Source organism: Streptopelia decaocto, assembly GCF_964273445.1.
Source record: "Streptopelia decaocto genome assembly, chromosome: 2".
Classification (NCBI taxonomy): domain Eukaryota; kingdom Metazoa; phylum Chordata; class Aves; order Columbiformes; family Columbidae; genus Streptopelia; species Streptopelia decaocto.
The window spans coordinates 144,254,832-144,322,943 of record NC_138655.1 but is presented as its reverse complement, the minus strand read 5'-3'; the positions used below and the strand labels follow the sequence as shown (position 1 = coordinate 144,322,943).

Below are 68,112 nucleotides of genomic sequence, written 5' to 3'. Positions count from 1 at the left end.
GGATTAAACTCGCTCCGCGCAGAACCGCGGAGCCCCTGCCCACCCACGGCCGCGGAGCGCTGCGGCTTGTCGGTAGAGTGGGCAGCGCGGTCGCCTACGGGCGACTCCGCGGGCTACAGCCACCCCCTCTGCCAGGAGCCACGCGGGTCGTGCCGCGGGACGCGGAGGCTTTGCTCACACCATGCAGCCGCGCAGAGTTGATGATGAACCCGAGCGCACCCACCCGCGCAGCGTCGGGAGCTGCCTGCACCGCTCGGGTGCCGGCGGCTGGGGGGCAGCTCCCGCTCTCTGCGTGTAGTGGGGAGCCCAGGAAGGGACACTGGGGGAACTGCCCGGCAGCAGCCCTCGGCTTTGCCAAGCACAGATACTAGTTATTCCTCTGCCATGTAACAGTACTTTTTCTTATTTTTTTTCAACAGCGTATCACTCTGGCAGGTAAACTGGTGAGTGCCTTCCACTTTTTGCATCCTGGTGTCTCCGGCTCTAAGGACTATTTACGAATAATTCTCTTCATAACCGATTGCCAGCATGGTTGCATCTGTGAGTAAACACAGCGTTGGAGGTCTCTACAGCAACTAATGCGAACGGTGGGAGTGCAAAATGAAAACAGGGTCATCAGGATTTGAATGTAAATGGACTCTACATTTCCTCCAGTATCTTTTGAGGGCGATTCCCAAGACGCTGGATATTTGCGAACGAAGTTGCTAGTTGGCTCTGCCATCGATCAGGCTGCTCCAAGTGAAATTGTGATCCACAGCAGAAAATCGGAGTCTAATCATTCAATTAAAAAATGCCCCTTTCCGTAGCCACCCTCTGAGGCACAGTGGCTTCAGGATTTCATAGGCTGGTATTTTGTTCTGCAAAGCTCTAAATGTACAAAATCAGATGACTGACACTGTAAAGTTTTGTCTCATACCTCTAAAGTTTAAAGGCTGAAGTTACTTCAGCCGCATTTTAAAAGTTTGAAAAAGTATAAGAAAGAAGTCTAATATTAATAAATCATCTCTGGGTTTGCTCGGCTGAAAAGAGGTGGGCTAATGTAAACAATATGATGGTCTAAAATGAGCCACGTATTTCCAGGAGTATTTAATGTGAAAAAAATCTCTCTTTAAGCAAACAAACAAAACAGGCGATGTGTTGTTCTTTACAAATAAATGAGACAAATTAAATCAGATTGGTGAGAAGGTCGTTTGCCACAGAAAATATTTTGGGAAATTATCACCATGTGTACTTGAGAAGGGAACAGCTGTTAAACACATTTCTGTATACTTATTTCTGTTCTTAAGTTAAATTAAAAAAATAAACAAGCAGTGATGAATTACTTCCAGAGGAAAAAAAAAAAAAAAAAAAAAAAGCAGATGTGTCGATTACAGATACATTGATTCATCTGTCTAATTAAGTCTAATGTTCGGATAAGTTAGGCAACAAAACGCACCCTGACTACCTCCAAAACTTGCTGTTATATTTCGTTGCTTGATACTGAGTCTGTTCACATGGTTATTATTAATAACGAGGAATAAACACCATGCAAATACGGTCTGCGGAAATGTCACCAGTTCTCGCAAAAGTACTGAAGACGGAAAATCATTTATGGAAATGACGTAGTTGTGAGACTTCATTGCCTGCTGCTGGGGTGCTCATTAGTGGGAAACCTGTATCCTTAGACGTGCGGTGTTAGTAACAACTGCGTTACTGTAGACGTCATCTTAAAAGAAATAAAGCGGAGACCAAGGGAACAGGCAACAAATATCCAAATTAATAACGTTCATTCGCTTTCTAGTGGGTGTTCTTTAAAATCTCAGCCTTTGATTCACTCGGAAATACGCCCGTAACGGGGCGGGAAAGCATTATTTTCCCAAAGCCGATGAAGGGCGAAGTTGCTCCTGGAGTTTTTTGGGAGGAGTGAGGGGTGCCGGGGGGGCTTCCCACGGGCTTTCCCGGCTTAGTCCCGTCCCCTCGGGTGCGAGGCAACTGGTGGCTCAGCCCCCGCACGGGAGCAGTCTGGACCCCCGGAGGTCCCCGGGCTGGAAGGGCGCTGAGTGTCGGGTCCAGGGCCGGGCTCGCTGACCCCCCCGACTCCCGCTCCGTGGTGCCGCGTCTGGACAAGCTGTGTCTGCTTCTCTGTGACATGAAACTGCACGACGCTCATCACAAGGTGAGCTCTTCCCGCGTGTTGGTGTGGCGACTTCCTAGTGGCACCCACCGGTGTCCACCGGGACAGCCCGCTGGGGCTGCAGAGAGCCGGGCTGGAACCACCGCGGGGGCGGCCGCCCCCGGCCGCCCCCCGCACCCCTCGGCACCGCGCTGGGTCTCCCGATCTGCCTCTGGAGATTCTCCTCCGCTTGCCACACGCCTGGCAAATTGCTCAAAGTTTTAAGCAGATATTTACAGGGTTACAGAAATTAGATTTATAATCCCGTGCGTGCACGACTGAGTGCGTTTGGTGGGAAGAGCAACGCGCAAACTGCTCCGCTCGCTCCCGCGGATCGGAGTCGAAAACGCTGAGCTTTTGAAAGAAGGGAGGTTAAGCGTGGAAAGGTTAGTGGGAGTGAATGGGATGTAGGGAACTGAAGTGCTGTCTCGAAGAGAGTGTGCTGAGTGAGTGATCTCCATCTCTGTGTATAGCTTCTACTGAAATATATTTGAATACTTGATTTTTTTTTTTAATTTAAGTTGGGTTTTGCCATTACCTAATTTTAGCAAAAACTGTCAGCGGGACTGTAGAAGTGGAGAGACCTCTCTCTTTTTCCCTGAGCTTTGACTCGGGTCTCCAGCAACACACAATATTCTGGGGTACTCTCTCCGGATTTTTGGTAGTGAGTTTAGTTTGTGAGACTTTCCTGTAGAGTAAACTAGTTCTGTGAGGCGAAGACAGAAATGTTGAGGCACTTCAAACACACTAGAAAGGGGACTTCTCCTTTTTATTCTCCTAGGAGGACGACGCTAGCATTTGAGCAGACATTTGTAACCGTAAACATGTAAACGGTGTAGATTTGGCCAGTGGAGATTGGTGCGTCGCCGTTGCACTAGCTGAAGGCAGAATAAAAATTCTAAGGGATAAAAAAACTGGGAAAGGGCAAAACATCTCAGGTTGACTTGCGGGATGGGATCAGGAAATATCAGCTGGTAGGGCTCAGCCCTTTTAACCACGTGCATATGGTTACACCTCTGGTTTCCTGCGGAACCGTCAGCGCTTGTGCAGTGCCATTAAAAAAAAAAAAAAAGGGAAAAAAAAAAAAAAAAAAAAGAAGAGACAAATATTTTCGGGACGTTCCAAAACTGAAAGCCGGAGCTTAATTTATTCTGGGGACTTGAAAGGAACGAGGTTTTCCTTTGTGTCTGTTGCTTCGGGGGAGGGTGTGTGTCGGTTTGGCGCTGAACGCTGTCCGCATCTACATATGTAAACCCAGCAGCGTTTCACCCGCCCATGCCGGTGGGATTGCGGGCGCTGGCAGCTCACGACAATGCTGCCAGACAATGAGAAATACGCGGAGCCTGCGCGGCTGCGGTGGCGAGGGGCTGGCCAGTATTTAGCTCCAGATCTAGAAGGACCCAATCTGCGCGACGCCCGGCGGAGTCCACCGCTCGCCCCGCGGCCGCCTCGTCTTCCTGCCCCATCATTGTCCCTGTCTGCTGTGGTTAGAGGGGTGGGGACACGCAGCAGCCACACGACGATATCCCGGTCCGCAGAAGAAGGTGTAACGAGAGGCACCAGCAGCAGAAAAGGCTGCAAATCGCTGTCGTGTGGTTGCTATTAGCAACAAATCAGCTGAACAGCCTGCAAACCCCGAGCACCTAGGGCGGAGGTGGCAAGGAAAACGCCAGGGCTGGAGAGGCTGGGGCTGGTGGGCGCCTTCCCGAGGGGACCTCCGTGCAGCCCCGAGCTGCCTCCCCGGAGGGCGGCCGAGGAGGGACAGGGCAAGGGCAGCCGCCGCTGCCACCGCCGTGCACTGCGCTCCAGGAGAGGGGAAAGGCAACCCACTTAAAAGAGACAAAATGGCAGCTCGTGGTTTGTAGGCATCCCTCTCGGTGCTGAGCGCCTGTCTCGTTCCCCCCTGTCCCCGCTGCTGCCAGCTCCTCGGTGCCCGGGGGCTCTCCTTGCCGGTCCGCCTGCCCGTGGGCAGCGCCCCAGCCCGGGGAGCATCAGTGCGGTGTCCCCCGGGGCTCCAGCCGCAGCCCTTCGCCCTCCACAACTAGCCCACTCATCCTGGAAATCAAACTCCCCTCCCTCCGAATGGGACATGTCCCGACCGGCTGCACCGGAACACCCGATAGCCCGGAGGAGCTGCGGTTCGGCGCCCCGAGCAGCCCAGGTCCGGCCCACGGGCTGCCGGAGCCAGGAATCCGCAGAGGGGATGCGCAGGCTCAGCACCCCGCGCAGCGACAGCTGCCCCTCAGGGGCGTCATTCACACAGCATCCCTGCACCATGGCCATGCCAACACCTTCCCTTGCAGCATCGTTTTTGCCTTGCATTTTGAATTTTTTGGGTTTGTTTGGGGGATTTTTTTGTTCGGTTTTGGTTTTGTTTGGTGTTGTGGAGGGTTTGTTGTTGTTTGTTGCATTGTGTGGGGCTTTTGTTTGTTTGTTTCGTATTTCCCATTTAAAGTTTTGGGGATCGTGTATGCAGTGCTATTTTGGCGTGGAGCTTTTTTTTTTTGTTGGGGTTTGGGTTTGGCTTTTTTTTTTTTTTTTTTAAGGATCGGAGGCCTCCAACAGCCGCGGGATCTTTGGCACGATGTCGTCTCACAGATCAGAAAATGCCTCGTAAAGGAGGCATCTTTCGAGCATCCCTTGCACATGTAGAGGGAGGAGTGGGAAATGCCAGTACTGACAGAGATGCCCCGGAGGTCCGCGCTCAGCGGAGGCCCCGGGATGCGGGGCGGCGCCTCCCGGCCTCGGCCTCCTCCACCGAGGATGCGGCGTGCGAGAGGCACCGGCGGCGCGGAGCCCGGCGGCGGGCGCGGACGGGGAAGGACTGTTGGCTGCTTCTGCTACGGGAAAAGTGCCTCCCTGCCACCGGGGAGACTCACCCGGCCGCTCCCTGGGAAATATCTCCCTCCGCTCCGTTGAGAGCATCGGTGCGAGGTGCGGGGAAAGCATCTGCCTTTCCCTGGGGATGGGGAGCATACAGTCCTTTGTCTCTCTAGACGAGGTGCGATATTCAGTTGCGTACCATGAAAATATAGGCACCAAATGGCTGCCGCGTCCCCCTCCTCTCTCTGGGGGAGGTCAGAGGGACCGGGGCTCTGCCGTCCCCTGGGGAGGTCTGGAGACGGCCAGCCTCGGAGGGAGGCCGGCTCCCTGCGGCAGGGCGGACAGGGACACGGGGCTACGGCGCCCCGCAGCCGTCCCGGGCATGCTGGAAAGCCGCGTCCCAGTGCCCCCTTCCCGGCACGCACATCCCCAAGCGTCCGGGCCCGCTGGAGCACCCTAGGGCAGGACGGAGGGGAAGGGCAGGCGGGGGCGCAGGGCGGTGCGGGACCCGCCGCTGCATCGACTCGGCGGAGGAGAGCTGCGGCCGCGGGTGCTGCCTGCCGGCCGCGTCCCCCCCGGCCCGGCCCGGCCCTGCCCGGCCCGGCGGCGAAGCCGAGCTCCGCATCCCGCCGCGGCCGCCCCGCCGCTGGAGGCCGAGCGGGCAGCGCTCCGCGGGGCGCCGGGCAGCGCGCGGCTGCGCGGGGCGCCCGGGGGGTCCCCGCGCGCCCCGTTCGAATCTGGCGGCGCGTGGGCGAAGTTCCGCGGGCGCGAGGCGGGGAGCTGCGCAGGCGCAAGATGGCCTCTGCCCGGGCGGCGGGGGGCGCGGAGCCGGCCCGGCCCGCCCGGTGGGGTGGCAGCCGGCAGGGGCAGCCGGCGGGGGCCAGGCCGCGTCCGTGGCACCGGCGGGGCCGAGAGACACGTTTCCGCGCCGGCCGAGGAGCCACGTCCCCGCCAGCGGAGGCGGCGCGGAGCGAAGCGCAGTCGTACCGCGGTTTCCCGCCGGCCTTCCGCGGCGCGGGGCGGGCGGCGACGGCACTCCCCGGCGGCCGAGAGGCCCTCGGGCCCCTCGCAGCCCCGAGTCGGTGCCGCTCGCGGCCTTTCCGCCGCTGCCCTGCCCGGCGCGTTCGCGGCTCCGCGGCAGCGACCGGGGATGTAAGTCCCTCTGTGTGCCCATTCCCTGCTGGGAAAACCTCCGTGTGCCGTGGAAATTACCCGTCCTTCGTACTTTAGCCGTTACCGGCTTGTTTTTTTGATTTTTTTGTTCTTTTTTTTAGCCCACATCATCACTGTTAAATAAATGTCCCATCCCCAATGATGGTGAGACCGAAAGTCGCCCCGGTCCCCACCGGGCTTTAACAGTTTTCATGTTATCCTGGTGAGAATCCTCTGTTAGTCGTGGTGAAAAGGAGTGAAGGAGCCGGAGCTGGAAGAAATCCTTGCTGCCACAATTCTCTTCCAATTCTTGAATTAATAAAGCACAAAGCAACTGTGGCTTTTAGCCCTCGGAGCAGCGCAATGACTTTGAACTCGGGAAAGCGGAGATCCGCAGCCCTTCGGATGGGAGAGCAGGTTCTTCTCAAGGCACTTTTTCAGTAGGAGACGGGCAGAAAACATGAAAAAGAAACTGTTTATAGTAAAATAAAGGAAATCCGTTTCAAGTACCCAGAGTAGAAGCAAGAACGTTAAAAATTAACAGCGGAAACAGGAAACACTTATCTGAGTAAACATTGTTTCAGAATTTCACCGTATTAAAATTGGAAGGGCTCAAGGTGCTCGCCGGGGACGCAGCAACCCGCCCCCCGCTGCGGTTCCTGGCGGCGGGGGCCGCTGCCGCCGCCCGCCCCGCGCCGGGGCTGGAAACCGGAGCCAGGCGCGGCGAGACAGCTCGATCCTCGTGAACCGGTTTGGTGGCAAAGATCGGAACTGCAGGAGTTCCTGCGTGGTGAGAGATGAACAGTCCAGGAGTGATGTTTGGACAGCAGGAGCACAGCTCTGTGCCACCGGCGCGAAGGGACGGGCGGTCCGGGGCTGCGGAGAAGAAGAGGAGGCGCAGGGATGGCAGAGTTGGAAAGGGGGAGACTTCGCCCCGGTACCGTCCCCGGTAGGTCTCGCTTTGGCAGCACTTTGAAAATCCCCAGCGAAACGAGAGAATCCTTGGGCAGCGGTACGGCGGGGGAAGTGACAGGCGGTACGTCCTCGGCAGCAGTGGGGGATAAAGGACCAAAAGAGCTGCTTCAGCTGGAAGGACGCCCGCCGCTGGCTTTGCCGCCGCCTTCGGGTTTCAGTGTACCCCTTCATTATCAGAGAATCGGAGGACGCCGACTTTGAGTGGAGCTCCCCGGAGCTCGCTCCGGTGCTCCCCGGGCCCGCGGCGCCGCGGCGAAAACCGCCTTGCGTTCCCCTCCCCTGCCCACGGGACGGGGCCGATTTTCGGGAGTTCCTCGCGGTGCCGGCCGCCGGCATTGGCCTGCTGAAAGGCGGCGGCGCAGGTTGTTTTGGGCAATGCTGGAGGACAAGTAGCTCGGCTCAGCGAGCTCGTCATGTTCCTTCTCTCTCTTTCTGTACATTTCTGCATTCTTTTTTCCTGTTTCTGCTTGTCTTCTCCAGAAGCTTGTGGAGCTCTTCATGCTCCCTCTCCCTTGCTCTCGTCGGGGCTGGATCGTTACCGCTTGTTCCCCACTCCGACCGGGCACAAAAGCGCTGCTTGGAGCTGCAGGCAGCTGAAACAGGGCGGAAAATCTGGTCGGACGGACAGAAAAACATAATTTTCCAGTGGGGACAGACCGTCCCTGCCTCCACTTTGGATCCGATTGCTTGTTGAGCACGCTCAGAGAAATGCAGCAGACTTCGGCTTTACCCCTCGATCTACATAAATGCAACGTCGGATAATAAAAAGATTCTTCTTACGTATACTGAGCTGAGATTTCTTTCCAAATAGGGAGAATTTCCGTGTATTTCCAAGGAAACCCATTCGCTATTGTAGCTGCCAGGAAAAATATCATGAAACCGGGGAGGCTGACACAGCAGCTTCGCAAGTAGAAGACCAAGATACTATCTTTGATCGTCCTCCCAGTTGTGCTTAGCAATATATACGCATCCCAGTGCCATCTGCCCAGCAGCTAAACAAAAGTTTCACATGGCAGGACAAATATCCTCGGTGGCTTCTGCAGCTCGGCGAGAGAGATACTGAAAACGTTTGTTCTTTTTCGGACGGGAGATGTCGAAAATGTTGTAAGGGCTTCATAAACCTCGAAGGGAATTATTCAGCTCCTGTTTCATTGCTTTATACTTCACAAGCACTCTACAAACACCGAAAGTAGTTCCATTTTGATGCTAAGTTTTGTCATTATCAGCTACTTCCAGTATAAATAAGCGCAATTTGATCACTGTGCTGCAGGTTGAGGGCTGGTCTTTGAGCGAATTAATTCAACCAGTACGGTGTGATTAACTCATATAGGTGAGAGAATAGAGTCAAGATAGGCAGTCGGTCGCATGGAGTATATACATTAAAACCTGTTTGTTTCTAGTGAGGCTTTAGAAAGCAATCCAGAGCTGCGCAGGCAGAACCTGGCACTCACCATCACAAAATTTACGTTCTTCCTTTCCCAGCCAGCGCAGTTTAACAGGGGCTAAGTTGGAACAGACAAGAGGTAAAACCTGTGGCTGACCGGGATGTAAGAATACACCATTTGTTTATTTTCAAGAATAATTCGGGGTCAAATAAAGACAGGAAATGTTTTCGAGGTAGGCAACCAAACCAAATCATTGCGATTTCTAGGCTTTGTTCTTGTTATTTTAGTACTATACTCTTATGTTCACTAAAATCTTTTGTACACCCAGAAAGACTTCCAATGGGAACAAATGATTGTCCTTCAACACCACATTATCAACAGAGGTCATTTGCTATTTTTCAATGAATTATCCCTTTTATTTATTTATTTGATCAGCTATAAATGAAAGTTATTCGTGTATATAAAACTGAAGTTTTAACTGTTGAAATTGAACTGTACATGTTTACTACAGGAAAAAAATATCAACTCTTGTTTAACAAGACATTATACATCAATAAGCAATAACCTTGTGGAGGATTTGCAGTCACCTGGTCTATAAAAACAAGCAGGACAAATAACAGCAATTTATATGCAAAAGTAATGATTTAATGACTATAAGCAAGACAAAGCAATAGAATTGTGCTTCTTTTGCAGACTGGAGACAATGAAATGTTTAACTACAGTTTTCCCGTACAAACATGAAACAATATCCATATAGAATAAACACCCTCACAAATGTATAACTGATGGGTGATGAACACACAAAGTTCGACCAAAGCAAAGCACAAACTGAAAAGTGTTCTGGGCTGTTCATACTTTATGGTGGAAAAGTTCCTTCTACTGAAAAAATAATACCCTTAGAAGCCTCTAATAAAATGCACCTATTTGCAGGCCATTAAAGAGGAGGCATTCTCCACAATTTATTGGAAATATTAAAGTACCTGTTAAACTTTAATGAAGTTAGTACTGTACCATACACATATATATATTAAAACAAATTTAGATAAAATGCCTTCATCCAGCAACTTGCTGGTTCCTTAAAATTTATACCAAAAAGTTTATGGCTTCTATAATGATTCCATGTGCTTTTAAAAACACAGTCCCACCACACCAGATAACAAAAAGGTAATCAAACAGATCATAGGCTTCCATGTCCCTTTTTCTTTTTTTCTTCACTGCATCACTTCAACATTTGGTAAAGTAAAAATATATCACTCAGAAAAAAAAAAGACAAAGCCAGTAAAATCCTTTTAAGATTGCCAATTGCCTCCAGGTTATCAGAGACTTGAATGTGCTTTCCCAATACTGTAGCTCTCACACGCAGTGTTTCTTGCAGTATGAGCAAAGCTCAAACAGGCGGCATCTGCAAGGGTCGAACCAGTTTAGAAATTTAACAACCATATCATGAGTGCATGAAACACAATATTTTCTTTATAGTATTTATAAATATATCATACAATACTGTTTCCTGTTATGTCATATACCAATATGGCATTGTACAATAAGCATAATGCCATCTGATTCTTACAAAAGCGAATCATTTAAACAAGTCAGTAAATAAAACGGTAATACCCGCTTTTAGGCATACAGATTGTAAAACTGAAGTTTACTTTTCTTTTGATCGGTTCTGCGCAGCAACAGAGAAGTAAAAGATGCAACATAAGAATCAAAATGGCTAATACGCAAAAATTGTTATTCACAGTGACATGGCTACATATATGCATTATTCTATGCATATTCTTTCCATTTTGTTGGATTTCAAGATGAAAAAGCACTTGCTTTCTACAGGTTCACAAAACAGCATAAGAACAATAACAATCAAAGAGAATGCAATGGAGGAGTTAGTCTGGATTAACAAACTACTTCCCAGGATTTGTATTGATTTCTGCAGACTCCCAGGTCCAGATGGTGGGAACGGAAACAACTCCGCATCACTCAGAACAGGTGAAGGTGTAACTTTTGTTTGCTTCCCAGTCCTCTGAAAACAATTTACATTTCAATCTTGCGTTTCCATTAACGTCCATCCTGAATGTCACCTAGTCCGCCTTTTATAGCCAAGTTCAGTGTCACTACAAAAGAAAGCAATTTGGACGATAGTCACATGGATTAGCATCTATAAAGCTGTAATGGCATGGAGAGATCTATATAAAGGAGGGGCAGGGGCGGTAGCCTGGTTGGCGCATCAACCAGATGAAGTGGCCGAGGAGCCATTTATCGATGTTTTCCGCGCTCTGTTGGTAAAGGAGGACTGATGGTTACTGCTGGGGCTGCTGCTGGTGCCATTCATGGTGCTGGAGATGTGGGGGAACTGGGGGTGAGGAGACTGGACCGGCGTGCTGGGGCTGGGCAAACAGGAGGAGGTGGAGGGGATGCCTCCTGCCGGGCTGCTCGCCTTGTCGCTCCCAGAGTCACTTTCCAGCTCCCCGCTGTTATTCAAGCCTTCCCTCTGGTGACTGATCTTCATCCTCTTGCAAGTAGGTCTGACCCGGTATTTCAGGGGGAGAGGCCCGTTCTGCAAGGCAAAGGGGAGACCCCAGTAAGTGCCCTCCTGGGGCCATGACCCACACGCCCATGGGGGACACACCAGCCATACTCACCCGCCTCCAGGTATAGATGTAGGCAATGTCCATGAGGGTGTAGTAGTCCTTCAGAGGTTCCTCTTCATACATGACATCGATCTGTTCAAGATATGAATCACTGCATTAAAGACCATCCAGGCATTTACCCCTACACACGTTTGCTCTGAGGTGAAAGTAACCCCGCTGCCATAGATAACACAAAATTGAAAAAAATGCTATACCACAAGTAGAAGGGAGTAGGGAATTCTCATATCTATTAGATATATTTAAATATGTTAAGGAGCATCTTTCTTGATACCTCTATATTTAAAGCATTAAAAAAATTACAGAGTGCCACCAAGCTCTGTGGATAGATATTTTTAAAAATAACATTCATAATCCCATCAACTTATTGTACACACCAGAAATACCTGGTAGTTATCATTTGCTGGAGTTTGCTGTAATGAGAAAATGAGTGCTAACCAGCATGAACAGGCTTAAAATAGCAAGACTGATTTAAAGAAAAAAAAACAACCAAACAAACAAAAAAAATCACTGTTTCCCTGTAGGTACCTGGAAAGTGTTAGGTATATCCATTTTACTTCGCAGGAACTTTCTTAGATGCATCACTGTCATTGCTGCTGGGCAGCGTAAATATCTTTTGTCATTCACCTGATGGAATAGTAAAGAAAATCAGTCTACAGAGAACAAGCAATTACTCCCACTGAAGTGGAACTCTAACAATTTATGTTTTTTTTTTTTAATGCACTTTATTAAATGATTAATTATAATATATAAATTTCTGCTGCTTTATAGGGAACAACAGAAACAAGTGGTAAATTACAGTTCTAGAATAAGTAATAAAAATGCAACTGATTTTATACATCAAGATTTTTATATCATAGTAAAACCCTTTTTAGAATATTTATGTAATACATATTGATTTTTTAAATTAATAAATAATTTATTGCAGAATCTGACCAAAAAAATCAGATTCCACTTTAAAAGTAACACTGCAGGTAATTTTTATTTAAATAATTGTTTACATATACAGCTGTATGAAGATATTTGACCTCTTCTGTATTTTGCGCCATTATAAGAGGTGTGCTTCTTTTGTTCTAGACGCACACACCTATATATTTTTTTTCAGCTACAAATCTGCCCCAAAGATGTTCATGTGTGTTATGTTTCCTCTAGAGTAAGGGAAAGTTATTTACCTCTTCCTTTGATTTTTCTTTCTCCTTATTTCCTTTTCGTTCCAGTCTGTGAGAAGAAATGAAACAATTACGACAAATAATAAATACAGCTGCTATTGGTCAGGTAAACATAAAATATTGCCATTCTGGAACTTGCCTATTCTGGTCAAAGAATTCAATGGATAAGCTTATTATCTCGTCGTCTGTTATAATTCTTTTGTCTTCGTCAGCCACTTCTCCCCTGTCTTCATTAGAGCCATTGGCAGCTGCGCAGAAATTTCCACAATAATTTACATTTTGAAATTCAAATCAGGAAGAACGGCAATTCTCAGTAACAAGAAAAAAACAATCTCCATAGTAAGATTATGAATTAAAGCTACCTAACTGTTAAAACAATAAACTTTTACCATGCTAAATTTAATTCTTAAATTCTGTCATGGTAATACATAACTTGTAAGTTAAACAGCAAAGCATCTAGGTCAATACTACATTTGTTAAAGTTGCGAACGAGAATCTTTTACCATCAGCCGACGGATGAGCAGCATAAAAATCCCTTCTTCTTTTCATTTCATCTAGATGGAAAAGCACATATTTTTCTTTTAGTATGTACTCTGTAACTCCTGGCATTGATACAGCACAGCAGCTCTGGTTTTGCTTTTCTGTTCTTAAGAAAAACCCAATTTAACTACTTACTTTTGAAAAGGCCTGGTACTAGCTTGTATACAATATCTTGGAGAGTTTTATCTGACCTGAAAAAAGAACAACCCCAAAACATAAAATTAAGCTGATGAAGCAGTATTTTAATCTAAGTGGCAGCTCCTCATTTATAATCTTTCACAACAATGCGGCATCTTCTACAAAGTGGGAGGCTAGTCATAAAAAGTTAACTTACAAGACCATGTAATCAAACTACCACTGCTCTTAAATACTGCTATAAACCAAAACTCATCTGTGCCACTACAACTCAAAAATAATTCTCTCGGACCGAAGGAAGCCCCAGAAAACAGAGAGACCAAAAAAAAAAATTTCTGAAAGGAGAGACATGTTTTGAAGGTTTTTGCCTTTTAGCCTGGAAAGTTTCAGCAAGAGTTTTCATCATTAGAAGCTATGGCTGGAGTAAAGCATGTCTGGGAGAAACAGAAAGTGGAGGTAAAAACTGTCGGGATGGTACATGAGAATGGGAGAAAGGGAAGAGGCAGCATCAAAGCTTGTCATATGCAAAAAAAAAGACCAACAAAAACTTTCTGTCTCACATCCAGAGAAATCTTCAATTTCAATCAATGACAAAACTCCAAAGACAGAGCACACACATGAGTTAGCTTGTAAACTGACAAGTCCTTTCACATTTAAATCACAGATGAAGAGATAACATCTACACGACTACTGCTGGTCTCCCCATATAAAGTAAAATAGGAGATGGAGGGCGCGCATTGCTTCTTTCTCCTACCTTATATTCAAAAGCGGCCGAGTTTTGTGAACTTGGACATCACAGATAGGACAATACTTGCTGGTCTCCAAGTAACGCACGATACAGGTCTTACAGACTGTAAGTCAAACACGAAATCTTTTAGTGATGGTTGTAGGTGACCGTCAGATATGCATAGATAGAGGTGCGATTTTCTAAACTATGCAAGCTACAGCAAATCGTCCATTGTCAGCATCGCGCTGCTTAAGCTAAACAAATACCCAAATAAGCTGCAATTACCATGAAAAGGAGACGCTTAGAGTACATATATTATTACTTTAACAAAGACCGCAGGGCAATCGCCAGAAAAACTGCACCGCAGCCGGGGCACCTATTTCCCAGCCCGTCGGGGAGGCGGAGGGACAGCGGAGGGACAGCGGTGCCGAGCACCTCGGGGATTTGCGCCTGGGGAGGGGTGTTTTGTGTGTGTGTTCCCGGGATGTCGGGAAAGGTGGGAAGCGGCGGGGGAAGGTCGCGGAGAGCCCGACAATACTTACAGGAGTGGAGGCACTCTATGATGGTTGTTGCATCAATGAAGTACCCGCCGCAGAGCACGCACATGAGATGGGGGTTTAGCTCGGTTATTTTGATTCTGGTTGTTCGGTGCATTTTGGCGTGGCGAGGGGCGGCTCTGAAAGACACACACACACACCCACACAGGACCGATCAGCGGGGACGAGCGCGGCGGCGGCGTCCCAGGTGCCGAGATCTAGCGCGTCCCCTTCCCCCGTGCAGTCGCATCCCCCGGCGCAGGGGAAGATAAAGCGCGGAAGGCGGCGGCGCGGGGCCGGGTGGCGGGCGAGGGCCGGTCCCGGGGCTGGAGGGGCGGCCCGCACCGCCCCGGGCGCAGCCCCGCGGAGGCGCGGTCGCTCCGCGGCACCCACCGCGCCGCTCCCCGGCGGGCACGGACTCTCCCTGCGGCGCGGCGGGGCAGCGGGCGGCTCGGGCTCCCCGGGCGGCTCGGCGGCGATGCGTTGGGGAGCTCCGGGGGGGGACGGCCAGGCACCGGGCTGCTGGCGAGCAGCACAAAGGGGAACCAGCGCCTCCCGGTGCGGCTGCCTTGGCATTTCCGGAGAGCGGGGAGGGGCGGCGGGGGGAGGGACGGGGGGGGACACGCACCTCGGAGCGGGGCCGGGCACCAGGGCGGCGGGGCCGGCCCGCCAGGGGGGTCCGGGCGGCTGCCGCTGCTGCTCGGTGCCGATCCGGATCTGCTCCGCTCTCCGAGGGGGTTGCTATAGCAACTTACACTTACACTTGGCATCCTGCCACCGCTGGGAACACACGAGAGCCGGGCGGGGGGGCGGCCGGGGGCCGGGCCGAGCCGAGCCGGGCCAGGGGGTGGGACTCGGGGCCCGGGGGCTGGCGGAGGGGTGGAGGAGCCCGTGGGGGTCTGGGAGCCGCTTGCGAGGGGAGGAGAAAAGCGGGGAGGGGTAGGGCGGGAAGAGGGGGGGGCGGCCCGGGCGGGGTCGGGGTGCCGCAGCCCGCAGGGTTGCCGGGGCGCGGTGCGGGGCAGCCCGGGCGGCGGGGGCGGCTCCGGGCGCGGGGCTGAGCCAGGCTTTGGGGTCTCAGCCCGGCGGAGCCGAGCGTCAGAGGCTCCTCCCGAGCCTCGGCCATTTCGGATCCTCTCAGGGGCCTCTCTCCACGTCGACTCGGTGCGAGGAGCTGGTCTGAGATCGCTCCTCTCCCCCTCCGCTCACTCCCTCCGCCGAGCCGCGCTCCCGGGGACCGAGCCCCCCACACCGCCGGCGGGGTGCCGAGCCCCGGCTCCCGCTCCGCGCCGCCGGCATCCCCTCTCCCCCCTTCTCCTCTTTCCTCCTTTCTCTCCATCCTTCCTTTCTCCCCTCCTCTTTTTCTCTTTCTTTCCTTCCCACCCTCTTTTGACTCTCGTTTGAAAAGCCTCCCGCGGACGAAGCGAGCGCGGTGCAAAGTTTTTCAAGAGGTGGAAAGAGATTTGCAACACCAGAGTAAGGTGCCTGGACGGGAGAAAAAAGTCTCGGGATCCTTAAACCCTTTTCAGTAATAAAGCCTGCCGAAGGGGAGGAAAAAGCCCAAACCGACTTTGAACGGTACATTAGTGACAATATGCGAAGGACCATGTGACCAGATCATTCCTAAAGCTAAATCAACACCTTGTCAACACAATGCGGCGACAAGAGTGAAAAACAAATGTCATTTTCACAGTCTGAAACCTATAAAGTCCCATCGGATGCACTAGCACCAATGTTAGATGCACACATGCTATTTAAAATGAGAGGGAATAAGAGGTAAGGGGGAAATGACACCAGGAGAAAAACCTGTCAGCCACGTCAAATGCAGACTAAATTACTTTATGCCAACCAGATCCTGAAAAATGTAATGTAACAACGTTACTCCAATGCAAGCTACCCATTTCCCCATGTCAGTGCTCCCAGCACACCAGCTCCTGCCCTTGGTCCCCACTCTTGCCGAGGCAGAGCTTGCGAGCCTCCTCTCGCTGCAGCACCGTGCGAGCTGCAGAAGCCTCAAGACACGAGGTTCTCTCCAGTCACTCGCAAACTTCGATGTTAGAGCAGCGGGAAAAAAAAAAAAAAAAAAAAAAAAAGCCAACACACCAAGCTTTCTAAAAGTTTTGCATTTCGGCCAAACTGGCCAGGACAGGGGTACAATATTGCCCAAGAAGTGTGCACAGCGCCAGCGAACGACCCCAGCCAGGAAACCTCTCTTGCTGCTGCAGGAGAACCCTCGAGTGAGCAGCAGATAACCAACCCCCCCCCCCAGCATCAAACCGCAGCCAAGCACCACACAGAAAAGCAAAGTGCAAGAAGCATCAAGCCAGATCAGGTCCCAAAATCTGTTCCTACCCCCGTGCGAGAAAGCAAGACCCCCGCTGCATTGTACTATGGTTTAAATGTCGCTTCCAGGGTCCCTGATCTTCCGCTTCTTACTTTTAAACTGATACCGAGGGTTTGCTTTTCCCAGAAAAAGCGGAGCCCGGGCTTGTGCACTCCTCTCTGAAGAGTCCAGTGCCCTGAAGCCGGCGACTCTGGGGTCCCTTTAGGTACTTAAACATGGGCAGGCTGCCTTCACGGTTCTGTGTTTTATTTGTTCAAGTCACTACCTTATAATTCATAAAAATCTGAACCAAAAAACCCAGCAGTGACCGAGGTCAGGCAAGTCGGCTGACCGAGAATTCCTTCCCAGCCCTGCCAGACTGGGACAAACCTTTCAAGACATTAACGCGTTTATTTCACGCAGGCGTAGCCCCTTCCTAAATGGAGGGGGATTAAATTCAACCGTGAAACCTGTTTTGTCGAAGCAACCCCTAAACGCGGATTATTTATTGCCCAAAGTTAGCACATTTTCAACGTTCTATGAGCTATCTTTGAAATCAGTTGTTTTCTCCAGCGAGCTGAGCCTGGCGCCTAACTTCTCCCCCAAAAAACACCCGGACAGGCACACGCACACGCGTGTCTGTGCCTGCGAGTACCTAACACGAACGCAGCACACTTTACTTCAGCAGCCTGAGCTTGATATTTTGGTACGAGGGAAACTATTTCAGATTTTTTTTTCCTGCTCGTACTGATAGCACAGCGAATACCAACACTTCACACAGGCAATACCAACAGGCTCTTAACCAGGACAATATATATTTACACATTGACACACAGAATAACCAAACGCAAAATATACGAAGATAATACTCTCTAGAAGTAAACAATGCCAGCCGACTGATTATTTAGAGGCCTTAAACAGGTGATGTCAAAATGAAGAAAAACAGAAGTGTAATCTCCCAAGAATCAGCCACATTATTAAAAATCTATAAAGGCAATGATCTATCAAACCTTGCTCGACAGGTCTCCAACAGAAAATACACACATAAAAAATAGAAGCATCGCTCGGGTAGGTTTGTGTACTTTGCACCCATCTCCTCTCAGAAAACTCTCTCATCAGGAATAAAGAAGCCGTCATTCTACATCTTCACCCATTATCAGTCAGAGCCACTTTTACTATCCAGCCTGTTATTACCCTTTCGCTTAAAAATGGTCACATATGTTTTAAAGGAGGGACGGGGCTTCTTTCCGAGAGGGCACACGGAGCTCAAATATCTCTGCCCAGCTCGCTGCAGCGAGGAAAGACCTGAATATTGGCAACAGAGTGCAAAAGGACCCCAATCCCTTAAATCGCCTCCCTGGAACGAGATAAAGTACACGATCCGGCTACTTTCAAAAATCCCCTAAAATGTTAATTTTGTACTACCTAAGTGACCAGGTAGGTCAAGCCTCCGTGTCCCTGGCAAACTGCAACACAAGTCTGTCTCAGTATCCAGGACGCACTATAGAGTCACTCAAAGGAGTTTTACTGGACTGTATTTCCAGAATGTCCCTGGTCCTTGAGACCGTCCCATAAAATAAATTGCTCTGACCACTACAGACGACGCAAAAAAATCTTTTAAACGCCAGGCTTTCTAATGGGCACATGCACCCAGGTTTTTCTCAACTTTTCTGGAGACTGGAGGAGTGAATAAAAGTTTATAGAGGCTGAAGGGTGACTATCTCACTTCTACAGAAATGCCATTTTTCTGCTTATTTTTACCTGATTATTTGCAAACATTTACAGTAAACACAGAGAAATACCCCGCATTGTATATTGCCAAGGCCACACAACCACAAAAACATACACCAGCAACTTTTCAGTGCTGTCCATCAGCAGCACGAGGAGCCCACTCGTGACATCTTTAAGATCTGACAAAGGAATTAATGTAAATTTACTCTTCCCGGGCTCGGGAGAAAAGAGGAAAAAAAAAAAAAAAAACCCAGAGAAAATAAATTAAATAACCGCCCTGCGTCCCACAGACACATCACCTTTGCTCCAAAGACTGCAGCAAACCGCACGCCACAGCTCCCCAAGATCGCAGCCAGAACGCTATCTTTACCCCCCAAAAAAGTTATTTGTCGGTGCTGGCAACCCCCTTCCTCTCCCAGCAGGCACAAAGCCCCGAACTTCAGCATTTAGACCAGAAATGTAAGAGGAGGCATTGGAAACAACTGGGAACCGCCATCTTACCACCCATCCAATTTCACACAAGTACTTGTCCAACTTAAGTTAATAACATTTTCTGCTGGGTGCCCCGACGCCTAACAACCCCTCCAGGAGGATCGCTACCCCCCACTGGCTCTATCTCTATAAAATGGGTGCGCTATCTGACATTTTAACCTCCCCCAGACACATTTCTTTCGGGGAGAGCTGAAATCACTTGACCCAGGCAGCTCCAGATTTCACGAACGTCCCTGTTTAATCAAAATCTGCCTTTAAACAAAGGGCGCTCAGGCCGGGTTGGCAGCAGGGTCTGGAAATATAAATATTCTCCTCGGGGGCCATGTGCACAAAAAGGTTTTAGGGGGCGTCTAGAGAAAGAAAGGAACTAAAATTTGCAAATGTGGGTGCGTAACGCGAGCGAGTGCACAGGCTGCTGCTGCGTGTCTATATGTGCGTGTGTGTGGCTGGAGCAGCCTGTCAGCGCTTTTCCCATACGGAGAGCTCGGGGGACACCTAGGCTCCCCTTTGCAGCCCCCAAACCAGCCGAAAACCGCCGCCGAGCCCCCTTCGCCCCCCGCCCTTGGTAGGGCGACACCTCGCTTCATACGTACCCGGAAAACGGAGCCGGTGGGCGATGATCGGAGCGGCCAAAAAAGACAATGAAAGTTAAAAGTCGTTCAGCAGAAAATGAATGTGAGCCAAGCGGCCATCTTGAAATGAACTGCAGACGCTGTCAATTGCAATAAGCTTATTGCCGCCGCCGCCGCTGCGCTCCGCTCATTTTAGTTACAAAACACCCGGGTTTTCTCCTCTCGTCCACCGGCCCTTCTCGCTCCCTCGCTCTCCCTCCGAGTTCGCCGCCCGGGCGGCTCAGGCGCTGGGAGCGCAAAGTCTCCCCGGTCCGGATGGGTCCTCTCTCCACCAGCCCATTGTCTCTCCCTGTGCCCCCCGCTCCGCCTCGCGGCCTCGCTCGCGTTCCTTTTTTATTATTATTATTATTACGAGTATTATTGTTGTTGTTATTTCATAGTTGGTGGCGGGGACCCGGGGAGGGAAGGAGGGCGGGCGGGCGGGCGGGAGGAGGGCGGAGGAGGGAAGAATGCAACGCTGAAGGCACACAGTGGAAACTGACACCGTCCCCAAAATGGCTCGGAGTTCGCCCGCCCCGCCAGCGTCACGTGGGGCGCCTCATTCCTTAAGGGCGGCCTGGGAATTAGCGGCGCTGCCGCCGGGGCCCGGCAGCCTCCCCGTGACCCAATCCCGCAACCCGGCCGCCTCCTCCCTCTCCGCCTCCCCCCCGCTCCCCTCCCCCGCCCGCCGCCCCCTCCCCTCTTTCTCTCCCTCCCCTCCCCCCGGCTCTGCACGCGCTCGCCCGCGCGCCGCCGATGCCTCCTTTTCCTCGCCGCGCCGCCCGCTCGCCCCGACCCCCGGCCCCGCTCCGCGGCTCCCGCCCGCAGGAGCCCGATCCCTCCTCCCCTCCCTCTGCCCGCGCCGCCGCTCCCGTTCAGCCCCTCCGTTCCCCACTTTCCGCCTGCGCCCTCGCCGCCCCGACTCCCCTCCGCGCACCCCCGCCCGGCCCCCGTCCCGAACAACGCCTGCCTTCCCCCCGCCCGCCTCCGACCACCCCGCGACGTGCGTCCCCCGCCCTGCTCGGCGCTGCCCGTCCACCCTCCCCACAGCGCAACCCCCCCCATTCGCATACCCGCCGGCCCCACACGCCGACCGTCCCTCGCAGTCCTCGCCTCCGTCCGCGCACTTGTTGCGCGCTCCCACCCGCGGCCGCCCCGTCCCGCCACGAAGCGAACCCCGCGGGGGACCACGCTGCGGCCTCGCGCCCCTGCCACCTCGTGCTCGCTGCCCTCCGCCCGCACGCGGCCGCAACACGCGCCCCTCGTCCCGCTCGGGGCTGCGCGGCGCCGCGGGCGCCGGGGCGACACGTCCCCTCGGGGGCTGCGCCGACGCTTTCCCGCCCGGAGCGGCGGCCCCCGAGCGGCGGCGGGAGCGGGAGTCACGGACACCCGCGGTGTCCCCCGCCCCGCGAGGGGGACGAGACCTGCCGGGCGCTGTCACCGCAGTCGGAAGGAGGGAAGCGGGGAAACCCTCGCGGGCGCTCGTCGCCGCCGAGAAGAAGACGCCGCCCGCAGCCCGCGCGCGGACGAGCGGGGAGGGAAGAACGCCGCTCCGCGCCGGGCGCCGCGGCGAGGGCCCGTCCGCCGGCGCGCTTCCACCGCAGGGCCGCTGTCCCCCGCCGGCAGGTGCGGGCGGGCTCCGCGGCGGCCACCGGAGCCGGGGCGGCCCTGGTGGAACGGGAGAGAAGCGGCCCCGCTGCCGGGCGCGGAGCGGCACCGCGAGTGGGGAGACGCCGTCGAGCCGGAGCCGACATCAGGCTCCACTCAGCCCCGCGGACTCCCGGCTCCATAAAATGCCATTGAAGTCCTCCTTGCCTCCCGCGCCGGGGACCGACCTTTACTCTTACAGAAGATGTAAGATCAGTTGGAGGGAAACAACAAAGCGCGGTGGGCAATTTAGCAAACGCGCCGTAGCCGCGGCACCAGAGGAAGGGATTTTTGCCTAATCGAGCTGATCTAAAATTCAGCATCTCACTTTTAGGTACAGCTAATTCACCCATAGAAATTGCAGAACAGGAGCGAATAAACTTTATTAGATCCCAAAGAAAAATAATCAGTGACAATACTAAAAATACACAAAATAAAACAGAAGGAAAGCTTGGAAGACATTACAGTTAGGCAAATATTTTAAGAAGTTCATTAAAAAAAAAGACACGAGCAAGAAATACCAAGTGCGGTCATAAAAATCAGTTATTTCACTTAATTCGCATCCAAGGACTTAAAAAATATTTGCATCAAGAAATGAAAGACATTTGTCATTTAGAAGACACTCAAGAATGAGAGTCCTTCAGCTCAGCAGGCTGACACCTTCAATCACAACTGCGTCGCTCTCTCTAGACTTTTTGCAGCATCTTTCAGTTTTCCAACTAAATCCTAAGAGATGAAATACTGTCTTAGAATAAACACATTTTGTAAAGGTCAGCTAAAGGCACATAATATTTTTTGTATGCAGAGAGACAGGGGAAACTGGCACCTTATACCACAAAGAAATTTTGCAATTGATGAACAATGCCAGCAAAGTAATTAAAGAGCTTCCCATTTTACAACATAGTAAGAAAAGTAGGAAGTGAAGAAAAACACCTTTTAACATATATTATCTACTAAAATAGATCACTATTCTTAACACGTAGATTTTATTGGTATTGTTACAATGGCCAACAAAGCACTGTATACCTTTCTAAACACTGAAAATATTTTGAGTGCAATTTCATATTAGAACCATTCTCCAGCCAAAGTACGTCAGATTTAACTAAGTCAGCAAACATTTAAAACGCTCATTAGAATGAAAAGGGCAACTTTTGTGACACACATTAAAAAGGCGAGTTGAAAACCTGAAGTGTTAATATCTTGCTTTTTTTCTTCCCCCCAGCCCCTCTTCCCAATCCTCCACAGTTTGGTCACTTCCAAGCACTACAATACCTCTATTGTTCAGTTACACATTTAAATCGCTAAACAAAGATCAATGTTTGTTTCAGTACATTTCTTACATGTCACTAACACCACTGAAGAGTCTTCAGTTCGTTCTTTATTTTTAATCATGACACGTTTAAATCATTGAACCAGCTTCTTTAATCATTTCTCTAAAGCATAGAAAATCAGAGCTTCAGAAAAATGATCTATTTCCACACGTCTATATATATTTTACAGTTATGAAAACACAAAATATTTATGCACTTCTGTAAAACACTCCCCAAGCAACTAAAATCAGTTACTTTGCAACTTTATTTGAGAAGACAGGAAAACCACTTGGATAATTTTTGAAGAAGTTTCTCCCCTACCCTCCCAGTCTTGCTTTTTTTTTTTTTTTTTTTTGTATAATAGTAATATTTTATTTCATTTTAATTGACAAGTTGTTAAAAACATTTACATCCACAACTGGATCCCAGCATAGAAACACTGATGAAGGAAAAAGGTACCTGTAATTGTTCCATCGTGCAACTAAAACTAACATCTGGGTGTGATCCTGAATCACTGTTCTGGAAAAAAAAAAAAACAAAAAAACCCCAAACAACAATGCCTATTTTATTTAAAAAAATATTGTGAAATTGCATTTTTTCCTCTGAGGGTGCTGGGAGTACAGTACCTCTACATTTAAGGTCACCAAGTAGGAAGGCTGGTAAGTTTTATGAAGTTGATTGCTCTAAATTAAAAACAAAGAACATAGAAAAAGTCAAGTCTCAGCACCGAAACAGACTAAAGAGAACACCTTGATGTGTTAAAATTACCTTGATCTGATATTCCAAGCGCCAAGACACATCAGTTATATGGAGAGGAGATCTGCCTATGCTGAAAGACACAACAGTTACAAGTTCCCTGCACTAAAAGAAAACATCATTTTCTAAAGTGTCCATCAATAAGGAACTTTTACACGCTCCTTGCAATGCTTCTTGACAAGTTCAAAAAGTTTATTAAAAGCAGAGTTCTGGAAGGAGGAAGAAAAGTTTCAACAGCTATTTTCTAAAGTTTGTTAAAAATGTACTTTTTTTTTTTTTAATGGAACAATATTTCTTTAATGACCTAAAGTATGCATAGGTGTTTTCCAGGACAGATTCAAAGTAGCTGTAATTGAAACTACATATCTGTGCTGACTGATTGACCTACCTTCCCAACAGGATTTCCAATGCATCCTTGTTTTTCTGAAGGAAAAAAAAAAAAGAAAAAGAAAAAAAAGCTAGGTTCAGTAAATTCATATGAGAAAAGAAAACAGAAGTATGTTAAAATTGGTTTTAAAACCTGATATTCGGTGCAAAATTGTTCTATTCTCTCTTTATCCAGTTTACAGTCTTCTAGACACGTGCTACAGGGAAAAAGAATTTATTAGGTTTCTGTCAACATCAACTCAGCAGCACAGTTGAAAGTAACAGCCGCTAGAGAAATGGGGTAGCTTCGAAGTATTAGTACCTTATAGCTGATATGTCGGCTTTCTGCTTTCCTGCCTCCAGAATACACGTTGCAGCCGCAGCATGGCAATGTTTTAATACCGTAGGGTCAATATCTTTCAGGTCTGGATCGTCTAAAATAAATGAATTACTGATGACACACTTATTTGCCAAATCCCAGCACACGGTGCCAAGAGCTGCTGCTCGCCCTCTAAACAGTGCCTTTCCCACAAAAACTTCAAAATGAAACACATTTGGTGTTTGAGAGGGAAAGGACGAGGCAAGCAGGCAAGGTGTGAGGAGGAGGAGGAGAGGGGCTGAAGCCCTGGCTGCTGCAAGCCGTACCAGGCGGGGTTGCCCGGCACCGCACGCCCCGCCGCCTCTCCACCGCCTTCCCATCGGGACAAAAAAAAAAAAAAAAAAGAAAAAGAAAAAGAAAAAAATAAAAAGAAAAAAAAAAAAAAGGAAAACCTCAATTTCCTCTCCAAGCCCCGTCCGCGCTTCCCAGCAGCCTGTCCCCAAAGGCGAGAAGCGGAGCCGGAGCCCCCGGCCAGGCGGGGGACCGGGACTGCCCGGCCGGCACCGGCGGCTCTCTCCGCGCCCGGAGGCGGCGGCAGTGTCATTAATACCACAAAGTTAATTAGAGGGCCGTACAGCTTCACGCCGGGGTTGCCGTAGGACGCGTCCACGCGCGAAAAAAAAAACAACAACACGATCGCAGTGGAGCGGCCGAGGAGAACCGGCTCCTTGCCCTGCCGCGGGGACACGAACGCGCGGGGGACCCCGTCCCGCGCCTCCCCCGCTCCCCATTTCCGACCGCTAAAGCTTTAATGGAGCGGCGCGCGGTAGAGATGACACCCCGCGCAGCGGGACCCGGGAGCCGTCCACGGGTCGGAGCCACCCTGTGTGTGTGGACGCCGGCCACTGCAGCACGGACACGCGTGTATATACATGCGGACACGCGCGTGGCGACGCTGGAAGCAAGCGCACGGCGCTCGCTTGCGCGCTCCGCGGAGCAGCACGGCCCGCACCGCCCTCCCCTCCCCCGCGCCTCACCCAGCCCGGCATGCGGGTGCTCCAGGAGGCTGCGGAAGGCGGCGCGGAGCAGCGCGGCGTACGGGCGGCAGGGGAAGCGGCGGGGGTCGCCCAGCAGCCGCCACCCGCCCTGCGCGTACGGCGACAGCTCCATTGTGGGCGCCGTGACCTTCGACACGCGCCCACGTGACGCGCGCGCAGCTGATCGGCGCGGCGGGGCGGGGCGGGGCCGCCCGCGGGGCGGGGAGCGGCGGGGGGAGCTGCGCGAGGAGCTGCGCGGCCGCGGAGCGCGGCCCCGCCCCCCGCCCCGCCCCCCGGCGCGGTCCTGCCCACGCGCATCTTGCGCACGGGCGGGGGGACGCATCGCCCCGCTGTCCTGGGGGTGTGAAGTGGCAGGCGATGCTGTTTCTGGGCGAATGTGGGGAGGGATGCGGCGCCTGGCGCAGCGAGAGTTTACTGCCTGCATCCCGTTCGGTGCTTGTAGCAAACCACCTTCTTCTTCTTTTTTCAATGTCTGAAATGCGGGCTTAGAATAAAAATTCTGTCACAAAGATTGACGTAGCATTTTGGTAACGGCATTGCACACTTTGACATACATTAAATAGTGACAGACAACACAACCTTCACTAGTGATTTAGTAAAGATGTACAAATTATGTCTAAAACATCTCTAAGCTAAACTCATAAATTCCTAACGTGAGGTGTTAACCTATTGCATTACCTTTTTTTTTAACATTTTGAAACATTGCCATAGTCCTCAAAAAATCTTAATATTTTGCAAGTAAACAATGAAATGGCGGACCAAATTAGGACTGATCTAATAAAACATAGGTAAAGGCCTTACGATGACACACAAGTTATGATATATACAACCTTTGGAGCTGAAGTATGCAAAATGTTTTAGATATCACCTTTTTCTTTGAGTGTGGTTATTCTGAATGACAAGAGCATCACTCTGTAATCTGGCCTTCTTTGTTGAACAAACATTTCTGCTGAACATCTCTTAAAGGGAAATTCAATGTTGCAGGCTGCTCAACTTAAAAAAATGAGTAAAAGCTAAAGGCCTCTGTCAGATTCTTGATTTTAAAATAATGTCTTTATAATGTCAAAAAGATAGTACTTTTTTTTCTTTCTCACTACAGATACATACCAGACAACTCAAAGTGCAAGACCAACCAACTTCACAAATTAATGTCAAGTATGCAAAATAATAGAAAAATGGAGCAGAGCATTTTCCCTTAAGTTTTCAACGTTACTTCTCTTAAATAGTGTTGCTAATAAGAGCAGGTCAGATAGTAGTACATGTAAAGTATAATATTCCAGAGTAACTTAATTTAAAACAGTGAGTACAATCTGCTCTTTCGATCATCTGCTGACCTGTGCTGCAAATCCATTTGCAGGTTGATGGTGCTGTCAGAGGACTGGACTTACCAGGAAAGAGCTTTGAACAAACACATTTCATTTCATCTGAACTATTAATGGTAATTGACTGGTAGCTGATTTAATCAAAAAGCTGTTAGAATTTCGTATCTGTATCTGTAGCTTCCACTAATTACGATCAGTCATCTAAGGGCTCAGTCTGGCTTTGGAGGCCAGTTCAAGTTTTGTTGCAGCAAGAATGGTAAGAGCGGGCTTTATCACATCCCACCACATTATTTGAATCACACTACATTTGAGATCATCACTGTTTTTTTTTCCAATTTTTTTGTTTATGAATATAGCTAATTGATGCAAACCCAGCTGCCCACTTGTCAGCACCTGCGTCCCCTTCAGCGCAGATGCAGAGCACGGGCGACTGGTGACTCTGCCCTCTCACTTTCCTGGCACTGTGGGTTGTCTGGTCACCGTGTTGTAAAACGACGCGTTTGTGTACTCAGGTCTCGGTTCTGCCCAAGTTGAGCTCAAAAAGAAAAACAGGCTGGCTGCAGGATCAGGCCCTGCAGTACTAGGCCTCATCATACCATACAGAACGAACGCTCAGAGTTTTGGGGTGTGATCTGAAGTAATATCAGTGGCCTGATACTTGGACATAAAAATTAATACCAGTGAATTTATGAACTCTGAGCTTCAGGGCTCTGACTGACAAGTCCTGGTAATTTTTGTTTTGACAGAAACAGGGAAGGCATGGCAACAGACAGGTGGGTTGACAAAACAAGGCTTTCTCTGTCTTTTGGTATGGCTGTTAAATAGAGACACGATACCTAAGAAAAGACAGCATAAAATGGAGGAGTAGGAAAAACATAAAATGGAGGAGAGGCCAAAGCTCTGAGCTGGGGAATTACAAAGTTAAAGAGACCAAGGCTATAAAAAAAGGATATTCACCCCCCAAAATTAGAAATGTACACATGTGGCATGATTGCATGTTACAGAACACCCCCTTATTGTTTATAGGATATTGAGATCTATAAATAAAAATTAGCTTTAAAGGCAGAACAACTGCTAAAGATTCATTGCAAGATTCTGTAATACACGGAAGTTTAACTAGTTTTAATTTAAAAATTTATATTTTTAATTCTCCTACCCAACCTCTCAGCCTGACTTTTTTTCTTTCTCTCTTTTTCCCTCCAAAAAGGATGAGATAGACTCAGACTGTCAGATTGCTATCAGATTTTACTTCTGATTCACAGTGTATACACATTTTAAAACCCCATTCACTACAATTTCCAAGAGGAAGCTAAACTCTATACAGAATAAAGAAATGATGAAAGAAATGCATTAGTACTTGAATATTAATTAATCAAGGAAACAAACTACCACAATCCATGCACGTATTTTTTACAGATTGTGCTTTGTTAGTCAAAACAAAATAATGCAACTGTTCAAAATGAAGGGAAATCACTTAGCATGTCCAGAGGACTAATTAATACAATTTAAGAGTTAGCATAAGTACTTCTGAAAAGTCTCAGATTAGCAGGTTTTTTCTGTGTATTGCTCTAAACAGAGTTAAAAGATAGTTTTTTAAGGTGATATTATAGTGTCAGTTTTCTGCAAAATTATTACTGACTTCCAAGATTTTAATCCACACACTAATGGAAAATCCCTAGAACTTTTAGGTCAGTATTGAGTGTTCTTTATTATAAAATATATTTTGCTGAATAAAATGTTTGAAGCAGATAAGAACAGTAAAGAGCAAGGAACAATTTTCTACAAAATGTATTTCTTGCTGGATTTGTATCTGAAGAAAAATGTGATACTCCTGTATCAGTCACTGACATGATCATGGCACCAAGGAAAAGGAGGCTGCATACCCCAAAAGGTCCAGGAAAATTTCTCTCATATCACAGGCACAAAAGTGCAATAGAGTTAATGAAATACTGCCTCGAACCAATGGATTACATGGATTATTTATTTGGTATGATTGCTGTAGGCAGTCCTCGTATCTGGTGAAAGTGCAGTACTTGTCACATATTTTAAAAAATATTTTATATTTCCAGAAGGACTATTCAACAAATCATGCTCTGTTTGCTCACAAATAGTTCTGATTAACAGTTAAGGAAATTAGCTTTTAAATTAAATATGTGAAAACACTTCACTTATTTCAGTAAGGTAAAACCTGTAGTAGCTGAGTACATTTTTGATCGGGTACTTAATATTTTTTAATTCTAAACATTTTTGCTACGAGGTAGTATTTTTGGAATAATGTTACATTAATCTATTACAAAATAAGAAGGACTTATTTATTTACCTTTTGATTAGCTTAATTCTGACTTCTTTTTAGCTTCCATTTGTCAAAACTGAAAGTCTCCTAATTTTCCCTTTGTACATGAGAAGAGCCACATATTCTTAGGTTTAAAAAAAATTTTAAAACCTTGTGGATTTCACTTGTAAATTATACACTTTTAAGCTATTAATACTTCAATCCTTGTTTAAGTTCTCAGGAATAGAAGCAACTAGAGAAGTACCACTTGTTTGAAACATCATGGCTTCTCTGATTTCTAACAATCAGTGAAAATATTATTATAATATTATAAAAGTTCCATCTCCCCCTTATTTTACTAAAACATATATAATATTAATATTTGAAAAAATTGGTTTTATTTATATTTTATTATTTCTTGTCAAATTAAAAAGTATCTCAGGGAGGATTTGTACACTTTATGTCTACACAAAAAAATGAGTAATAAAAGGATGTAAGGATTTAGGCATGTGAGCAAGTGTCACTGTGATGTGCTAGATAGTACATCCTCCAGGACAGCACCTTTGTCTTTTTGTGTGTTTTGGCATATTTTAAAGTCCTTCTAATTAAGTGGAAGCCCTCTGTTTACTGATTTTTCGGTCATTCTTTTTCTCTCACAGAGAAATAAATCTATGTAGTTCATAATGTATTTGTTCTTTCTTAAGAGAAAACTGTAGTGTCTTTGACTAAATTTGTGGGGATTTATAAAAGAGGCCTACATAAAAGATGCTGCCTTTAATGTCGGATGGAGAAATACAAAGATTCCTGCTGCTTTAGTGGAACTGCTACTGTAATTCCATGTCCAGTCCTGTGTCACAGATTAACATAGTTTGTTTTGCTGACAAAAATGCTAGGGAATGCTTTTTAGTGATTATATTAGTTTTCTCTCTTTGTAAGCAACATGCATTGGTAGTAGATTTTAAGTGGAAATTTTTGCTGCTTTTCAAATACCCTGACATCATTTACAGATGCTTCAAAGTTGTACCTGCTGTTCATGCAGTACTCAGATACAGATGCCACACATAGTACTCAAAGTTCTTTACATTTAGCCTTAGTTTTTAGATTTATTGAGAAATGTCTGATCTGTGTGTGCTTTTAAACAGTAAACCAAACACATTTGAAACTTGTCAGTGTTTTAAGTACGCCTTTTTGCATGTTTATACACTCAATGGCAAGATTGTAGCCTTGCTGTTGGAAGCTTGTAAGGAGGATATTATGCTCTATTGTCAAGAAGCGTTCACAGTCTGTCACATTAGTGCTAGAGATGTGTATAGAAGAGTAATTATTATAAGCTGACTTCCAGAAAATGTAAGTAAAAATAGCTAAAGCTCAAAGGAAATTTAAGCTGTATGTTTTAGATACTATTTGTTTCCAGATGTTTAATGTCAGGAAACAAAAATGGTTTTTAGCATAGCACCTAATTGGTAAAATAATTTCGTATTTATATAACAAACAGAAATGTGATTTTCTTAGCTCTGCACTTAATTAAATTCTTAACAAGGTAGATAAATACAGAAATACAAATAATGAGTTATCAGTAATCCAGTATTTAAAGAGATGCATGGTATAACATTTTGAATTCTCTTTATACAGTTCAGCAGTACCAAGCACCAAAAGTATCTAAATCTACTAACAGAATATGCAGTTTTCATTAAAAAAAAAAAGGAACAGATATTACAGCAAGAACGAGCACTACGTGACATTTTTTGCTACAGTCAATCCTGCTGTTTCATGAAAACGTTTGATTCTGATCACAAAGCAAGTCTTGCATGCCAAAATGATAGATGCCTTAAAAGAAGCTTTGATAAATAAAATCCTGCAGACCTTGGCATTCGCAGTTCTCTTTTGGCACTAGTGAGGAATGGCTGAGTAATAGTTAGGAAACGGACTTCTTTAAGATGTTTTATTGCATCTAAAGATACTCGGGCTAGATCTGCAGCTAGTGTAAATCAGCATATCTGCCTTCAAATTACTTATATTGCTTTGTCTCAGCAGAGAATCTGGCCCATATCCATTATCTAGAGGGAATATCAACTACTACAAAGCATACTTATCTAACCAAAAGTAAACGTAGTGTGCGTAGCTCATTGATGTTTCTTGTAACACTTATGTTAACCTTTATAATGTGATAAAAATCTGGCACAGTTATGTATGGTTGCAAATGATCTTGCTTTGATAATATCAACAATTATAAATTAACATTTATTGCTTTTAATACTACCTCAAATTACATTGATAAAAGCTTATCTTGATATTGATGAGAGGACCAGTAATTTAGGATATTGTTGTTCTAGTCAGTTTTACTGGGAGCAGAACTGGGCCTCTTCTCTGAAACAGATCTGCCTATCAAAGTAGTGTGGAGTGGGTTGTTTGTTTGTTTTAAATAGAGTGTATTTTTTGTATTCTCTTTTGATGAACGTATTTAATATCTAGTGATGATCACATTTTACAGAGCCACTAAGTTTAGACTCCTGCCTTTTACATATAAACAAGGGTGTTATTTGACCCAGTAAAATCACCGAGAGTGGAGTTCAGATGCAGGCGACTGCAGAGGCCAAGTTGAAAGTTTTAGTTGAAGCAACTGCCCTGTGAGACTCAGAATAATATAACAAACTCTGGCTCATTCTTAATTGTTTTGGCTCAGTTAATGAAAGAGGAAGTTTACTAATTATCAGAATTTTGAGCAGTAAACGCACCCAGTCTGAGCAGTACCTCATTTAGTGGTTCCAATGCTGCAACTATTAGACCTTCTTCAGCAGCCATTCCAGCAATAACTTACAGCAAATCAGAGCATTGAAATACAGGTAGTTTTACGCGTGCTGAATAGTCTGCATTGTTTATATGATATCAAGTTTATTTCAGCTTGTAGATGAAGTTTTGATATAAAAATACAGTTGTGGTTTCTGCATATTTTTACACAGCAAATGACATTATGGTTAATTTGAGAAAACGAAGAGGAATGCTTTGGTGACTAAGTTTATTTCATTGGCAACACCACTGAAAACTACCAGTGTCCATGTACTGTCTGTTTCATGCAAGATTTATTTGTTGTGAGAGAAAACCCTGATGGTTGGTTAGTGAATTAGGTCAATAAGCAGTAGGATAGTGATAGGGGAGATTCTATTGCTCTTGGGGATTTAGGCTTCCTAGCACGACATTTAAATCAATAGGAATCATCAGCTACCCTAATCTGTCCATACCAAATAGCGCTGGGCCTGAGGTGGTGGTGGAAAATTGGAATAGACCCTAGGAAATTGCCTTTTCTTTGCGGAGATATGTGTTGTGTACATTCTTATAAAAATATTTTATCTACTTCTACTGTATGTGCAATTTTATGAAAAAATATAGTGTATTTCTAAAGGTAACACTACTTACGGTCATCATCACTTCTTATTGGTGCACTCATAGGACTCCTCAACTATTTTTGCAAACGCATCAGTAACCTGTCAAAATGTATACAAGAAAGAGGCACGGGGCAAGAAATTCCCATTACAGTATAAACAAAATGTTAAGATCCTGGCTTGCAACTGCTGGTGTTGGTTAACATAATATAATGTTGATATTGTGAAAATAATAACAGAAGGGCAGAGTTATAATGACAAAACTATGTACAACCAATACGAAGAATTGTAAGAAGCCTGTATTTTGTAGGTAAAGTGAACACTTTTTCTTCAGCAATAATTCAAAGTGCTGATGATACAAACCAGAACTAAACAAAGGCATCAAAGATAAATCTACATTGTTTTCATATCCTATATTTTCACTCAGTACAAAGGAATTTTGAGGTGAACACATACTGCCATAGCAGCACTTAGAAAACTGGGAAACAATCTTCTAAAAGAAAGTTTATTTTCTTGATTTATTAGTAGCAGTCAAATATAATTTAATTTTGGTCAATTTGCTATGTTAAATTGTGAATATTTGTTATGTAGGTATTTTAGACAATATATTATAAACAATGCATCATTGAAAAAAACTCATATCTCCTTTGCCTTATGCATATTATAAGACACAAGTGAACCCGTTCTTTGACTAAATGGTAATACTTACTAAAACAAAAGACTTTTTCTTGGACCACCATTAAAATAAGCATTAGATACTCACTTTCAACTCCACTATATGCTCACATAGGACCATGTTAACCTTAGAGAGCTACGTCAGCTTGTAACAGACATTTGCTGATGGCATCAGATTTTGTCAGCCAGGAAGCCTGCTTGCAGCGACTAGATGGGCTATGTATTTGTTCACTCAAATGTGGTTGCCATTACACCATTTTTACAGCGATAAAATTCCATTGAGGCCAATTAGGAACTATTGGAGTGGAGAGTGGGCAACAAATTTCAAAATTTGATCCATCATTTCTTGGCTGTCGAACCCTGTGCCCATCTGTTCACATGGCAAACAGCCCACTTGCAAGTTAGCAGGACCTTTCCCTTAAGAAATGAGTGACAGGCAAGAATAGTTTAGTTACTCTGTGTAACAATGCAAACAATTTTTTTTTCTGCAGGAAGCATGGTCCAATATCTAGGAGAGCTGGACAGCATTTGCCTCCTTTCACTTCATTATATTTTTTGACATGTACATTGTTAGAAACGGTTGAGTGAAGGAGGAAAGAAAATCAGGGGCTTACTGGTACTAGTTGCTGCCAAAAAGACAGGTTGTATTGGAACAGGTGCTTTGAAAATCTGTGAAAGCCAGCTGAAAGGTGTCAAAATGTGCATAACATGAACCAACAGTTCTCAGACATTTTGTGTGAATTTGGTCTTGTAGCAGGAAAGTTCTGAAGGAAGTCTCAGCAGAAAGTATTTGCCTCAGGAACAGCCAGCCAGCTTACCAGGCATACCCTCGTCTGATCAGTCACAGTGTGCATGATGCTCTCATGCAGGAGGGAAGACAAAGGGAAAAAAAAAAAAGGTTTCCTCTTGTTACATTGATATCCTTCAGTATCTTGGAATTGTCAAATTGTGAAAAAAGATATGATAATATGTTCCTAAAATACGTGAAACTGGTCATCTAACGTAGAAATAAAAATAGATCAATCGAAACTCCATAAGCTGCATTCAGACAAGTGATTAACTGCAGAGTGTGTGCAGGTAAAAGAAAGAAGAATGCGTGATCCTTTTTATAGTACCAGCCAAACTAATGCCTGTGAGCCACACTTGTCCCTTGACCTTGTTAAATGTGGCCCACGTGTTGGAGGGAGTACAAGCAACTTTTCAGACACATTCCCTTCCCACATGTTTTTCCTGCAGCGTGCTACTGTAGATGGTTCTAAAACACATGGAAGTACAAGTGGCTTCCCCATGTGTATTTAAAACCTAACAGAGATACAGCAGTCAAACCACATGGGGATAGAAAAGGAAGATCAGGGAAAAATGCTTTTCCACTATTTGTGCTCGTGTTCTTCGTGTGCTCAGGGAACACGTGGGAGAGCAAGAGCAAGACAAAAAAGACAAGGGAGAGCAAGAGAAGAAAGGAAGAGGAAGAAAGATGCAGACAGAAGCAAAGAAAAAGGAACAAAGGAAGGTGGCGTTGAAAAGAAAAGCGGGAAGAGACAAGTGAGAAAGGAGAAGGCGTTGCAAGGAAAACACAGGAACTGACAGGGGAAAAAAATCGTTGAGAAAATAATTTCACTGCTTGAAAGGATAAAACCAAATAAGCCTGCCTGTGTTTTTCATTTCAGCTTTGTAGTTTGTGTGTATGTTTAATTTTAACAAATGTAGGAAGAGGCAGCTTTTGTGCATTCCCCGATGTCAGCCCTCCTTTCGTTTTGTCTCCAGATCTTTGTTTCTGCTTCTGCTTTCTGTCTCATTCCGTCTCCTGCTTCCCCCTCCCCTTTTTCTCTTCTCTGCCTCTCACAGGCAATGAATGAGACGTAGCATATCATTGTATTATCGGGGCCTGTTTTTTTCCCAAACTTGCCTTAAAAATGGGATGCCAGTGAGCATGTTCTTATTCTTTCAGCCTTTTTTTCTTTTCTTTTTTTTTTTTCTGAGAAGACTTAGATGAGAAAGCTTGAAGTCATCAACATAAACCTTAGTGAGCATATGGGTGAAATGTGACTTTCGCTCCACGGGATATGGTCATAGTCCTGATTTCAAGAAGCTTTGCAAGAAGTGAGTGCTGAGGAAGTTTTCATTGTAGTTGGAGTCCAAGAGGAACAAATAAACCGTCTCCCATTTTCCTCTCTCACGCGTGTGGACACACATCTGCATCCAGTGGCTCTCTTCTGGCCTTCTCCAGGTGTGCTGCTTTCCGTGTGCACCACTGACCCTACCAGCTGTCCTTGGGAAAGATTGTTTTGTGTGTTGCACAGCAAATCTGAGCACACTCACAGGAATATACAACTATTACATTCTCTAATACTATACATCTGGTATCATTTGGATTGGAACAAAAATTAAATAGCTTTGAACCCAATATTTATTGTATTATCATTTGATACAGTTTTGATCATCTCAGAATTTTTTCTTTGTTTTAGGGATGAAGGTAATATTGAGTTTTTGCATTGAGTCTAGATTCATGATTTTTATCTTTAAAAGCAGAGGAAGGCTCTTAAAATGTGTGTACTCTGGTTTTGCCTCCGCTTTCTTTTGGTTCTAAGTCTTATGCTTTGTCTTTTCATGTTGTTGGCCCTTTTTAGTTGTATGCCAGGATCTCAAGGTTTCCAAACTAAAGCCAGGAGCTCAGGAGGATGAACAGCTTTCAGGAAATGGTCAACAGCTCTCAGGGTGCAATTCTAAAGGTCATTTGTTATCACATCTGTTCCTGTCAAGGCATCGTCTCTGAGGCAAAGCCCAGCTGAGAGGCTGGAAACCCTGGGAGGTTCTGTGGTAGGATTTTCTCTCTTGTGCTGTATGGTGAGACTGAAAAGAGTGCATTCGTCTGTGGAGTTCTCCCAGCACCAGAGAAAACTGTCAGAAACCTTTTCCCTCTGCCCTGTTTCACTGTGACCTTCATTTCCCAGTCACTGGTCTAAGTGCAAAACCCCCCCAGTTAGTAGTAGGATTGGTCTGACTGCCCTGCGTCTCTTGGGGTGGGATAAAACTGGAGACCATCATTTGGCTGAAAGTCCAAGACTTCTTGAATGTGACTGAACGAGAGTCAGAGGAGAAAGGAAGAATGCTGGGGTTGAGCAACCTGTTAGTTTTGCTAGTGTTGGAACTTCCCAGTGCTGAAAGCCATTCACACCATGGAAGTTATGGAGCTCATGAGGTTGGGTGGGTCACACTGCTCGGGCTTGGAGGTAGAGGTCTGCTCTGTGCTTCCCACCATCCACTCACATCCCTGGGATCACCATGACACATTCTGCTGGAAAAGGTGCCATAAGGATTTTTCATATAGAAATGGAGTCATGACTGCATTTTGTGGCAGTAACCTAATTTAATTATTTGATAGGTTGTCATTACACTACAGTCCTCTGGAAAACAAACAAACAAACAAACAAACAAACAAACTAACTAACTAACTAACTAACTAACTAACTAACTAACTAACTAACTAACTAACCTACCTCAGAATTTAGACTATCCTGTATGGGATCCAAAAGAATGTAATCTAGTACAGTTTTTAAATAGTCTGTGAATGTAGTAAAATAACCAATTAAATTAAAAAGAGTTGTTATATCAAGTAGATAAGATGTACTTTAAAATGTAAGCACATAGCAGAGTACTTGTTCACTTAATTGGTTATTTACAGGCCAATGTATTAGGCTAATATTATGGGCCAAAGTATCTCCTAGCACAAGCTGGTAAAGCCCTGTTGGGATCTATGCAGTTGTGCCAATCGCATCAGTGAATGTATTAGTTTTGTATTTTTCTATATTTAATGGATAGACTACTCAAATTAACTAAACCATTATATGCCTCTGTTCATATTTTGGAAAATAAATTGTTTATGTAATTTAAAGAAAGTGAAGATATAGCAGCTTAAAGCATAAACCATTTGTAAGCATAAATAAATTCAGACTAATTCTTTGCACATGCTAAAATTTTGGTTCATTTTTAACATCTATATTGGTCTATGGAAGCAAAATTTAGGTAAAAATGGTACTTTCTGAAAGAGGACTTTGTCCTTGTCTACAAAGAAAAGGTGTTCCAGGACTGTTGCACATTGTATTTTACATGGCAGACGGAGGATAAAAAAAATGGTGAATTCTGCATCTGTCATTATTCTGCATCTGTCACTCAAAGAAAATCCTCCTTTCCCTTTTTGGGAAAGTTGCCTAAGGATGACGGGATATGGCTGATAACAATAATCCATATTGAGGCAACCAGAAGATTGTGACAACTTTAGCCAGAGTAAGGGAATGCAGACTTAAAATCAAAACATCTGTTATGGTAATTTTAACTTACTCTGCTATTCCTAGATGTTGCAGTGTCATAACTTACATTCCTGCATTGTCTTGCCATAAAAATATACATCTAGCCTTGAAATTTAGCACTAACTTTAAATTAATTTGCTTTAAACTTCATGTCATAAAATTAATATGCCTAGAACATGGCAGTTCATCTTTAGACACTAATAGTACAAGTAAGTGATCTTCTACTTGATAGATTGCAAACGGTGTTGTATTTTATCCCTGATTATGAGAATAATTTGATTTGCCTCAGCATAGCTATTAAATAGTTACAGAGAGATTGATTGTAGTGCTATGAAGGATTTCACCATTAATAGTTTTATGAGAGTGATTCAGAATATAAACAGATTTCATGGCTCTTCTTGACTGGAATATTTGAATATATACCCTTCCTTCCCTACAACTGTTGCGCATCAGCTTGCCATGGAAATTTCTGTTAAAATAGAGATTTCTTTGATTTTCCAGTGCTTCATATCGCAACATGTTGCTGTATCACCAGCACTATAACAATGAGGACATGGTTGCATAAATCATAGGAGTAAAATTCCCAGAATAAAATACTGTAAAGAATGAAAAGAGGTATAGTAAGTGATGAGCCTGACCCTGTCATGTAAGAGATTTCAGTCAGAATATTTTGTTGCGTTAATTCCAGAGAAGATCAGTCTCAGCACATGTTCTAGGAAATGTTGATATTAATTCTGGTTCTGCCCTCTTTCTACCAGTCAGTCTTCTGGTTATTGGCACAACCCAGTGCTGGTAACTTATAGCTGCTGTGTAGCTTGAGTTTAGCAGCATACGCAGTGTCTGTGCTCGGGCTGCCAAATCGCATTGCATGTCCTCCGTTTACCAGGGCTGCTAGAATAACTTCTTATGATACTGGACTTCCAAAGAATATATTAACTTCCTGACTCTCTATAGTAATACCATACAGCTGGTTCAAATAAACATTCCAAGCCAGTGCATTTTTCATCTTGAAAAAACCCAGCAATCTCAAAGAAGTTTTGTATTTATTCAGTGCTTACTGTCATTGCCTTTGACACCAAGCACAAAATTAATAGTTTAAAAAATGGGAGTTACTCTCCAGGCCTTTGCATTGATTCTCTCTTGTTGTTCTTCATTTATTTTGTTGACCATTGCAGTCAAAAAGAGAGGAAAAACTGCTCATGGCATTAATTTTCTTGAGTTATTGCACTGTTCTGTCTCACTAAAACTTTATTGTTGTGTTCTGTACTTTGAATAAAATCTGACCATTTTTATCTGAAGCACAATCCATATAAAGAATTCAAGTTGCTCTTGACCGTACCTTACTTTTTGGAAATTTCATTGACATTGATACACAAACATAACTAGGTGACTAATTTCTCCACATTTAACTTTTGCAGACCAAAAATATGTTACTTTGTTTCTTTAATGAATTCGTTGCCAGTTCATTTATTAATATTGCTCCTATCAAAAGAGCTGCTGAAACATTACGAGTAAGAGCCATAGGCAAAATCACCACATAAATAATGGATATTTTGGCTGTGCAAGGCCTGAAGGTTTGGTTATATTTGATCACACAGTTTTTGTAGTTATATTATTGTAGGTGCACTGTGTTTTGGCTTTGTAAAGAATACACATGATTAAATAAAGATTTTGCTCCAAATATCATTCATCAATAATGTACTAATTCCCATCAATGAAAATTAAATATATCATGGTGTACAGGTCTTCCATTTATATTGTATTTCATACTACCATTTATTAAGTAGTTTCCTAATGAAAATTGTTAGATGCACCAGGTTTCTGAGTTGGGTTCTTGTACTCTAAGAGTAATTATGGAAAAACTTACGGGTGGAATTATGGAAATTATAGAAATACTGTGCATGTCCATAATTTTCTGAGTTTTGTTTTAATTTCTTGGGCTAATAGATATTTCCAGTAAGTTGTGGAATAATCAGAGTTAGTAAAATAGATACGATAGCTGTTTAGGGAGTTTTCAAAAGCTGGACACTAGTTTTGATCTCTTACCCAATTGTGAGTGATGTAAATGAGAATGTATCCCTGATTTCAATGGGAGCAAAAGTATGTGATAGTTTTTCACTGCTATATCACACATGAAGAAGACAATTGTGTATGCAGAGCTTACAGTGGTGTCAGATCTACATTTTTTTATGTTTTGTTACAATCTGTGAATAACTGGACTGTATGGATATAAATCTGTCTTTGATTAAGACAGATTATTCTGTCCCATTATAAGATTATTTTACATAAAGAGAGTTATCATTGACAAGTACATAATAATTCTGATTTATAGTACTTTCTGAAAAACATACACATCTGTGAAAAATGCTAACTTATGGCTGGAATTAAGAGTTACACACAGGTTCTTTTTATTCTGCTTTTGTATTAAGGAAAACTATTTTGCCTCTTACTGGTTCAAACAGTCACGGAAATTTGTGTTTTTTCAGAGAGCTGTTCTTTGTAATTTACAGATAGGGTAAATCAATTCATAGTTTTACAACTGGAAGTGAGAGAGTATTGTAAAACTGCGGTATTAGGCAAAGTACATAAGAACATTCTGAACCCCTAAATGCTATATTAAGGTCACACACGTTTTAAATTAGGAGTCTCTGTTCTCACTCATAAATGTCTCAAACTTTCAACTTCTGATCTGAAACTTTTGGTGGTTGAATATTGTAACAGTAGCCACTGGAATTAGTAGATACTGACCCCTGTGCCACACAACAGGGTATATATAACTGTTTGTGACCCTGACCAGGTTCACGTGACTGGAGTGAAGAAATTAAGGTTAGTCTCTCACTACAGCTCTTGCATTTTAGAACTTCATTATAAAGGCAAAGGTGACTATTTTTTAAATTAGTCTATCAATATAAAATACACTTACACAAAGAATAATATTATATTTAAATTATTTTCTCCCTATTCACGTATCTGTGATATTGTATTCATGAGCATGAGGAAAGCAAAACATAGCTCAGTCTCACTGCCTTCAAATTTGTAGTTGTTACCAGTGAATACCTGAACATTTATCTTTTATGCCTTCAGCCTGGATTTTTAAAAATTATTTTTTGTATTGCTTCATTGCTGTTTGTCTTTTGTTCTTACTATCTGCAAGACATGTAACATGACAAGCACTGAGCATCTATTTATGTGAAGCATTCAAGGAAATGGAGAGTTATAAATATGTATGTCTGATGATAATATGTAACTATGACAAAGATATTCCTGCCTATATTTTTTTTGGAAGTGACCATATAAAGCTATGGTTTATCGAAATAATGCTAAAAATAACATTCTAAAAATGTACTAGTTACATAAATATTCAAAAATATAAAAATGTATTCTTAGTCCCAGGTAGAAAAGCTCCGCTTTGAAATATTTGGAGACAAATGTCCCTGTGTCTCCCTGTCCCCAATATCCATTTTCTGCAAAGCTCTTTTACATGTGAGAGAGGATAGAGTTTCGCAACAGTTTATTGCTAGATTTACAATGCTGGCGACAAAGTAATTCTTAAAAAATGGGACAGACTTCTCCCAGGAATTGATCTCTGTTTGGTTTAATGGATTATATGGGCCAGACTGTGACTGTGACTGGCCCTTACACAGAAATGCTGCTGCAAATGCATGTGAGATCTGGTCTCATAGGAAACTGCTTCTGGGAGCCCAGCACCCCCATCCTCTGGGTATCCTCTCCAACAGAGCACGAGTAAGACAGGGCCATGCTTGTGCCTCCACATTCGTGCAGTAGGAAGAACAGTCAATGCCTCCCTGAAGGTGCTGTGAGCCACCCGTGTCCCTACATTGATTCGATTATGGAAAGATTGTTCATTTTGCAATTAGTCCTAGCTTGTGTTGTTCGAAACAACCATCATCAAGACTACTGGACAGCACGTAGAAGGTTAATTATTTGGCTGTGTATTTTGATATTATTGGTTAGATTTTATTATGTTCTTTTGTGTTTCTTGCATAGAACTTTAGCTGAAATAAGCAGGATGCAAAATTGACATTTTGTATTTCATATTTATATATTATTTTAAATAATTTCCGGAAGACCTGTGTGACAGCAAAAGGCAAAAATAATGGCTGAAACGGTTCGGTATATTAAATCGCGTAATTTTTTTTATCCCCACAGAGTACAATAAGATCACTGTGGCCCAGAGTCTTTATCATACCCACTCAGCTGGTTTGCAAAACTTTGCTGCCATGGGCAGCTTGATCTTGCTGCCAGCGACACTGGTGGCAAAACCCTTTTTGTCTTCAGCAGGAGCAAGGCTGGGCTGCCCAGGGCCTGCAACATGGAAATTTGGCGGCTCCTCCTCATCACTCCTGGTGTGTGGTGATTTTTCACTCTTTTTAATCTCAAAGAGCTGCAATGAGGGTTGCTGTGCAATACTAAAACTAAAACAGTACAGAGTATGAGAAAAACATACACAAACCTCACAAATAACTTTTGTTTTTGAAATTTAAATCCTTTATAAAAGGTTGCAAGATTACTGCTAATTTTGGTGTGTCCTTTCTGTTAATAATTGCTTTTGAAGTGGCTCTGGCCTTAGATCAGAGTAACCAACTTTGTTTTGTGTTACTCCATGATGGACAGGTTTTACTTGCACATAAATTGATAAGTTTTTGTGAGAAAGATACAAAAAAACCCCAGCATTGTGCAGATGTATTGTGTATAGATGCACATATATGTGCACACAATACTTTCCCATCACGAGCTGGTGGGTTTGGGGCTGTGGCAGGAGGGCTCTTCACGCCTCTTGGAGTCCCCGGGCAGCAGCGGCTGTTTCCCCACCATGGTGGGCCGAGGCCTGCCCATCAGCTGGGGCTGGCTGACAGCAAGGTTCCCCAAAAGGAGTGAGGGCCTGCCAGGGGGTGCTGGTGGTCACTGTGGGCTCGCCGGGCTGTGACAGAAAAGTGTTTTGCCCGGGGGAGGCCCGAGATGGTGGCCATGGGGCACAGTCCCACATAGGAAGGTTGACAAGGCGCTGCCACCATGGCAGAATCCGCAGAGCTCCCGTGTGCGGGACTCGGGCGCGCGTGGGTTTTGTCTGCAGATTTTTATTAGCAAACCAAAAAAGTCTGTGAAATTCAAACCTTTTGCCATCCCTCCAGCTTAAGCAGCTCTACGGGTAATTATCTTAAGAACAATTACACAAGATGTTACCTCAGGCAAATAATATAAAATTAAAAGAAAGAGTACTGTGCCATATTGTCAAATTTCACATCAGTAGGAAGTTTTAAAATCCGCAGCCTTCTGGAATTCCTGTGGTTCAGTGTTTGTTCACAATACATGCCAGGGGAAAACATACAGTAATCCCATGCAGAAATACATGTGACTGAATACTGTTTGCTTTCAAATAATTGAATTTATTTACATCAGTTTAACCTCCACTTAAATTGTCACGTATATCTCAGCTAGATTAATGCAAGTAAAAAAACAAGCCCCTGTGAGAAGTGTTTCAAGTAAGCAATTTGTTTTGCTTGTAATTAACGGATTCTTACCTAAAGAACTAGTTATAAATAAAAATAAACTAATGGTGAGTGATTGTTTGCTGCTGTCATTCAAATAGTGGACAGTCACGTAATTACGGACCATCAAGGAACCGCTGCACTGCTGATTATTGTCTTTTAAAAATTTACCAGCCTTTCATGGTTCAAAAGAAACTTGCATTGAAGAATTTAAATATATGCTATTAATAAAATAAACCTATTAAGTCGTCTGATGATTGGTATTTACAGCTCACAGAGGAGAACATGTCACCTTTCCTTGGTTGCTTTGTCTGATACAGAATGCCACATTATGAAATTGGTAGCCAAATCTCATTTAGCCACGCGTATCTGTGTCTATACCAAGGGCTTAATTCTGCAAATGTGTAAGTAGCTTGACCAAGATGAGAAGCTTTGGAGCAGAGTTGGACTCTGGAGAAAGTTACTTGGGTGTTTGCAAGGTCACATCCTGAAAAAGTCAGAAAATCAATGTACGCAAACCTTGTGTGCAAACCTTTGAAATGAAAAAAAAGGTACCAGTGAGGAAGATGTTGGCAATAACTGCATCTGCTCTGAACTAGAAATGTGTATAACTTCTAACACATTTTTATATGTATTCTTATTCTGTGTGTTGTTAAGATTTGTTATTTTAAAATCCTTATGAATAATGACTTGATAAATATTTACATAATCTAATTTTCAAAACTAAAAACATCGCTAGCCACAGAACTATTTTTCACAGTTGTGATTCTCGATTTATTTATTATAAAAATGAATAAAACATACAGTTCCATGGAAATTTTAGTTAAAAAAATGGATTTAGGATGGAAGTGATGTTAAATACATCCCGTCTCCTCATAGAGGTAAACCCATATTAAGTACATTTTAGGCTGTGGTCTTTGTATTGACTAGAATTAACATTTGAAGCATAATATTGAAAACTGTGTTTATGCACACAGTGGTGCTGGAGATCCTGAGCTTTTTGTCTTGGAGGAGGAGTGGGTACATGCAGAGTAGAGCTGACTCTAGTATGTTTCCATCATAAGTGCAGCAGAGCTCCTGGACCTCATCAGGACTTTAGACTCAACGTTACTGTGCTCATCTGCCCAGAAACCCTGCGCAGACATGTTGTCTGCAGGAAGGAGGCATCCACTACCTAAGTTGATCTATATGGTTTATCTACCCATTTATCTTGTGTTTATATCAGAATGAAACTGTCAGTCCTGCATCTCTCCTTCAGAATACTTGCATGAGATCGGATTATTCATCTGAGTAAGATTTCCAGAATGGGGATCATAAACCTCTGTAAATAGATCATTGAAATTGTAAATAATATAAATCCAATGCTAAATATTGTACTCTTCAGTCACTTTCGTTGAGCCAAACTCTAATAATCATTAAGGCATGTCAAAAAATTGAGATATACGGTTTATACAAAAGGTCAGTTGCAGTCCGCAGTTATTTTTAATTCATTGAATTGTTTTCAGCAGGCATATCTGTATGTAGTATAATGTCTCGCCCATATTCAGCAAAACATCCCTAAATTCATCATACATGAAAACAGAGCTGGAGGAAGAGGAAATGAACAATTTTCCAATTTATGCAATTTAAGAGAAATATGGGGGGGGTCTTTAATGACCATTAGCTGCATGAAATACAAATTATCTGTACCTATCAAGCTGCAAAAGCCTGTTGAAGATGGCAGAAATGCTGCTTTTAAAGGGTTCTGTAGTCCTGTGAGACTAGTTTTGCTATAAATCTGCTTGTGTGTCATTGAGCTGGATACCGTGATTTGTAAAAGACTGCAAATATAATTTTTGTTGTTAATATCATCCTTCATTTTGACGTGTTTATTTTCATGGTTTTGGCATAATATTTTAACAAGCTTTAAAAATACTCAGCTAAAACAAAAGAATTTCGGAAAATGAGCTATTTTAAGATTACTTGACAATTTAATTGAGAAATCACTGATTTTAATACTACAATTGTGTGGATTGTCTGGTTTTAAAAAAAAAAAGAGATTGAAAATGTCCAGGTGCATTGACAGACTCATGCACACCTGTTTGGGGGTGGGATGGTTTTTTTTGTTGTTGTTTTTATAAACTGCAAAGAAGGAAAAGGTGAAACCTCTGAGAATCTAGAAATACCAATTGCATTAATATGTATGGACAGCAACTGTTAAAAGTGCTCTGAGTGTCAGCAGAATTTTTTTAAGCTATTTGATGTTGTAATGACCAGACTAGGAAGGACTATAAGACTTAAAACATGCTGTACATTATCATATGTTTTTCATATTTTGTATTTCCACTTAGGTAGCTACATGTGGAAAGTGAACAAATGTACAGTGTATTAACATGTAGTATGATGAAACTCAAAAAGCTAATGATACTGCAATTAGTGCTTGGCTGTATGAAAAACTGGATTGTGTTCTTTTGAAAAATACATAGTTGTAACATGTAGTAATGCAGGATGATCAGGAGTCTTTTCAGTAGCAATTAGGATATGTTGCAGTGTGTATTTATTAATATACCATTTTTTCTTAAAGTAGAATTTCATAGATGTATAATAATTATTTGGAGGTAGTAAATAATTGCAACACAAACTTCAGGAAATCTAGAAAGGCTTTTATGTAGTGGAAGAAAAGTGAGAAAGAAAATGGCTAAGGAATAATTTTAGTCCTTTTAGGCCTAGAGGGTTCCTGGGCAGGTGAAATGATGAGATTTTCCATGCTGTCTGACTGCTCTTGAACTTATTCTCAGGGCCCCACATCACGACCTCAAGAAGAAGGAGGAGGACTTGAGTATTGTCAGAAAATGCTGCTGTGCACAGCCTGTATTTTCTTTTCCGGGGGGGTTATACTGTGTGTGAGTGGCAGTGTCTGGCGGAGCAGTGGAGGTGTCCGAATGGAAGATCCCTTCCCCCAGGGGTGGGTGGCACACCTTGCTAAATGTTCTGATCATTTGAGCCAGGGCCAAGGTCTGTGTTTCCACCAAAATGTATTAAACTTCAGAGATGTGACCTTTTCTGTTCCTATTTATTAAGTACTGCATGTGATTCTTTATTTGGGGGCAAGTTGTTCTCATTTTATTCTCAGAAACAGCCCCCTTGAAGTCAGTGAATTGCATGTGTGTGGAAAGGGAAAGAGATTTAGTTTCCGTGTCTCTGAAATAGTTTATAGTATAGTCTAATAATAATAGTTAATAACGAAGTCCCTCTGAAGTCTTTCATGGCAAGGACAACAGCAAAACAGGATTGTGGCTCCTTATAGCACCCTTGCTCTGTCTTTCCTTTTATGGGCCAGCTTAGTTTTTTTACATGTCCAAATAACAGTCTTTGTACACTGTACTCATACTTTTAGACATGTATCATGCTTTTGTTTTACCTTTGATTTCCTTGGCACATTTGCGCTATAGGGAATTAAGATAAAGTGCAGTCATCTGTCCAGTTTCCTTCCTATAGCCATATTATATATTAAGCTCTCAGGCCCCACAGTGTTCTGCAGATTATCCAAGAAATGATAAATCCTTGGTAGGAGCCATCAAAGCATCATTGCCAGTCTGTAGCTGCTAAAAAGACCCTCACATCTCTTTCACTGTCACTGCATTATTGATTAGCTTGCGAAATACTGAAGCTATATTGATTGCAAATATTTAGGGATGAAAAAGGAAACATTGTCCTCGAAGGTATTTGCAGCTCTCTCTTCTCTGGTATAGAGATCTCTCTTCTCTTGTATTTCTCTGGCTGTCTTCTACCCATTCCATGCTGCAGGCTGACATGTCCATGCAGGGGCACTGGCAGGACACGTGGCTGCCTCAGCCTGCTCTGGCCAGCAGTCAGAAGAAGCCGAAGGAGACAAATGATGGACAGTGCTTAGATACAGATTTCTTGATTGGTTTTGCACACACATGCATTTGGACAGAAATTATAGGAAGCAAAACTCATTTCCTATTTGTTTATATATTAATTAATTTGTGTTTTAAAATTATCTTAATGGTCCAGGCAATCTAGGCCATGAGGTCTGAAACAGTCCTGCCAAACAGCACATAACTGGGTGATGTGCTAGTCCTATTAGACAACATAGCTGCTGAAATCCCAGTGCATTCTGCCTCAATATTCATGGGTTCTCCTAATCCAGTTATAGAAATACTCTGTGCAGACGGGCTAAAACACAAGACCTGAGAAAAATTTTAGCTTGTTGATCCATTCGGGTGAAGTCTGAAAAATAGCTTTGCAAATGAAGAACAGCAAACTACACAACAAAGCAATTCCCTGCAAATTCAGCAAGTTACTTCTCACTGTCCCTTCTCCAAGAAGTCCCTGCTTAGCTCCATTGGCATACGCAGGTGGTTTCTGCCTGGTTAGTGTACAGTTAGTTCTCTGCCTGGTACTTAAGCTGAAATCATTAACATGTGTCTTGTGTGTTACCTGAATGAAAGGCGAGTTCACGGGTTATTATTGCCCATTTTTTCTCTTTGCTCCTGCACTTCCCTGTTTCGATTACAAATCCCCCTCCAGGCACAAAGCAAGCTGGACACCTACAGAGCAGCTAAAGAGTTATTTGTTCCCTAGGTGGACACTAATGAATGACTGCAGTGCTGCCCTGAGTGAGGGGGTCCCCACTATTAAAAGTTTAATAGAAAGATCTGAGAAGCTGGGGGCCAAGAGGAGGAGGAGGGGACAGGGAGCTGTGAGTAACTCACTAAGTGCCTTCTCTGTTCCTTTGCTGTTGTGGAGATTATACCATCCATTAGGACAGGAGCAACTGGAGAGAGGTCAGTTCCCTCTGCGTTCTCCTTTTGCCTTCAGTCTCACCACAAGCTGTTGAAATTGCAAAAATATGTTGGTTCCTTTCCACCGTAAAATCTCTGAAAGCAGCAGGAATACTGCCTGTCTGAAAAATGAGTTAATTCAGACTTCCTTTCACTTTTCTGATTTTTTATCTGTTTCCCTCCCACTCCTCTTTGTTCTCTTGTTTTCTCCCTAATCCATCTTTTTTTTTCTCTCCTTACTCTTATCTTCCCCTAACTCATACTTTTCAAGACTTGGTATTAGGACAGGTATATTTAATTTGGGGACTTAAAGGTTCTTTTTTTTTTTTTTTTTAAATATATATATATTTAAAATATTCCAGCACCCACATGAATGCCTGTCTGAGCTAAGTGATCATAAAGTTTCATAGAACATATATTGTCCCCTATCTCAAGTATAAACCTCCTCGATTTTTCTCTCTCCCACTCAATTGTAGGAGAGGGAGATCTAGCTTTAGTTTTGTTCTTAGCTTTTAATCCAGGCTTCATTTCTGTAGCATCTGTCCATGTCCTAGGCCATATGAAGAAAAGGGATTGGTTACAATACACAGAGAGAGATGTATCCTTCAGTTTCTCTCTGTTGTGTATTACCAAGAATATTCTGAATATCTCTCACAAAATCCGTATAAGGAACATGACGAACCTCTCGTATACCGTTCCTGTCTCAACTCCAAGAAAGAGGTTTTTATTGCAGGCTCAGACCACCAACTTGTTTGGTACCTTTGGGGTCCAAACCCTGCTTGCATTGCAAGGGGCAGCCAGGGAACAGCGATGGATGAAGCTTTCTTGCACCAGAGGTGTCTGAGAGAGTCAGAATTCTGCTGGAGCTAACCATAGCCATAGGAATTCAAGTTGTTTTTCATGGTGGGATATCATAACCTCCCTCCATTTTGGCAACAGAGTTCTAGGATTAGAAACGTCTGCTAAACTTTTGACAGCTTGTAATATATATAGCTGGAGGAACTAAAATATAATGGCTTCTTCATGGTTCTTCAGACCCCCTGTGTCATTTTTCATACAGAGTTCTTTTAGAAGGCAATGCAACAACATTTTGAGCCTATAAATGCATCCTGAAAAGAGCACTGATACTTGAATTTGATGCCTGATCCCTTTGAAACAGTCTGATTAAGAAAAGGCCTCCAGAAGCAGTGCTGCCCAAACAACCTGTCAGCACAGGTTCCTTGAGGCTGCTGCCTGGCCGAGCATGTCAGCTTCCTGTTGGGAAATACCTGGAGTGGATCCACAAAGCTTACCTGCATTTCCCCTTCTCATGGCCTTTCCTTCAAACGTCAGTGTTCTGGCTGCAGTATAGCACCTGGACAGACATAAAGCTGGCTGGTACGATCACCTGCAAAAGAACTTTTAGAGCTGACGTAGATGTTTTCTGGTGAGAGTATTTCAGGGAGATGTGTTTTCCTAGGCATTGCAAGGATACAAAATTGGTGTTCTATAACAAACAGTGGTTTTGCATCTGCTCTAAAATTTGCTCTTCTTCTGAAATTCACTATTTTCCTTAAATTTAGCCTATTTAAGAAAATACTTCTATACCATGCTAGAAACCTGATTGTACTTGAAGTTGACACATGGTTTCATATTGCTCTGAATACAGTTGCTTTCCTGAACTGAGACCTACATTTAGAACTTAAATCTGAATCTTGGACTTCAGAAAATGCTAAAATAGGTTGCTGCTGCTGCAAACACAGGCTAGCAATTCCTCTGCTTTCCTGTGGGTTCTGAAGAGACAACATTAAAGTTCAGTTGCACGAGACTCATTCTTATTTTCATTATATTCACTATTATTTTAAGAACTCTTAAGCATTCTCAGTAGGTGCAGTTCAAAAAACCTGCAAGGACAGGAAATTTCTCTCTGTCTTACCATGATAATAAGAAGTGCTTGAAAGAAACAAGTGCTCTGTGAGAAGCATCATTATTACTCTCCTTGGTGTTATGCTCACTTCTTATACCAGTAAAATTTTCCTTTCACGTTTTCGAAGCAGTATCTTAGGACTGGGTGAGGGGGGAGAGTGTTTGTGGAAACTGCTAAACTGACTACCATAATGATGTGCTCTTTTCAGAAGTCACTCTGAACAGACAGATTGCAGGGAATTGCAATGCAAAATTGCCCTCATAGTATGTCACATGAGATCTGAAGATAAATTCTGAATGCAGCCCTCTCTATTTATTTTGCATTTGGTTTTGGTTTTGTTTTTTTCCACAGCTAAACACTATATTCTAAATTACTCATAATAGCAATGGCTATTCTCTAATTTTGTCGCGAGTCACACTGAAATGACTTTTTGTCTCTCCTGAACATGGGATAAATGCAACAATAGGTTTTGTGATCCAGAACCAGGCAGCCTATGCCTTTACCTTTTGGTAAACATGGTTATGGAGGTTGGGAGAACAGTTGACTTCTAGGCTACCCAACACTCTGCAATTAGCAACACCCCCAGATTTCTGGATTTTCTCGTTCTTCTCAGCCTTCTTTTGCATGACTTGCCTTATAAGAGAAGCCAGAGCTAAGTGAACTGGAGAGGTCAGTAAAATACTATTGTTCAGTCTTGTTCTTGGCTTTTAAGGTAAGTTGATCCTATTTGCAGGGATGTCCTTTCAGTCATAACACCTTCCTGATTTTACTAACAGACTCAAGAATAGATGTATTTAGTAAAAAAAAAAAAAAAAAAATTTAAATGGTAAGCCACCTTTGTATCTGAAAAACAGTGAATCTTTATACATACGACTGAATAAGAAAACCTCCAAATGCTTTTTATTTGAAGAATTAAAAGAACAGCAGTCTTGCAACCAACCAAAAAAATCTCTCTATACTTCCTTCTTCCAGCCTTTTGAATCCTTCTTTAGGAATAATATATTCCATGGTTTCATGCTCGCAGCTCCATAAAGAAAAAAACTTCTGTCATGGAAATCTTATTCTCTGCTTTAAAAAATTTTAATAGCAATGTTGTATTATGTTAGTTGGTCATTTATTTTAAAGTCCTAGTTCTGGTAAGGACTGGAATCATATGTTTCAGAGGAAAACACAATAAATCTTTGGCTGGTAATCTGTATACTTGCAGACTTCTGTTACAAAGTAAGGAATCAGAAATATTTTTGAGGCAGAAACTGAGCAGCTGTTCTGAAATTTTTCGTGACTACAATTTTTGTAGTTTGGCCTGAGTTGTAATTTGAGAGATGACAAATAATTGACCAAAATGATATATAGAATAATAAATAATGTAGGCACATGTGCTTTCTGGGGGGTAAACAGTCCTTTTCTGTGAGAAATTGTAGAAATAGAGCAGTTAATGAGTCATTCTGTGATGTAAGTGGAAAGATTCTTTTGTTTCTGCTATATCCTACTGAATTGGTTTTAGGAACAGTTCTGGGTGAATAACTAGACTTATTTTTCTGAACAGGGGATGAATATATGGTATGTTTATAAAACCCATAAACAATACTCTGTTTCCCCCTGTGTCCTATATTAGCTTTCTCTGACATTCAGGAACGAAAGCCTATATTTGAAGAAGGTCACAGATGTCATACCAATGAACGTTCAAGTTCGTGGATTCTACAATAACAATAAAATAATGTTATAAAATATTTTAATACTATATAATATAAAACATTGTATATTACATAGTATAATATTTTCATGTTTGTATACATTTATGTTTTCATCAAAATATAAAATATAAACCATAATTAGTGAATCCAATAATAGTGTTTAAATTGGAAAAAGTAAGCGACTCCAGATACGATCCACAAGAAACAGTATATCAAGGAAGAGAGCTGTCTAGAAATAGAGAACAAAGCACTGATAGAGAGGATGATTAATCTGAAGTAGCATCCCTTTCTGGTCTCTGAACACCTTAAACAGCACTTGGCCTTTTCCTTTCTTCTGAAGATACAGACAGAAACCTTCTCCTAAGGGTAGCCAGCTAATCTTTTCCATTTATGGAGCACTGATAGGTAATGTTGCTCTCTGGTATGATGGCTCACCGGTTTGTGCTTCAGCAATCAGCGACTGTCATCCATGTCCAGATCCTTTGCTGAGCTGTGGGTTTCAAGCTGAAGAGGCAGCATTTGCTGTTGTGTATGTTCCTTTTATTTTCTTTCTTTACCTTATAAGACTTGAAATGAAAGACTCCAAGATTCAGTGGGGAAGAATTCTGATAAGAAAGGTGCCAAGTGGCAGTGTAGCCTCACCTGCAGCATTTTCAGTGTCCCCACGCATTGGATAGGAAGCTGTGGATGTCTAATGCCAGGTCTCGTGTTCCTCTCAGAGACCTCAAAGTCAGAGCTTGTGCTCAGTGTCAGCATCGCAAAGTCCCTTTTTAGATACGGCCTCTAGACACAGATTTTGAAAATAGTCAAGTTTACATTCATTAAAACTAATGGGAATATTCATCTGTATAAAGTAAAACATTTCAGGGCCCAAAATCCATGCTCAAATGTTAATCAATATGGGTCTATGTGTTAGGCCTTTTTTCAGACTGGAATCTTGCTCTTTCCACCAAATAACCACTTGTTTGTGCATAAAACGACAGAACTGTTTGCTTGTCTTCCTATACAGAGAAAATAGAAGTGGTCCAGCCTGTGGACTGATTCTTCTGATGCTGAGAATAACAGAAGTCTGGGTAGGAAAGCTGCCACAGTGGGCATGATGCCCCAAAAAGCAATCTGAATTTTAATTACTGTTGAGTAATCTTGTATTTCTCCTCCATATTTTAAAACATGTTGGTCAAGAAGGTACCAACAATACGCAATTAAAAAAATGAGCAGTACTGTGATAACACTGTTATTTATGTAGCTTTTTTCAAAGTATTGGAAAAACTGGAAAGGCTGAGCTGTGGATAATAGATGGTCAGCTTAGAGTTACTCACTACTCTGAGGACTGAAGTTTTATAGTGTTAAAGAGCAAGGTATTGCACAAAATACAGGAGCTGGAGTAACACGCTCTTGCTCTTACTCCTGCTGCTGAAGACTCTCTGGTTTCAGGGGTGAGCTAGGACGTCTTGGTCTTGGGTGAGCAGAGGAGACAGCTGCCATCTGCTTGGAGAAGAGTCAGCACCCGTCCTTGTGTAGTGGGTGTCGTGGGCCTGCTCAACTGCAAAGGCTTTCAGTGGGCCAGAGGAGTCATCAGACAGAGCTTCATGGGGCCTCAGGGACAGCAATAACCAACTGATATTTGTAGGACTTCGAAGAGGTTCAAACGGCATCAGCCTGTGAAAGAAAAGGGGAAAACATCTCCTCAGGTTTGGATGTGAAAACTTTGTACTCGGTGGGGCTGTAGGTGTAGATTTACTGCAAGGTAACGTGGGAAGCAGAAAGCAGATTTTGATTAAAGGGTGATAGGAATGCTAGCTTTTCTTCATTGCTGTTTCCAGTCAGTAAGGTAAATACAATTTACCTGCATACATGCAGAGGGCTGCTGCCTGTTTTAAACAGTCTAACTGTTCCCTGTAGAAACTTAAAATTACCTTTTAAGTATATTAATAGGGCAATTTTGCAATGATATTTGCGAATTACATTTTGGCTTCCATGTGTAATGGAGGAATTGGCAGCAGCCAAGAAAAAGCTGTTTTAACTCTGATTTGTGAATTTATTTCCCAGAAAAAGAACGCTGCTGCGAACAATTATTTTGAGAATTAGCCTTTCATATTGCCTAGAAGAAGAAAAGCTGCCGTTTTCACTGTTTTCTCAGTTCTCTTTTAGCGCTAATTTCGCAAGGCTCGTTGTTTAGGAGTCGGGTTTCGTGCGCACGGTTCGGGGACGTGGTGGCCCGCAGGTCGCGGGGGGAGGCGGCGGGATGCTCAGCACGTCAGCCACGCCGCGGACAGTTCCGTCAGCTGAGTCTCTGTGGCGCAATCGGTTAGCGCGTTCGGCTGTTAACCGAAAGGTTGGTGGTTCGAGCCCACCCAGGGACGGGTTCCCCTTTTGGCTCGCCCTGTTCCCCTGCAGCCGGCCGTCGTTTTGTGCCTGTGCGCGGGGGGAGGATGTGAGATTAGTGCTGGCGGCCGTGCAGGCGCCGCGTGTTTCTGGGCAGGGGGGCCCCCGGAGGGGAGCGCGGCGCGGCGGGGCGCGGCGGCAGCCCCAGCTGCGGCGGGAGAGGCAGAGGCGGCTCCCGCCCTGGCAGCGAGCGGTTCCGCTGCTCGCGGCGCCCCTGCGGCTGCGGAGCGCGATGGCTCCCGGCCTGCGCAGCCATTCCCCCGTGCGCCGGGGGTCGCGTCCCTGCCGCCCGCCCGCGCCAGGGGGGCCGCCTGCGGGGAGGGCTGCGGGAGCCCTCCGGCCCATAGCCTCGCCGGTGCGGGTTCCTGAGCGCCCTGGCGGCTCGCCCGTCCTCCGAGCGCTGCTGGGGCAGGCAGCGGGGCTGTGGCTGCAGAGGCTGACAGGGACAAGAGTCTCTGGGAGTTTCTTTACCCTGTGCTCCCGCAGTAGAACGTGCGAAGGAAAATACCTTAATCGAAGTGCAAAATGATAATCAGTGATGCCGACAGATGAGGGCTTGCTTCAGAAGCCACTGCGTTTGCGGCACTCCAGTACTTCAGCTATCACCATCGGATAACCCGGGCCGGAGCCAAGGCTCGGGGGGAAATGCCACATGCGAGAAGGATTATTATAATTACGCTTGTCTACGACGGTCGCCGCTATCGCCAGTGCTCATTGGGCAGAAGTTAACACGCACACACCGCGATTCCGACCTTTCCCAGTGGGCGAAGGCAGCGCGGTTTGCCAGCCCTCACGGAAGAAACGACAGCGGGGAGAAGCCCCGCGGCAGAGAGCCGGCCGTGGGCTCCCGCCGCTGCTGCCGGGGCCGTGCGGGCAGGACCGCCGCCCCCCCGGTGCCCCCGCGGGTCCCTCTCCCGCCCGGAGCAGGAGGTGTTTCCAGGCCCGTTTCCTGCTGGCAGGCAGCGCTGCCTCTGCGGGCTCGCCCTGCCCGCGCGAAGCCGCTTTGCATATATGAATGTTAAAAGCAATTACGTCGGGAGCTTCGCCTAAACGTATCAATTAGAAGTTGGCACCTTCGCCGTACCCGAGCCTGTGAGCTGGTTCCAGTGAGCGTTTCGGTCGTGTGAAATACGGCTGCCTTCCAGACCGACTTCTGCGACGTCTGCGAGGATCTATTTACAGTTTATAGGAAACAGAATTAGTATTAAAAATGCCCCCTTCCCCAGTGAAGCTGTGTTTCACAGATCTTTCTTTTCAACTTGCCTGTTTTAAATAAAGGATATAGCCTTCTTAAAGGTCAGGCTATGCCATTGATTTACCATTGATGACAAGATATGGCCCTCGCTAGCTAAGATACCCGAGAAAATACATGTATTTAGAAACACCGAATGCTCTTTTGAAAGTAATAAACCCTTAATCGTTGATGTACTGTATCTGCAGCAGCTCGCTGGCGTATTTTTTTCTATCACCCGTATCTTTTACATGTCGGTAAAATATTTTGAAAAAATTGGCAGCCGTGTGCTGAGCATCAGGATAGGTGTAGCTCGCTGCAGGACCCACCCATTATCGTTAGCGACACTTAACCCAGGAATATATCCTACTGATGACTAGAATTTTGTTTTAACTAGAGTCATTTTAGATAAATCCCGCTTTTTTGGTCTTTCCATGTGTTTTGCAACGGAAGGATGAATTGAACCCGGCAGCACTGCATTCTCTGCAGCCAGCAAAAGCTTCGCCGGGGACAGAAATTTTAAAATCTGCATTTGTCTGTGCTGGGATTGCCTCGCTCCCAGGCAGGCATCAAGACCTTACAGTAATGAACAACAAAAATTGATCATGTCAGTGTAAAGCAGCAACGGCTGGAAAGGCACTGGCGATTTAGGATCTGAACTTTACTGAACTGATATACTTCAGGAGAAAGGACAAGCAGTTCTGCTCCCATAAAGCACGTCTTGCTCTGCTCAGCAAGCCACAGATGCATTTTATAGAGGTGATTATTGCTGACCACGAGCTTTGTTAACGCTCCTTCCAGTTGCTGCACGTTGCTGTGAAAATGTGCACCGTCAAACCTGCTCAGAGAGGTGCGGTGTGTGAGCATCCACGCTCTGATCCCGAGATACGTGTGCAGAGGAGGCTCTTTCAAGTGCACATCATGGGCTCGATAATATAAAGCGACGTTTAGGCAGTGCTTGACAAGCTCATTTTGTAGAAGTGGAAAGCTCGTGCATAGAAAGTGCCTCATCCCATCTGCTCACTAACTAATTACAATTAAGCTTGTGGAAAACGGGAAAACTGAGGCATTTTTGGGAGAAGACGGGGAATCGAAGCTTTCTTTGTATGAAGTAAAATTCTTTTAGAGGTCAGTGAAGCTTTCAGTTCCCAGCCATGAAGAAAAGCTTCTCATAGCTGTGCAATGTACCCAGATAAACCATCCGATTCTCACGTTAATCCATTTATGCAGTTTAGGATAAACGCTGTTCTAAGTATAATAAGGGACTGCATCATCTGATACTTTTAGGAAAAAGACGTGACATATCCAAAGTGACCTCTTAACAAATACCGACTTAAATCTCAGCGTTAGTATTTCTAACCAATATTACAGCCAATTTCTAATGTAGTTGGGGAAGAGCCGCCGCCGAAATGTCCGAGGAGACCCGGAACCAGGGGACTGCCAGCAGATGACAACCTGGCATTGCTGCGCCCAGCGCTGCTAACGCCTGGATAAACCCCAGTAACCCACGACGCGCCGCGGCTCTTTGTTGGCGCGGCGATCGGACGGGGACGCGGGGCTCAGGGCGGCCGGTGGCCCGGGCGGAGCCGCCGCCGGTGCAGCGGGGGGCAGAGGGCAGACCCCGCCGCCGCTCCCCGCCCGGGGGCTCCGCACCTCGCGGCGGGGGAAGAAACGCCGCCGCTGCGGGCCGCCCGCCCCCGCCCGCTGCTCGGCCCGGCGGGATGGAGGGCTCGGGGGAGCCCGGCGCTCCCCGTTGGTGCGGGCCCGCTCCCCGCAGCGCCCGGCGGAGCGGTGGGGGAGGGGAGGACCCGGCTGCTGGCGCCCCCGGCCCGAGCCGACCCCCGCCTTTACTCCTGGGGGGAGACACGCAGGGACAAAAGACCACTGTGCCCCCGCCACGGGAAACCCCAGAGGAGAAGTGGGCTGCGCGTGGGAGGATCCGTGCCGCCCCCTCCCCGGGGCTCCCGCTGCCTCCTGCCGGCGGGCGGGGCCGGGACCCCCCCCCGCAGCCGCCGCAGACAGCGGAGCCGCAGCCCCCGCCGCCCCCCCGGCCCCCGCGGCGCTGCCGTGGGCCGCCCCGCCCCGCAGCTGCTCAGTAGCAGCCCAGGAGGGGACGGGGGGGCCCGCGGAAGTCCAGGTGCGGGCCCCGCCGACCCCGCGGAGCCGCCGCGCTGCCGGGCGCTGCCCGCGGCCCTGCCTGCCGCGGCGGCGGGGGCGAGCGGGGCCGGGCCGGGCCGGGCCGGGCCGCGCTGCCGGCGCTGTCCCGCCGCGGGGGGCTGCGGGGGCGGCCCCGCTCCGCCGCCGGCTGCGGCGCATCCTGGCCCGGCTGCGCCCGGCGAGTCGCGGTACGGGAGAGGCATCCAGCCGAAACGGCGTCCGGAGGGCTGCGTCGGTGTCCGGACTGGAAATAAAGCAGTTTTTAAGCAACCGCCTTTGAACTTTCGCCAATATTTAACGACTTGGGAGACTGATAAGATGGGGAATAAAATATTCATACTCTTAATAAACACGGGGACCCGGAATATTTGAAAGATGGAAAACTGTAGAGCTCGCAGAAAGGGTGCAGAAAACAGCCATCTTGAATATTTTAATCTCTGGCAAGTGTTTCTTTGGAACAAAATGGATGTTGGAGGGAAACAGCATAGTTAACATTACTGTAGCCTTCCATTTCTAACGCCATCCCTCTCGCAGAATTCAGCTGGCACGAAGCAATGAAACTGGAAGGAACGCCACAGCCTTTCATCTACGTACAATGGCAACAAATAATCATAATCTGAATACTGTGGTCTGGAAATTTAGTAGCGCTCTAAGTGATGGTGCTTTTTTTTACCCGCGATTTATATTGATTTGTTTGCATCGATATAAGTCACATGTAATGCTGCAAAAAACACTTTCAGAACTCGTTGAACATAAACAAACAATTGGTCTGTATTTACCCAGAACACATTTGTAAATATTTTTTATTTTTAGTGATGCCGTACATTGTTATTGTCAGCGAAGTCAAAGGACATATTCCTACCAATTACCCTAGAAATTGGATCAGGCCCTGGGTTCAGAGTTTGTTGTGTATTCATGATATGAACCAATTATTCTAAGGATTCATTGTTTGGCCATAAAAATCACTCTAGGCTGAAATTAGGCTTAGAAAGTCCCCAGGATTTTTTCCACTTTTACTAAAATGGATTAGCAGCTGTCTTTATTTTTTTATTTTCTTTCCTTGCCCTCCCCCCTCAACTGAAGGTGATAACAGATACAACATGCTGATTTCAGATGCTTTTTGTTTTCGTGTAACTGCAAAATAACTTTCTGGTTTTTAATAATAATTGTAAGGCTATTCATGTTGGTTAGGCCTTCCCAAATTTTAAAAATATATTTTAAAAAAGGAAAAAAAAGGAACAACCAACTGAAATGGGGTGTGGTGAGAGCAGAGACAATAAGTCAATGGTTCAGCTACACAGGCTCAGAAAGGCTCCTTCCCTGGTTTTATTTATTTATTTCTTTCCTCACTGCTGTTTGCTTACTTTGGACTCACTCCTTCACAGATAAGCTCAGAAGAAATAATGCACTTTAAAAAGGCAAAGACAGCTAATAAAAATAATGCAGGGATGGCTGGAAAGCGCTGTCTGAAGATTAAAGAATAAGATTGCAAGGCAGAACTGCTTGATTTTATTCACTTACTGATTTCTTTAATGTCAATTTGGGCAGCATTTCTAATCCTAAATGCTAAGGATAAGGTTTCTATTGAGAACTGTATTGTTGTTCTTGAAGTTTCTAATTTTTCAAGGAAATTTTGAGATACTGTATATGCAGTTCCTGATTATTTCAGTACCGTGCTGCAGCTTTACTTTCTGTATCTGAAAATTTTTGCTTTAATTTCTCAGTGCCATACTTCACCCCTGTGGATTAGTACATTAAAATATATTTAGCATCTGTTTCATAGGCATTCTGATGTTTGTACAGCATTTCTCAACACTATTCGGATCAAAAAGCACGATGAAATGTAGTAGCTTCCTAGTCATTTTTTACAACTGGAGCACGTAGGAATCTCTAAATAATAGTATTTGTGAAAAGCAGAGTGAGGAAAATTACTAAAATGCAAATGACAAACTCTGTCAGAGGCTAAAATTACAAAATTGTGTTTGTGAGAAAAAGAAAGATGCATAGACTAGAAACAATAGCCCAGAAAAGCAGGCACTGGCTTCTTCATGGGCAGGTCTTATTCTCAAAATGAAAGCAACACTCGGTTCAAATTGTTAGCGTTATCTAAGAAACAGGAAGATTTCAACTGGATTGAGTAATACTGGGAATTTGGGGACTGTTATTTGACCCAGAGAGGAAAGCCATATCAAATTTGTTGAAAGCTTAAGGAAGTGCATTTAAATGTCATGAAACTCTGATTCGTGTAGGAAAGGTATGTGGGGTTCCAGAGAGGAAACAGGGTGCAAAGAAGGACTGAGGAGATATACCTCTGTATTTTGTCCATCAAATGTGAAGGACAAATAAATTTTGTAGTGATAAATAAATTAATTTAACTTATCTGCTTGCCAAAGCACGTGAGTTAAAAAAATGTCTTTTTAGTTATGTCTCAAAATCTATATTTTGCCTGAAAGAAATGTATTCACAGGAAAAGACAAAAAACAGTATCATATTTTTCCTGTAAAGAGTAAAACTTTTATTTAAAAAGTTCATTTGCCCTCATATGCCTAAAGCATTGTTACATTACATTTTTTCTGTCAAGTATTATATTCCTTTATCATCATCATAGCTTTAGTGACAAAATCTGAAAGCTACATTGTGCTTTAATAGGCAAGCAGGCAGAGAAAGATGTGGGAATACTTCTATCCACACCTTTCAGAAAGGAAGAAATGTTTGGCAGCTTCCAAGTAAGTGAGGCCAAGGTGACTGGTGATTTCATATTTTACTTTGAATGGGCAGGATATTCTGTTTATTTTGTTTTCTTGTTGGGTTGTTGCCACACCAGGCTCTTGAAACAACTACTAAGTTCTTATTACAGAAGTGCATATATTGGTAAGGAATCATTGGTTTAACAATCTGAGTGCTGTTTGCGAATGTATCTGCTTAAAAATCAGTGCAGTTAAATCCGTTGTACTGTTTAAAAGGTGATTCTAAAGTGATGCAGTAAAATGGCATTAAAACTGGAGTGATCAGTTTTGGTCTCCTTTTCTTTTTACAGATTCACTGCAAACATTTCTGTTTTTTTTTTTTTTTTCAGACAGATGTGTTATTCAGATCACTTTTCTAAATATTTCTTCTTCTGTAGCTTGTTTGAGACTAGACAGTGACAAGTAGCTGCTATTCAAAATTGAGATCTTCCATTTTATTTGAGGACATAGTTTATCTGACTTTTTTTCTGGGGCGATATTCTGAAACTCAGAAATTAGTTTTGCAGATACTCTCCATAATTTGCTTAGTCTCAGCAGAGTAAAAGCGATACAGAAGGGTCTGTGTCATTACACACACTGCGCTGGGCACTGTTGGGCCTCACGGGGTTGCTGGCCCTGAGGTACTTTCAGTATAAATGAGAGATAAACCTCGTAATTAATGATGTGCAAAGTTCTGAGTTTAGACAAATATTTGCAAAAATGTTTTATGCGTTTGCCTTTAGTATTTAGTAATGGATTCTGGGTTTGACCAGGTCTAAGTTAAAATGGAGAAAGAAAAAAAAAAAGTGCTTTTCCTCTTTCATTTTCTTTTGGGCAGTGCAGGTCTTGCCAAGCAGAAGGTGGAGCTTCCCCAGAGCTGTCAGGCACAGGAGCAGCGCTGACTGTCCTTGACTTCTCTAGTATGAATAGTTTGCTCCCAGATTGTAACTTGTTCCGTTATATCATGTTGTTCAGAGTTTAAAAGACAAGGATCTTCTGTATGCCTGACCTAAGTATTTACTTTTTTTTTTTTCAGTCCTAAGATCCAGTGCTTGCTTTTATGGCTGTCACACACTGAAAATCACAGATATGCTGGCTGGACAGGTAATAATTAGGAATTTATTGTAGAAAGAAGATAAGATTAGCTGCAGTAAAGATTTAGTATTAGAAAATGAATAGCCTCATTTTCGAGATTTAAGAAACATCTACAAATTACCTGCTCGATGTTTTTTTAGTTTCCAGTTCACATTAGTGCTGAAGGAACTATTTGGGGCCTATTACCCAGCTTTTGGAAAATTTTCTTGTAGTGGAAAAAATTGTAAGGGATTTGGAAAGGAGGACTCATCTGGCTAGTACATGTTCATAAAAATCTTAATGACTTCAGCAGCCTGAGATGAGGCTGTTGGGACTGCGTTGGGTTTGGATGGAAACCACTGGACTGGTTTACTGGAGGATTCTCTCCCTACATGTGTGGTGGTGATAAGGGAAAGGGAAGCAGGCTTTGAAATCTTCGAGTATATCTGTGGGTGGACCAACACTGTCTCTTTTAAAAATGATTCTGTATTATAAATTACATTTAAAAAGGAAAAAAAAAAAAAAAAAAAAGAGTAGTTCTAATGCATAGGGCAGTTTGGAAGTTATGCATAACACTGCTTGGGTTTTCCTACAAAGGCACTTTACAATTTTATATGTGCCATTTTTATGCTATAGTTTACAGCTTTACGTAAAGAGTATATTCCTCTGAACTTAAAGTGTTTTCAATTTAGTCTGTGTTGCTTTGAACGGCTTTTTAAGCTAAAATCACAATTTATTTGACTTAAAATGGTGACTTTGCTATATATGGAAAAGCTGGTTTATAGCTTTTCTAGAGGCTTTTACATACTTCAGTAATTTTACCATTACTCAGACATCTGTGTGCTTTTAACTCATAGGCGATGCTGTTGATCTCAGGCATAACTCGACTTTGGTGGCAATATGCGAGGGAGAAATCTAATTTATGGTTGGTTTGACAGTTGGCTTGAAAAGTGGGATGATATAAAAATAATATTAAATCATTTTTAAGAAAAGAAAACCTTCATAATCAGTCCTAGTCTGGTCTATGTAATATACTGAGCACATGATACTGCACCCGGGACAGTGGGTGCTATTGGCAATTGTGGAGTGGGTTGAAATCTGTGCTGATTTTCACTGAACATAATCAAATGTGTTTCTCTGTAAGAAAATTTAGGGGATGTTGTCTCATGTGGCTGCATGGGCTGGCATTGTTGAGACCACCGAAGCAGGCTGTTCTTTGTTACCCTTACCTTTTAGAAGGTGCAGGGCCCAGGAACATGCCACCAAATAAGACTTCTTTTTTTTTTTTTTTTTAATGTTATTGGTTATGCATTGAATGATATCACTTCTCTCTCTGACTTTGCTGGGATTTCTTTTGGAAGATGAGTGGGCTTTGGCTGTGCCATTACTATCCTGCAGAGGAAGAGCAGATTTTTGCAGTGATACAGCGGTCACTTAGACATCCACGAGGGATTATTTCTGGGGTTTGGTATTTTGGATACTCGGCTGATTTAGATATTAGTTCGAAGTGTTCTCCTCAACCTTTTTGGAGTATGCACTTAGGTGTTGCCTTAGTTTAGTCTGCCAGTGTTTTTGAAGGCACGTACAGCAATCTGCCAGGGCAGGTGCAGGGGAGCAGACAGCAGCTGGGGCTGCACAGGGTGCTGTGGCTCTCTTGGAGACCCAGAGCATCTGCCAAAGCTCCAGCCCCACTGTTTCCAGCCAGTCACAGTTCTCAGAGGCAAAACCTGTCCAGCCCCAGGCCCTCAATGCCCTGGACTGAGGAGACCAAAGAAGAAAGGAACCTCTTTGCTTTTGTGGTGCTGGCTCAGTCAACATCATGTTCAGGCTGTTCACCCGCGGGCATATGAAAGCAATCCCCCCTCTCCTCTCTGTGGTCTCATCTCCTTTCTCTGTTGTGTGTTTAGAGGAGTATTTGTGGAGATTCAGGTGCTGCAGGCATCCATCCGCCCATCCATCCATGCATCCATCCATCCCCGCTGCCCCTGCAGCTGGCCATGCCGCTGGCTCAGCTCCTCTGGAGCAGCGGTTCCTGTCAGGCAGCAACACGAGCGCTGTCTGCGCAAGATGAATTTTCTCAATCACTTTCTCTCCCCTTCTCTCTTCATTTCCCCTTGGTCTCTCTGCTGGGTTTTTGCTTCTGAGAACCCTCACTCCCTTTGGTCCCGTCCCCCCCCGCATCTCTGTCTCCCCTCCCTTTCTTTCTTTCATTTTTCTTGTTTCTTGTATTCTCCCTTCACTTATTTTTCTCTCTATTATCTTTCCTGTCCTCCTCTGCATTCTTTCAATCCCAGCAGGGCTCACGCATACAAATTGACCCCCTCCCAGCCAGTAATGTGATCGAAGCTCTTTGTGGCTCCTACTATCTCTATGGTAACTATCAGGGGGGTCTCGAGAGTGGTGGTAGACCCAAAGCACCAGCCCACATACTGTTGTTCTTGCCAGCATTACATGCTGACCACATGGGCCAGACTCCTCATTTACAACTATTTATTTTAAAATAATATTGATGCCTTAAAGTGCTTAAACGGGGAAAATGAACTGCATGCTTGAGCACAAGTAGGTTTTGGGTTCTCAGGGTTTTGGAAAATGGTTTCTGTGTTCAGAGCTGCTTTACTTGGCAGATCCCTTGTTGTTTTCTAACCGTTGTGGAGTGGTGTGTTTGCTGTTTCATGTACTCTGGAAACAGGAGTTATGCTGCAAAAATGAGTATCGGCATTGCCAGGGTAGCCAGTGGCGGTGCAGTGGTGGTGGTTGGAACCTCCAGCATGGACTGAGAAAGTACCTACAAGAAGTTTGCGTGTTTTGAGTGCTGTGAACTCTTGCTTTTCCCTGTTCTAGCCAGCCTACCGCAAACACCCGGGGGCTGCTGCAATACAGGTACTAAAAACAAAATTGCAGGCAAGGTTAATAATGTATCTACTTATCTACAATTTGGAGTTTGTGCAAACATGAAACAACCATAGGATCTGATGGAAGGAACCAGTGGAAAACCTGAGGTGTGGGTAGAAGACATGGACATGGTCCCTTCTGGCTATAGGGCTTTCCTCAAACAGCCAGGGCTGCCAGCAGGAATGTAGGGAACCAGGGAGACTTAATGACATCTAAGACTGCCGATACTATACCAGATCCATTTGCTCAAGAGAGAAGAAAACAGCCCTAGAACTTTTGAAGAGCTTAAATTATTAGTGAAAAATTAATTTGATTCAAATACTTGTGGAAATTATTTATACAGTACATACAATATTAAAAATGTAATTCCCGTCAGACTGCACTCCAAATGTTATTCTGTTAAATTCTTCAAAACCACTGTGATTTTTGTCCCCTCCTTCAAATGTGTCTATAACATTTAAGTCTAAAATTTTACTTTTTCATTTCTTACATAGATTTGTAAAAATTTCTAAACTTAAAAACCCCAGTCAACTAACCTTATTATATCCTGACATTACATATTGCCACATCACTTAGGATGTGCAAAGTCATCAGCTTTACCACACTTTACCAGCTTTTCTGCTACATGAAAATGCACTACAAACCCAACACCATCCTATGTGAATCTCTACATCCCTCAAATCCCACTGCGGTGTTCACACCGAAAACATCATTTTGCTCCAATTCTTGAAAAGAATAAACTTCAGGAGATTATTATGAGGTTTTTCAGCTATCTGCGTGATCTATATTCACAACTTGACTGTGTATCGATTGTGAGTTTTGCATCTACCTGCCCGTGGATAAATCAACATCTACAAACTGCCCATTTGGGTGCGATGCAGTCAGCGGTGAAAGGGTTAACACTGTGGGCATTTAAGTGGTCATAATTAACAGTCCATTAAGATGAATGGAGAAAGTTCGCACTTGGTGATGCTATTGTTTAATTCTGTCTGTTTACAGACTCGGGAGGACAACAGTGGGGGCTCGATGTTGCGCAGGGTTTGCACTAGAGAACTGAGGAATCACATTTTAAAAATAAATTATAACCTTAGATTAAAAAAAGGCGGGGGGAAGGAATTCTTCGGGAAGCACATTTCCTGCTTTGGGGCATTTCTGTTGTCCCAATTCAGTCTCTTGGATAACTGGGTTTGATACTAACTACCATTTTCTGCTGAACCAGTCCACCCAAACAAAGCCCTTGCTATAGTTAATCACTGCCCTGTTTCACAACGATTTATATAAGCAATGGATCTGGTAGCTGGTTATTAATGGGGATGCAGGAGGAACTCAGCTGTACTAACCTGTAGAGGTTCTCCTGGTTCTGATGGGTACCTGCTCTTCTGCAGTCTTAAACATTTGATATAAAATCCCGCTATTAATTTAATCAATGTCAAGTATTTAAAATGTGAGACAGGACAGAAATCCAACATAGCAGTCTAGAAAATCTCTGCTGTAAAAAGTAGGTTTTACTTGGCTTTTGTATCCCTAACATTTTACAAAAATAATTTTTCAACCTTTTCTCCAGTGAAGCTGGAGGTGAATTTTGTTAAAAAGAAGCTGATTTTTTCCTGTAATCTGCTCATTCTGAGCTCTGAGCTTAAAAACAAAAACGAAACCAAGGCCAGAGCTGTCCCAAGACTCACGACAAAATCCTGAGTGTTGCTGCTGAAGAATGCAGCTCCCACACAAGCCTGGAGTCAGAGCCCTCGGGAGAGCTGGGACAGGCCCAGGCGCAGGATTCACTACTGAACAAGGAACTTTTTAGCCGAACTGCCTCAGTGACACTGCCAGAGCAGCCTACCATTTCAAAGTAATACACGGTTCTTTTTAAAGGTCTCCATTTTATTGGTACAATTTTTTCCTTGTAAACGATTGTGAGTGTAATTAATTATAGGCAATAAATGGTAAGTGCATTTCATAGCTCCTGTATGTCTAGCTATGACAGCGCTCAGAAATGCGGTTGTTAAACATACTGAAGAGCAATAGAACAAGCAGTCATTTTCACTAGATTTATTTATTTTGGTATCAGAACAGCTGAAAACACCATGACAAAGATCCACATTTCAATGAAAAACTACTAATATAAATATAAATCAGTGATACTTTTTTGCAGACAGTTTTGGTCTTAACAGCAGGGATGCTTGCTAAAATGTAACTTCAAATACAATTACAGAATTATGTTACCTGTTCTCATTAGAAATAACATATTCATTAATGAATCTGGTTTTGCATGCCATCTACGGTTTGGATTGCTTGTGCTTTTAATTGTAACTTTGAAATTTAAAAATACATTTTTTTTAAAGTTGATGTTTTGATAAGAAATCTCAATGTTAATTTTAGTAAGTGTGTGCTTGGTTAAATTTAAATTAGGTCATAATACCTTACACTTATTAATATTAGCATTGAAAATGGACCTGAAAGAGCAGAATGATTCCTCCAGATATTTTGTAGAAAATCTCATTTTATCATGTTTTCCTGGCAAATCCGACTTATAGAAAGGTAAAGTGCATCATTTTAAAATAAAGTTGTTAAAACTAGTTTAGCAGCTCGAGTCCTGCATGTCTCTGCTTAATATAAATTGGTAATATTTGGAAAACAACAAAACAAAAAAAAATACTCTGAATTAACAGGAAACATTCTGCATGCCCCATTGAAACTGTTAGCAATTTTTTTTACATGTTATAATTGATTTCATTGATTAAAAATAGAATCCAAAATAATATAGGAAAAAGCCTCAGACACTAAGGCTGTGTTTGAAGAATAGTAGAAATCTTATTCATTAAACAGGGATTTAAACAGCTAAAAAAGGTTTTGCATTCTTCTTTATAATTTTGAGCAACTATCTTAATTGAACTAAACTAGCGAACTGCAGCAGATGCTAATTAAGGATGGAATTGTTACTGAAGACACAAAGCCTCAAGTCCAGATCTGTGGATTGAGTGAATGGTTCTTTGCGACTTTTCCTTCTCCTCGACTTGTACAGTAACTGGCCACAAACCCTTTGCCTTCCCTGCACCATGAGCCATTGGTTTCCACAGATCTGGAGTCGACTGGTTGCAGGATGTTCAGTAGATGTCCTTCCTAAGAAGCAAAACTGTGCTGTTTCTTTGTTCCATCTTTAAAGAACCAGCCGCAAAACCACCAGCCTTTAAATGATGATGTCAAAATGTCGGAGGGCGAAGCGGCCACATGTGAGGTCATAACTCTCACTGATGCAGAAAGCAACCGGCCTTGAACGTTGGCCAGGGATGGGAGATGGATGCCGGAGCCGGGAGCACGGCACAGAGGAGGCACCCGGGAGGCAGGACTTCTCCTGGAGACCAGGGGCACTGAACTGCCAGGTACCCTGTGTGCTGGCCTGGTGGCAAGGACAGAAATAATACGTGCTAAATGCCCATGGGCTTTTCTTTTAACTTTTAATGCTAGGGATAAAAGAGTTTCAGTCAGATTCCAGGGACTAGTCAAATCTGACTTTACAATTTAAAGCAATGGGATTTTACTGAATTCCTCGGGTAACAGTTCTACGAGCCTTTAAAAAACATGCCTAAACTCAATAAAAAAATAGCAAGAGTTCTGGTGAATTTTGGAACAGGTCCAAAAAGTGAGTATTTATGAGAATGGCATAATACATTTATTCTGGATACAGGATCTGAAGATTTCCTTCACATGTTTTTTTTGGTTTGTTTGTTTTGTTTTGTTTTAGACTCAGGTCATACCTAGTCCTGCCCGCTTCTTCAAATGAGAGAGAGAATTTGTGAGTCTTATCCTTGTATAGGACTCATACTTATTTAAGCTGGAGAGTTATATGCATGTGGCACAGGGTTGTGGATCGTGATTTACAGCAAGATTGTGGTGAGATTTTTGAATGCTGTGGATTTTGTAGATATGCTGCTGTATGTACAGTTACTCAGCTTGATGTGATTGTATTAAGGTAATACTTTTGGTCTGTTAGTCCATGGTGCAGGTTTGTGTAAAAGAGACAGGGTGTTATTTGCAGAACACAAACAACTACTGAAAAGCAAGTGGCTGTTGGGTTGCGCTCGTGAAGAAAGGAAACTGCCAGAATGCAACAGAGCTTTTAGAGAGAAGGCGTTTTCTCCAATGTGTGCAATGACTGACAAGTGATCTCTGATCCCAAGTGCTTGGATGTGGTCTGGGAAATCTCATCCCGGTTGCTTGTCCCCGGCAGGACTGTGTGGACTGAGCTTTGGCCTGGGAGCCAGCTGCTTGTCGGCATCTGCACTCTCTAAGCATGCTCTCCTACCAGCAGCAGCAGATGATGCTAAATGATACCAATTTAATTGTTTTAAGAAATTGCAGTGTTGGATAATAATAATAATAATAATAATAATAATAATAATAATAGGAAGGTACTAGAGACCAGAATGTTTTCTGTATGTCAGACATGAAATTTCTAGATGTTCCCTTTATTGCGTGCTAACCAGGAAAGCTTCTTTGAAAGTCAGTTTAAGGCACTGAGATAATTCTAAAGCATAAACAGGTTTTGCTAATGTCTGTTGTAGTAATAAGTGAATCACTGCTTGGTTTCGAGATGAGGCAGACAATTAACTTGGGGTTTTTCATTCATTTAACTGACGGTTTTTCATTTTACTGGACATAAATTCACATCTCACAGCTTGAGAAAGGGGGTTTTAAACTCTCGTTTTAGGTAAAACAGCCATTGTTTTTTGCACAGGACAGGCCAGAGCTCCTGTAGCACCTGCTGCCTGTCTCTGGGACATACCAGGATGTTACGCAGTTGGTTACCTCTGGTTTTGTGGTACGAACTCATTCATCCAGGGCTATTGCTGAGTGTAGGTGCCTGCAGCTGCCAAGGACGTCTGTGATCCCAGCTGTTCTTCAAGGCACAGTGGTGTTTCTGTGACCTTATTCAGTGAATGAAGACCAC

At 44.1% G+C, this 68,112-nt stretch overlaps 1 protein-coding gene across 3 annotated transcripts; it reads right to left on the bottom strand.

Moving 5' to 3' along the window:
- Positions 1-8,118: 8,118 nt before the first annotated feature.
- Positions 8,119-25,020, bottom strand: BMI1 (BMI1 proto-oncogene, polycomb ring finger). Of its 3 annotated transcripts, XM_082046210.1 has the most exons (14): positions 24,826-25,020; positions 23,792-23,903; positions 23,624-23,687; positions 23,492-23,526; positions 22,807-22,866; positions 14,243-14,376; positions 13,728-13,824; positions 12,974-13,029; positions 12,802-12,852; positions 12,438-12,546; positions 12,302-12,347; positions 11,658-11,756; positions 11,124-11,204; positions 8,293-11,038 (listed from the first exon to the last, which is right to left on the bottom strand). In XM_082046210.1, the coding sequence occupies exons 1-14, from the start codon at positions 24,956-24,958 to the stop codon at positions 10,709-10,711; spliced, it is 1,407 nt and encodes a 468-aa protein (XP_081902336.1). In that variant the 5' UTR covers positions 24,959-25,020; the 3' UTR covers positions 8,293-10,708. The 3 variants fall into 3 exon arrangements, with proteins under 3 accessions (XP_081902335.1, XP_081902334.1, XP_081902336.1); XM_082046209.1 differs by lacking the exons at positions 22,807-22,866; positions 23,492-23,526; positions 23,624-23,687; positions 23,792-23,903; positions 24,826-25,020 and adding an exon at positions 20,464-20,794 and having other exon boundaries at positions 8,119-11,038; XM_082046208.1 differs by lacking the exons at positions 22,807-22,866; positions 23,492-23,526; positions 23,624-23,687; positions 23,792-23,903; positions 24,826-25,020 and adding an exon at positions 19,373-19,804 and having other exon boundaries at positions 8,119-11,038.
- Positions 25,021-68,112: the final 43,092 nt, after the last annotated feature.

Excerpts from the sequence above, each read along its gene's own strand:
- BMI1 (XM_082046210.1), bottom strand. The coding sequence starts at position 24,958 with ATGGAGCTGTCGCCGTACGCGCAGGGCGGGTGGCGGCTGCTGGGCGAC. Across the intron at positions 13,825-14,242 it reads CATAGAGTGCCTCCACTCCT|TCTGTAAGACCTGTATCGTG; the intron begins GTAAGTATTGTC and ends TTTGACTTACAG. Across the intron at positions 11,205-11,657 it reads ATATACCTAACACTTTCCAG|ATCGATGTCATGTATGAAGA; the intron begins GTACCTACAGGG and ends TATCTTGAACAG.